This window comes from Arachis hypogaea, chromosome 1 (assembly GCF_003086295.3).
Source record: "Arachis hypogaea cultivar Tifrunner chromosome 1, arahy.Tifrunner.gnm2.J5K5, whole genome shotgun sequence".
Taxonomy (NCBI): domain Eukaryota; kingdom Viridiplantae; phylum Streptophyta; class Magnoliopsida; order Fabales; family Fabaceae; genus Arachis; species Arachis hypogaea.
Genome location: NC_092036.1, coordinates 57,999,429 through 58,071,517, shown reverse-complemented (window position 1 = coordinate 58,071,517; position 72,089 = coordinate 57,999,429). Strand labels below are relative to the sequence as shown.

Below are 72,089 nucleotides of genomic sequence, written 5' to 3'. Positions count from 1 at the left end.
CAAAGGATGCCCTTGGATCTTTAGTGTAGGTCCTGGGGTTTCCTTTTGTTGCTTGTATTGCTCTGTGTCATATTTGTCCGAGATGTTTTTTAGTAATCCATTTTCTTTCTTGTTTGTAGGACTAGTTGGCCATGTCTTCTCGCAAAAATATTGTAGAGACGTCTTCTAAGGTTCCTGAGGGGATGTCCGATTGGTTGGACTCCCTTGTGTTAATGTGTGTTTTTGTGGTGAATGCTGAGTTCTGTGTGGAGCTTAGGAAACATCACTGCCTCTGTAAGAGTAGAGATCAGGAAGGGAACTATGAATTGGTAGCACCTGATTCCGAGGAGAGAGTTTGCTTTCCTGCTCTGACCCGGGGGGAGCGCACTTTCTTTTACGCTTATGATTATTTTTTCAGCTAGTTGAATATCACTTTTCCTTTTACTTCTTTTGAGACCGATCTGCTGTGGTCGTGTAATGTAGCTCCATCCTAGCTCCATCCGAATTCTTGGGATTTTATCAAGATCTTTCAGCTTCTTTGCCAAGAGTTAGACGTTACTTATTCTCAGACTATTTTTCTTTATCTGTTTGTTTTGACTAAGCCCGGGGCTTTTTCAAAAAAGAAAGCCTCATGGGTTTCCTTTAGATCTGCCCAAGGACATAAAATTTTTTCTATGTATGACGAGTCCTTCATGGATTTCAAGAATTATTTTTTTAAGGTCCGAGCAGTTGAGGGAGCTCGGCCGTTTTTTCTGGAAGCAAATGATGAGCCTGCCTTTTCCTTGTGTTGGCAACAGAATGTAGTGGTGTCTCGATATACATGGGAGATGATCGATGAGGTCGAGCAGGCCTTTGTAAATGTTTTGGAAGACATTTGGGGGGAACCTCCTCATCTTGACACTAAAAAATTTCTGGGGGACCCGTCCCTTGTCCGAACTGCATTAGGTATTTAAAAATTGATATGTTTTTGTTTTCTGGTTTTGCTTTCTTCTTTTTCCAATGTGTAATCTGCTTCTATGGTCGATTTTCTTTTTTAGAGATGGCCAAAAACAATGACTCCATGAAAGCCTTCAAGAAGGCGAGGAAGGCTACGACGGCTCAAAACATCTCGGCTAAGGTGGCTGGGGAGGGGTCCTTTCAGGTTTTGTCGAAGCCATCTGTTCCGAGCTCTCCTGGACCGAGGAGGATGATCCCTACTCCTCAGGTTCGTTTGGTTGATCCTTTACAGGCTTTTGCTGCTACCTCTTCTCCTACTGGCGCTCCTCCTCCAAAAAAGCAAAAAACAGCTGAGCCCTTTAACCTTGATGCCCCTGACTTTGACGCTATCGAGTTTGTGGACCAGCAAATTGGTCCTTATGGTACAATGCTTACTGACGATGTTTCTCTTCTTCGCCATTTGAATTTTATTACTCGGAGCAGCGTCAAGATGGCACACATAGGTGCGGCTTTATATCGAACTGCCCAAGATCTTCCCATTCATGCTACAAAAGCCTTTATGGAAGAGGCTAAGTTGGAGTTCAACCGGATGAAGGGTTTACAGGAGGAGCTCGAAATGAAAGTGACCAAGCTGGAGAAGGAGTTGGAGGGCGAGAAGGCTAGTTCTATTGCCTTGGCGGCTTCTGTGAGGTTGGCTGAAGACACGGCATTGAAGCACAAGGAGAGCTATGTCACAACCTATAGGGAGATGATGCGTCTCAGGGATTATTTAGAGTATGCTCGAGCTGATTATGTCGAGCTCCAGGGTCACCTTGTAGGTAGTGTAAATGCTGCTTATGAGAACCTGAAGGAGCAGGTTCGGGTTCTTGCGCCCGAGCTCGATCTTACTCTCTTTAGCTTGGACAACATCGTAAAAGACGGAAAAATTGTTCCTGATGATGCTGCTGATGATGATGTCGACCCTCCTTCAGTGCCTGCCACCAAGTCCTCTATTGCGCCGACCCCTTTAACTCCTTCAGCTGAGGTTGGTCATCCTGAGTCAAAACCTGATTGTCAAATCTTGAACCGGGATGACAGGACAGTGGATGCGGTGCCTCTTCAAACTCGTCCTCCTTCGCCCCGTGTTGATGTTGCTGAGAAGTCTTTGGATCCTTAATGATTATTTTGGATGTTTATGTAGATAGTCCGGCTTGTGGGCTTTTGAACTTTTTATATTTTGTACATGGTGGTTCTGACTTTCTGCTACTGTCTTAGTTGCTTGTTTAGCAACTTTTTGAAAAACAAAGTAGTTTTCAAGCTCTTGGGGCTGATTTTGGTGGCCTCTTGAGTTTGTTATTATTATAACTTGTGCTTTTTATGACACATTTGTTTGCATCTGTTTGTTACTTTTTTAGGCTTTTTTTGGGAGTGTAGGAGCCTTATTGTCCGACCTCTTTGGATTGCCTTTGTATTTTCATACTTGTGGCTTGATTCTTTTTGAGGTTGTGGATGTTTGGACCCAACTTGTATGTCGATTCCTTACTTTGGTCTGAAGTTATTTCTAGTAATCCTCTTTCTTGGACCTTTGCCCGGTCTCTTTCAGGGATTACTTTTTATAACTTGTTTGTGGGAGGCCAACTTCATCATGTCGGTCCTTTATAAGTTATTTCTAGTAATCCTCTGTCTTGGACCTTTGTCAGGTCTCTTTCAGGAATTACTTTTTATAATTTGTTTGTGGGAGGCCGACTTCATCATATCGGTCCTTTATAAGTTATTTCTAGTAATCCTCTTTCTTGGACCTTTGTCAGGTCTCTTTCAAGGATTACTTTTTATAACTTGTTTGTGGGAGGCCGACTTCATCATGTCGGTCCCTTATAAGTTTTTTCTAGTGATCCTCTTTCTTGGACTTTTGTCAGGTCTTTTTCAAGGATTACTTTTTTATAACTTGTTTATAGGAGGCCGACTTCATCATGTTGGTCCATTATAAGTTATTTCTAGTAATCCTCTTTCTTGGACCTTTGTCAGGTCTCTTTCAGGGATTACTTTTTTATAACTTGTTTGTGGGAGGCCGACTTCATCATGTCGGTCCCTTATAAGTTATTTCTAGTAATCCTCTTTTTTAGGGCTGGCCAGACCTCTTTCCAGGGATTGACTTTTTATAACTTTGGTTATTGTGGTCGACTGGTCCGACTTCTCTATGTCGGCTGGTCTTTTAAGTTATTTTTAGCAATCCATTTTATTAAGACCTCGTCAGGTCCTTTCTATGGATTACTTTCGATAACTTCTTGCATTATTCTATTTTGTCGCTTTTTCATCTTTGCCGATTTTGTCGAAGTCAGGTTTGACCCTTGTTTGGTTGACCTTTTGATGAATTTGGTTTTCATCTTTTTTGATCTTTATTGTGGTCGGACAGTGAATTTGATCTTCACCTTCTACCGATCTTGTAGCTTTATAATCGGGCGATGAATTTTTTAGCGTTTCAGACTAATGCGTCTTGAGAATTTGTAGAAAATCTAAAACTTTATTCAGAAGAAAATGCATATATATACATGTAGGAGTTTTATCTCTCTAGGTCGAGCAATTTTGTAGATCTTGGCTTGGCACCTCATTAAAAAACCTTTTCAGGAAAAAGAGTGTACCTTATCCTAAGATCCCTATTACCTCTAACTGTAGTATCTTCTTAGGTTGCAGGCGTGCCATGACTTGGGAAGCTCTCGCCCTTCGAGTTCGGACAGTCTATAGTAGCCATTTCCATGTACTTCTATGGCTCGGTAGGGTCCTTTCCAGTTTGCTGCCAGCTTTTCTTCTCGAGGTCGAGTTGTTCCGATACATTTCAGATTAGGATGAGGTCATTCTCGGCAAAACCTCGCGGTACTACCTTTTGATTGTATCTTGAAGCCATTCGACGTTTTAATGCCTCTTCCCCGATCCAAGCTTTTTCACGAATTTCTGGGAGTAGGTCGAGTTCTTCCCTTTGAAGTTGGGAATTGGCCTCTTCACTATAATGGATCACTCTGGGTGACGCTTCTTCGACCTCTACCGGGATCATTGCCTCCATCCCGTAAGCTAATCCGAAAGGGGATTCCTTTGTGGTGGAATGTGGCGTTGTTCGATATGTCCATAGGACTTGTGGGAGCTCTTCGGCCTAGGCTTCCTTTGCATCATGTAATTTTCATTTTAGCCCGGCCAATATGACTTTGTTGGCAGCTTCTGCTTGTCCATTGGCCTGAGGGTGTTCTACGGATGTAAATTGGTGTTTTATGTTCAAATCGGCCACCAATTTTCTAAAGCTCGTATCTGTAAATTGAGTATCGTTGTCTGTGGTGATGGAGTATGAAACCCTAAATCTTGTGACAATGTTTCTATATAGGAATTTTCGACTTCTTTGAGCGGTTGCGTGAGCTAAGGGTTCTGCCTCGATCCACTTTGTGAAATAGTCTATCCCCTAATATAAGGAATTTGACTTGTCCCGTTCCCTGAGAGAAAGGGCTGTGAAAGTCGAGTCCCCATTTTGCGAATGGCCAAGGTGAAATTATGCTGATGAGTTCCTCTGGTGGGACGATGTGGAAGTTTGCATGTTTCTGACATGGTGGACATGTCTTTACGAATTCTGTGGCTTCTTTTTGTAGAGTTGGCCAATAAAATCCTGCTCGGAGTACTTTTTTGGTGAGTGCATGCGCCCCGAGATGATTGCCGTAGATGCCACTGTGTACTTCTTCTAGAACTTCCTTTGTGTTGGAAGTCGGCACACATTTTAACAATGGTATTGAGATCCCTCTTTTGTATAGGGTATTGTTTATGATAGTGTAATATTGTGCTTCCCGTTTTAACTTCTATGCCTCATTTTCATTTGCGGGGAGCGTTTCTGTTTTGAGGTAGTTAATTATGGGAGTCATCCATCCTTGATCCTGACCTGTTATGGCTAGGACTTTTTCTTCTTCCGAGATTGACGGGTTCTGTTGCCTTTCTTGGATGAGGCTTCTGTTGTTGCCCCCTAGTTTGGTGCTGGCTAGTTTTGAGAGTGCATCAGCTCGGGTGTTTTGTTCTCAGGGTATGTGGCGGACCTCATATTCCCCGAATTGTCCGAGCTGTTCCCTGATTTTGTCCAAGTACTTTTTCATTGTGGGATCTTTGGCTTGGTAGCTCCCTGTTATTTGTGAAGTGACAACTTGTGAGTCGCTAAAGATGATAAGCTTTTGAGCTCCAACCTTCTTGGCCAACTTCAAACCAGCTAATAGTGCCTCATATTCTGCTTGGTTGTTTGAGGCAAGGAACCCGAAATTGAGGAAAAGTTTGATTGGGTTCCCTGGTTGCTTTCAATTATCACACCTGTGTAGCTTCCCATTTTATTTGAGGAACCGTCTACGTAGAGATTCCATTCTGTAGAGATTTTTGGGGTGTTTGTAAATTATGCAATGAAATCGGCTTGATATTACGATTTGATGGCTGTCCGAGCTTCATATTGAAGGTCGAATTCAGACAACTCGACTGCCCATTGTAAGATTCTACCTACTAAGTCTGTTTTCTGCAAAATTCCTTTCATGGGTTGGTTGTCCGAACCCTAATAGTGTGAGCTTGGAAATATGGATAAAGTCGTCGAGATGTTAATATGAGAGCATAGGCGAATTTTTTTATTTTTTTGGTAGTCCAGCTCGGATCCTTGTAATGCTTTGCTGATGAAGTACACATGTTGTTGCCCACTGTTGTCTTCTCGAACTAGTGCTGAAGCTATTGCTCGACTTCCTACTACGAGATATAATATAAGTGGTTCTCCTTCCTGAGGCCGAGTTAGGATAGGTGGCTGTCCCATGAATCTTTTGAAATATTGGAAAGCCTGCTCGCACTCCGTTGTCCATTCAGACCTCTTTCCTTTCCTTAGAGTGGCATAGAAGGGGAGAGACCATATGGCTGATCCCGCTAGAAATCTGGACAAGGCTGCCAACCTTCCATTGAGTTGTTGTACTTCCTTGACAGAAGTCGGGCTTTTCATGTTGAGTATGGCCCGGCATTTATCTGATTTTGCCTCGATTCCTCTTTGTGTGAGCATAAAATCCAAGAATTTGCCAGCTTCTACTGCGAAGGCGCATTTTGCAGGATTAAGTCGTATGCCATGCCTTCGTATAGTGTCGAATACTTGGGTAAGGTTGGACAACAACGTCTCTTCATTTTGTGTCTTTATTAACATGTTGTCCACATATAATTCCATTATTTTCCCGATGTGATCCGTAAAGACCTTATTCATTAACCTCTGATAAGTAGCTCCTGCGTTTTTTAGCCCAAAAGGCATGACGATGTAGCAATAGTTTGCTTTTAGGGTTAAGAATGAGGTTTTTTCTTGGTCAGGTGGATACATCGGGATTTGATTGTATCCCGAATATGCGTCCATAAACAAGAGATATTTATATCCGGAGGAGGCATCTACCAGAGCGTCGATACTTGGGAGAAGGTAAGGATCTTTTGGGCAGGCTTTGTTGAGATCAGTGTAGTCGGTGCACATCCGCCACTTCCCATTCGATTTTTTCACCAAGACAACGTAAGCTAGCCATAGTAAGTACGTGACTTCTCTTATAAATCCTGCCTCCAGTAGGGCTCGTACCTGCTCTTCCACAGCTTGGGATCGTTCTAGCCCGAGCTTTCTACGTTTTTGTTTACACTGGCCGAGATCTTGGGTAGACTGCTAGCTTGTGGCACATTAACTTCGGGTCTATGCCTGGCATGCCTGCAGCCTTCCATGCAAAGAGGTCGACATTATCTTGCAGGAACTGTACGAGTGATTCTTTTATATCTCCTTTTAGGATTGTACCGACATTGGTTGTTTGGTCCGGGATATCTCCGATCTGGAGTTTCTCTACTTCACCTTCGGATTGTGGACATAGTTCTTCCCGCCTCTGAGCTCCACCGAGTTCGATTGTGTGGAATTCTTCTCCTTTGCCTCTGAGGTTTAAACTTTCATTATAGCAGCGACGTGCCATCTTCTGGTCTGCTCTTATTGTAGCTATTCCTTCTGCAGTTGGGAACTTCATGCATAGATGTGGAATCGGGACTACTGCGCCGAGCTGATTCAATGTTATCCGACCTATTAAGACATTGTATGCTGAGCTTAAGTCGACCACAATGTAGTTTATTTTGAGTGTTCTTGACTAGTTTCCTTTTCCAAAGGTCGTGTGAAGTGAGACGTATCCAAGTGGTTGAACTAGGGTGTCTCCCAGTCCGAATAGGCTGTTCGGATATGCTCTGAGTTCTTTTTCTTCTAGGCCGAGTTTGTCGAAGGCAGTTTTGAATAATATGTCGGCGGAGCTTCCTTGGTCTATCAGTGTGCGGTGGAGATTTGCGTTTGCCAATACGATAGTGATGACCATAAGATCGTCGTGTCCTGGGATGATGCCGGATGCGTCTTCTTTGGTAAAAGTAATTATGGGGATGTCGGGTGTTTCTTCTCTTCCCTCAACATGATATACTTCTTTGAGATATCTTTTGCGAGATGATTTGGAAATCCCGCCTCCTGTAAATCCTCCGTGTATCATGTGGACGTGTCTTTCAGGTGTACGGGGTGGCCGTTCTGCCTGTCCGACATCTTCATCCCTTTTTCTTTTCCTGGGATCGTCTGCTCGGCTCGCCAAATACCGATCTAATTTTCCTTCTCTTACCAGTTTCTCTATGATATTTTTTAAGTCGAAACATTTGTTGTTGGAATGTCTATAGATTCGATGATATTCGCAATATTCTGCCCGGTTTCCTCCTCTTTTTTTGCTTGAGTGGTCGAGCCGGAGGGATACCCGAAGAGGGGGTATAATTGTGGTATTTTTTGATCTTTTCCCCATATCGATCTTCTTTTTTCTTGGGTTCTTTGTCCTTATCGCGGGAGGAGTTGGAGAGTCCAGATTATGAGGTCTCTCCTAGTCGAGCATTTTCCTCCATGTTGGTATACTTCTCTGCTCATTCTTATACCTCATTTAGAGATGTGGGATGCTTTTTCGATATGGATTGGCTAAAAGGCCCTTCTCGTAGGCCATTGATGAGGCCCATGATGACTGCTTCTGTGGGCAGATTTTGTATATCTAGACATGCCTTGTTGAATCTTTTCATGTAGCTACGAAGACTTTCTCGATCTCCTTGTTTGATTCCTAGTAGGCTTGAGGCGTGCTTGGTTTTGTCTCTCTGGATAGAAAATCTGGCTAGAAACTTTTTAGCTAGGTTGTCGAAGCTTGAGATGAACCTGGGGGGTAGATTGTCGAACCATTTGATCGCCATTTTTGTTAAGGTAGTCGGGAAGGCTTTGCAGCGGACTGCGTCTAAAGCGTCAGTGAGGTACATTCGACTTCTGAAATTACTGAGGTGATGGCTGGGATCTGCCTTGCCATCGTATAAGGCCATATCCGGGAGTTTAAAGTCTTTTGGGATTTTGGTCTTCATGATATCCTTGGTAAATGGATCCTGGTCTTTGCGGGAGCTGTCTTCGTGGGTGGATCGAATCGCCTTGGCTTTGAGATCGGTTTTGAGTTTTAGGAGTTTGTCCTCCAATTTCCGGCATCGCCTTATCTCCCATTGTAGGTCCTTCCCAACTTCTCGCTAATGTTGGGCTTCTTTCTCAAGTTGTTTTAAACGATCTTGAAGCGTCTCGAGAGCTCCCTGGTTTGGTGAATTTTTGTCTCCGTTAGGTTGCGGGATATCCTTTGGCGTAGTGTCCGCATTTTTGTGGGGCATTTTGTCTTCTAGACCTGAATCGTGGTCGTTGTCATGGTCATCTGCCATGATGATGGGATGACTTCCAGGTTCCCCGGCAACGGCGCCAATGCTCCGAGGGTTACCTGAAACTGTAGGTCGATCTCGGACGAGATATTTTGTACTGGTCGGAGCTGTTGCTTCTGACTTGTAGGACCTGGTGGAGGTGCTGATCTTTTGTCACCGGAGGGTGGTGGTACCTGCCAGGGACTCCGATGCTTAAGTTAGCAAGGGTATTAAGCAGGTTTTTGGTAGAATAAGAGTACGAGTTATACCTGGGTGCTCCAATGTATTTATAATGGTGTAGAGTGACCTTTTCAGATAAGATAAGTTAGTTATCTTATCTTATCTTTATCTTATCTTTCGTGGGAACCGCCCTTATCTCTATGGGCTTGGGCTGCCTTTGGATTTGGATCATGTTCCTCTGTTTGGGCCCTTTATTGGGCTTTTCTAGCGGTTTGGCCGAGCTCTTTGAGAAGAGGTCAGGTAGTTTGACTTGAAGAGGTCAGTCGTCTCGTTGCTAATCATCCCGGGTCAGATAGCTTGACCCAGGGTATGAACAGTTACCACATTTGAAAATATTTCTGTCTGCAACACCTACATAAATAAATTAATAAAAATCACACTTTCTTTATCATTCTTCCATACAACTCTATTCTCTCTAACTTATATTGATATATTTATATTGATATATTGTAGATAGTTAGAGAGAGAGAGAGAGGAGAGGAGAGGAAATAATAATTAAATTAAATAAATTATTATTTTATATGCTTGATTCTAATTAGTAATCATAATACTTGATTTATAATTCCATCAGTCTAATTCTGCATTTCTTCGTGCAACCAATCACTAGGGGTGGCAATATGCACCCTACCTGTGGGTATCTAACCCGATCCACAGCGGGTAGGGTAGAGTGCGGGTAAGGTTCTCGTGCAGGATGGGTAGGGTGCGGGTTGAGTCTCGACCCTACCCGACCAACTTGCACCCTATATATGTATATGTTATATACTTATATAAAATTATGTTTCACGTGGATGTTAAACCAAAGACCTCTCACTAAATGCAAAAGATCCTTAGCCACTAAAAAATATCATTAATTGATGATTTAATACTTTTTTTTACATAAAAGTCATTTCTATTTTAAATTATCATCAACTTATATAATAATGTCGCATCTTTTTTGTAACCCACGGATAGGTTCGGGTACCCGCAGGTTAAAAATAGGTAGGATTAGGGTTGAAATATTCTCAATCCGCAGGCAGGATAGGGTTAGGGTTGGTTCCAAACCCTACTCTACCTTATCCATTGCCACCCTACCAATCACACCTTATAAGTTTTAAGCAATATTATTCAGAAAGAAATATGTTACACATACATGTCTTTTGGTATATAAGTTTATACAAGTTAACACTAACCCAACAAAACCCACTTTCAAATCGCGCGTGTGAAATCACGAGTTCCTCCTCCAACGTTTATATACCGCGTTCCTCCTCTGATGAGGGGATAATTTATACGCTTTTTGGCATTATTTTTAGTATGTTTTTAGTATATTTTAGTTAGTTTTTATTATATTTTTATTAGTTTTTAGTTAAAATTCACTTTTCTGGACTTTACTATGAGTTTGTGTGTTTTTCTGTGATTTTAGGTATTTTCTGGCTGAAATTGAGGGACCTGAGCAAATATCTGATTCAGAGGCTGAAAAGGACTGCAGATGCGGTTGGATTCTGACCTCCCTGCACTCGAAGTGGATTTTCTGGAGCTACAAAAGCCCAATTGGCGCGCTCTCAACTGCGTTGGAAAGTAAACATCCTGGGCTTTCCAGCAATGTATAATAGTCCATACTTTGCCCGAGATTTGATGGCCCAAACAGGCGTTCCAAGTCAGCTCAAGAATTCTGGCGTAAAACGCCGGAACTGGCACAAGAATGGGAGTTAAACGCCCAAACTGGCACAAAAGCTGGCATTTAACTCCAAGAAGAGTCTCTACACGAAAATGCTTCAATACTTAGCCCAAGCACACACCAAGTGGGCCCAAAAGTGGATTTTTATGTCATTTACTCATTTCTGTAAACCCTAGCTACTAGTTCTCTATAAGTAGGACCTTTTGCTATTGTATTTTCATCTTTTGATCACTTTAGATCTTTAGATCATCTTTGGACGTTTATTCCTTAGATCATGGAGGCTGGCCTCTCGGCCATGCCTAGACCTTGTTCTTATGTATTTTCAACGGTGGAGTTTCTACACACAATAGATTAAGGTGTGGAGCTCTGCTGTACCTCGAGTATTAATGCAATTACTATTGTTCTTCTACTCAATTCAGCTTATTCTTGTTCTAAGATATCACTTGTTCCTCAACTTGATGAATGTGATGATCTGTGACACTCATCATCATTCTCACCTATGAACGTGTGCCTGACAACCACCTCCATTCTACCTTAGATTGAGTGGATATCTCTTGGATCCCTTAATCGGAATCTTCGTGGTATAAGCTAGAATTGATGGCGGCATTCAAGAGAATCCGGAAGGTCTAAACCTTGTCTGTGGTATTCTGAGTAGGATTCAAGGATTGAATGACTGTGACGGGCTTCAAACTCGCGATTGTGGGGCGTTAGTGACAGACGTAAAAGAATCACTGGATTCTATTCCGACATGATCGAGAACCGACAGCTGAATAGCCGTGCTGTGACAGAGCACGTTGAACATTTTCACTGAGAGGACGGGACTGTAGCCATTGACAACGGTGATGCCCAACATACAGCTTGCCATGGAAAGGAGTAAGAAGGATTGGATGAAGATAGTAGGAAAGTAGAGAGACGGAAGGGACAAAGCATCTCCATATGCTTATCTGAAATTCTCACCAATGAATTACATAAGTATCTCTATCTTTACTTTATTCATAAATCATCCATAACCATTTGAATCTGCCTAACTAAGATTTACAAGATGACCATAGCTTGCTTCATACCAACAATCTCCGTGGGATCGACCCTTACTCGCGTAAGGTTTATTACTTGGACGACCCAGTGCACTTGCTAGTTAGTTGTGCGAAGTTGTGATAAAGAGTTGAGATTGCAATTGAGCATACCATGTTGATGGCGCCATTGATGATCATAATTTCGTGCACCAAGTTTTTGGCGCCGTTGCCGGGGATTGTTTGAGTTTGGACAACTGACGGTTCACCTTGTGGCTTAGATTAGGTATTTTTCAGAATTTTTAAGAATGAATTCTAGTGTTTCAAGGTGATGTTCTCATCATCACCAAAGCTGATTGATCTTCATCAATTTAGCTCTTGAATGTAATGTCCTGCTGAAACTTGGCTAGCCATGTCTAATTCCTTTAGACTAAAGCTTTAGACTAACATTGCATGATTCCTGGAATTCTTATTAAAAATTTTGAATCTCTTTATTTTCTTCTCCATATACTTTTCGAATAAACAAAAAAAATTACAAAATCATAAAAACCAAAAATATTTCTTGTTTGAGTCTAGTGTCTCATTTTAAGTTTGGTGTCAAATGCATGCAGTCTTCGAATTCATGCATGTGTCTTCATTGATCTTCAAGTTGTTCTTGATGATTTCCTTGCTCTGATCTTTAAATTCTCTTGTCTTGATTGTTTTGTTGTTTCTCATATGAATTCTCAGTTTGTTAGTGTCAATAGTATACAAACTTCTAAGTTTGGTGTCTTGCATGCATTGTTTATTTGATTTTAGTTGCATTTTGATTTTTCCTCATCATTAAAAATCCAAAATATTTTTAATTTGTGTCTTTTCAAGTCAATAATACAGAGAATTGAAGATTCAGAATATACAGCAGAGGAATTACACAGAAAAAGCTGGGCATTCAAAACTCCCAGTGAGGAAGGAAAACTGGCTTTTAAACGCCAGCCAGGATACCTGGCTGGACGTTTAACGCCCAAAAGGGTAGCATTTTGGGCGTTAAACGCCAGAATGTATACCATTATGGGCGTTTAACGCCAGGATGGCACAAGAGGGAAGATTTTGTTTTTAATTTTTTTCAAGTTTCCATAATTTTTCAAAATCAAATCTTTTTCAAATCATATCTTTTCAATCATATATTTTCAAAATCAATTTCTTTCTATTTTTCAAAAATACTTGCTAACAATTAATGATTTGATTCAACATTTCAAGTATGTTGCCTTATCTGTTGAGAAAGGTTTAATGTTCGAATCATGTCAAATTTCTTGTTAGCCAAGTCATTAATTTTCAAAATCAAATCTTTTTTTAAATTATTTTTCAATCATATCTTTTCAATCATATCTTTTTAAAATCATAACTTTTCAATCATATCTTTTTAATCACATCTTTTTCAAAAAAGTTTTCAAATCATATCTTTGTTATTTCTAATTTCAAAGTCTTTTTCAAAAATCACTTTATCTCTTTCCCAATCATATTTTTCGAAAATCATTCTTCAATTTTTCAAAATGTTTTTAAAATCTTTTTAATTAATTTTCGAAAATTTCTTTCCCTCTTCTCACATCCTTCTATTTATGGACTAACATGTACAATTCGAACTCTATCTTTCTAAGTTCGAATTCTTCTAACTCTTCCTTCTATTTTTCTTTTCCTCTGACACCTCAAGGAATCTCTATACTGTGACATAGAGGATTTCATATTTTTTTTGTTTTCTTCTCTTTCATATGAGCAGGAGCAAAGACAAAAGCATTCTTGTTGAGGCTGACCCTGAACCTGAAAAGACCTTGAAGCGAAAGCTAAGAGAAGCTAAAGCACTACTCTCTGTAGAGGACCTAACAGAAATCTTCAAAGAAGAAGACATGGCAGCCAAAAACAACAACAATGCCAACAATGCAAGGAAGGTGCTGGGTGACTTTACTGCACCTAGTCCCGACTTCTATGGGAGAAGCATCTCTATCCCTGCCGTTGGAGCAAACAACTTTGAGCTTAAGCCTCAATTAGTTTCTCTAATGCAACAAAATTGCAAGTTCCATGGACTTCCATTGGAAGATCCTCATCAGTTTTTAGCTGAATTCTTGCAAATCTGTGACGCTGTCAAGACTAATGGGGTTGACCCTGAGGTCTACAGACTTATGCTATTCCCTTTTGCTGTAAGAGACAGAGCTCGGATATGGTTGGACTCACAACCTAAAGAAAGCCTGAACTCTTGGGAAAAGCTAGTCAATGCCTTCTTGGCAAAGTTCTTTCCACCTCAAAAATTGAGTAAGCTTAGAGTGGAAGTCCAAACCTTCAGACAGAAGGAAGGTGAATCCCTCTATGAAGCTTGGGAAAGATACAAACAATTGATCAGAAAGTGTCCTTCTGACATGCTTTCTAAATGGAGCATCATAGGTATCTTCTATGATGGTCTGTCTGAACTGTCCAAGATGTCATTGGATAGCTCTACTGGTGGATCTCTTCATCTGAAGAAGACGCCTGCAGAAGCTCAAGAACTCATTGAAATGGTTGCAAATAACCAATTCATGTACACTTCTGAAAGGAATCCTGTGAACAATGGGACGAATCAGAAGAAAGGAGTTCTTGAGATTGATACTCTGAATGCCATATTGGCTCAGACAAAATATTGACTCAGCAAGTCAATATGATTTCTCAAAGTCTGTTTGGAATGCAAGCTGCACCAGGAAGTACTAAGGATGCTTCATCTGATGAAGAAGCTTATGATCCTGAGAACCCTTCAATGGAAGAGGTGAATTACATGGGAGAACCCTATGGAAACACCTATAATCCTTCATGGAGAAATCACCCAAATCTCTCATGGAAGGATGAACAGAGACCTCAACAAGGTTTCAACAACAATAATGGTGGAAGAAATAGGTTTAGCAATCGCAAGCCTTTTCCATCATTTTCTCAGCAACAGACAGAGAATTCTAAGCAGAACTCCTCTGACTTAGCAACTATAGTCTCTGATATAATCAAAACCACTCAAAGTTTCATAATTGAAACAAGGTCCTCCATTAGAAACTTGGAGGCACAAGTGGGTCAACTGAGCAAGAAAGTTACTGAACCCCCTCCTAGTACTCTTCCAAGCAATACAGAAGAGAATCCAAAAGGAGAGTGCAAGGCCATTAACATGACCTACATGTCCGAATTTGGAGAGGAGAAAGAGGCAGTGAGCGCCACGGAGGAAGACCTCAATGGACGTCCACTGACCTCCAATGAGTTTCCTAATGAGGAACCATGGGAATCTGAGGCTCACACTGAGACCATAGAAATTCCACTGGATTTACTTCTGCCATTCATGAGCTCTGATGAGTATTCTTCCTCTGAAGAGGATGAAGATGTCACTGAAGAGCAAGTTGCTAAATACCTTGGAGCAATCATGAAGCTAAATGACAAGTTATTTGGTAATGAGACTTGGGAGGATGAACCCCCTTTGCTCACCAAAGAACTGGCTGACTTGTCTAGGCAGAAACTACCTCAAAAGAGACAGGACCCTGGGAAGTTCTCAATACCTTTACAATAGGCACCATGACCTTCAAGAAGGCTCTGTGTGACCTAGGGTCAAGCATAAACCTCATGCCTCTCTCTGTAATGGAGAAGCTAGGGATACAAGATGCAAGAATCTCACTAGAGATGGCAGATAATTCAAGAAAAAAGTTTATGGACTTGTAGAGGATGTTCTGGTAAAGATTGAAGACCATTACATCCCTGCTGATTTCATAGTCCTAGAGACTGGGAAGTGCATGGATGAATCCATCATCCTTGGCAGACCCTTCCTAGCCACAGCAAAGGCTGTGATTGATGTTGACAAAGGAGAATTGATCATTCAAGTGAATGAGGAATCCCTTGTGTTTAAGGCTCAAGGATATCCCTCTGTACACATGGAGAGTAAGCATGAAGAGCTTCTCTCAAAACAGAGTCAAACAGAGCCCCCAAAGTCAAACTCTAAGTTTGGTGTTGGGAGGCCACAACCAACTTCTAAGTTTGGTGTTGAACCCCCACATTCAAACTCTAAGTTTGGTGTTGGGAGGTTCCAACATTGCTCTGAGTATCTGTGAGGTTCCATGAGAGCCTACTGTCAAGCTAATGACATTAAAGAAGCGCTTGTTGGGAGGCAACCCAATGTTATATTTATCTATTTTCCTTTGTTATTTTATGTTTTCTGTAGGTTGATGATCATGGGAAGTCACAAAATCAATTGAAAAAGCAAAAACAGAATGAAAAACAGAAAGAAAAACAGCACACCCTGGAGGAAAACCTGCTGGCGTTTGAACGCTAGTAAAGGTAGCAATTGGGCGTTTAACGCCCAGTCTGGCACCATTCTGGGCGTTAAACGCCAGAAAGGGGCACCAGACTGGCGTTAAACGCCAGGAAAGGGCAAGAAGCTGGCGTTAAATGCCAGAAATGGGCACCAGCCCGGCGTTTAACACCAGAATTGGCATAAAGAGCATTTTTGCTCGCCACTTGGTGCAGGGATGAATTTTCCTTGACACCTCAGGATCTGTGGACCCCACAAGATCCCCACCTACCCCACCACTATCTCTCTTCTTCACCCATTCACCAATCACCTCAACACCTCTTCCACAAAAACCCCTCACCTATCAAATCCCATCTTTCTCTTCACCACTCACATCCATCCTTCATAAAACCCCACCTACCTCACCATTCAAATTCAAACCACTTTCCCTCCCAAACCCACCCATAATGGCCGAACCCTACCCGTCTCTCCACCCCTATATAAACCCATCTTCACTCCTTCATTTTCACACAACCTAAACACTACTTCTCCCCCTTGGCCGAACCACAAAGCCACCTCCATCTCCTCTATTTCTAGGACGAGCAAACCTTCTAAGTTTGGTGTGGTAAAAGCATTGCTTTTTGTTATTCCATAACCATTTATGGCATCTAAGACTGGAGAAACCTCTAGAAAGAGGAAAGGGAAGGCAAAAGCTTCCACCTCCGAGTCATGGGAGCTGGAGAGATTCATCTCAAGGGTGCATCAAGACCACTTCTATGAAGTTGTGGCCATGAAGAAGGTGATCCTCGATGTCCCTTTCAAACTCAAAAAGAATGAATATCCAGAGATCCGACATGAGATCCGAAGAAGAGGTTGGGAAGTTCTTACCAACCCCATTCAACAAGTCGGAATCTTAATGGTTCAAGAGTTATATGCCAATGCATGGATCACCAAGAACCATGATCAAAGTGTGAACCCGGACCCAAAGAATTGGCTTACAATGGTTCCGGGGAAATGCTTGGATTTTAGTCCGAAAAATGTAAGGTTGGCATTCAACTTGCCCATGATGCAAGGAGATGAACACCCTTACACTAGAAGGGTCAACTTTGATCAAAGGTTGGACCAAGTCCTCATAAACATTTGTGAAGAGGGTGCTCAATGGAAGAGAGATTCAAGAGGGAAGCCGGTTCAACTGAGAAGGCATAACCTCAAGCCCGTGGCTAGAGGATGGTTGGAGTTTATCCAACGCTCAATCATTCCCACTAGCAACCGGTCCGAAGTTACTATAGACCGATCTATCATGATTCAAAGCATCATGATTGGAGAGGAAGTAGAAGTTCATGAGGTTATATCCCAAGAACTTTATAAGGTGGCGGACAAGTCCTCTACCTTGGCAAGGTTAGCTTTTCCTCATCTCATTTGTCACCTCTATTATTCAGTTGAAATTGACATAGAGGGAGACATCCTCATTGATGAAGACAAGCCCATCACTAAGAAGAAGATGGAGCAAACAAGAGATCCTACTCACCATAAAATCCCTGAGATACCTCAAGGGATGCACTTTCCTCCACAAAACTATTGGGAGCAAATCAACACCTCCCTAGGAGAATTGAGTTCCAACATGGGACAACTAAGGGTGGAGCACCAAGAACATTCCATTCTCCTCCATGAAATTAGAGAAGATCAAAGAATCATGAGAGAGGAGCAACAAAGGTAAGGAAGAGACATTGAGGAGCTCAAGCACTCTATAAGATCTTCAAGAGGAAGAACAAGCCGCCATCACTAAGGTGGACCCGTTCTTTAACTTACTTGTTCTTTATTTTCCTGTTTTTCGAATTTTCATGCTTATGTTTATCCATGTTTGTGTCTTATGATCATTAGTGTCTTAGTGTCTATGCATTAAAGTTATGAATGTCCTATGAATCCATCACCTTTCTTAAATAAAAAATGTTCTTAATTGAAAAAGAGAAGAATTGCATGAATTTTGAATTTTATAGCAGATTAATTATTTTGATGTGGTGGCAATACTTTGACTTCTGAATGTATGCTTGAACAGTGCATATGTCTTTTGAATTTGTTGTTCATGAATGTTGGCTCTTGAAAGAATGATGAAAAAGGAGACATGTTACTGAGGATCTGAAAAATCATAAAAATGATTCTTGAAGCAAGAAAAAGCATTGAATACAAAAAAAAGAGATAGTACATGCGAAAAAAAAAGAAAAAAAGAAAAAGAAATAATAAAGTTGTGATCCAAGGTAAAAAGAGTGTGCTTAAGAACCCTGGACACCTCTAATTGGGGACTCTAGCAAAGCTGAGTCACAATCTGAAAAGGTTCACCTAGTTATGTGTCTGTGACATGTGTGTATCCGGTGGTAATACTGGAAGACAGAGTGCTTTGGGCCACGGCGAAGACTCATAAAGTAGCTATGTTCAAGAATCATCATACTTAACTAGGAGAATCAATAACACTATCTGGATTCTGAGTTCCTATAGAAGCCCATCATTCTGAGTTTCAAAGGATAAAGTGAGATGCCAAAACTGTTCAGAGGCAAAAAGCTAAAAGCCCCGCTCATCTAATTAATACTAATCTTCATAGATATTTTTGGAATTCGTTGCATATTCTCTTCTTTTTTATCTTATTTGATTTTCAGTTGCTTGGGGACAAGCAACAATTTAAGTTTGGTGTTGTGATGAGCGGATAATTTATACGCTTTTTAGCATTGTTTTTAGTATGTTTTAGTTAGTTTTTGTTATATTTATATTAGTTTTTAGTTAAAATTCAGTTTTCTGGACTTTACTATGAGTTTGTGTGTTTTTCTGTGATTTCAGGTATTTTCTGGCTGAAATTGAGGGACCTGAGCAGAAATCTGATTCAGAGGCTGAAAAGGACTGCAGATGCTGTTGGATTCTGACCTCCATGCACTCGAAGTGGATTTTCTGGAGCTACAGAAGCCCAATTGGCGCACTCTCAACTGCGTTGGAAAGTAGACATCCTAGGCTTTCCAGCAATGCATAATAGTCCATACTTTGCCTGGGATTTGATGGCCCAAACAGGCGTTCCAAGTCAGCTCAAGAATTCTGGCGTAAAACGCCGGAACTGGCACAAGAATGGGAGTTAAACGCCCAAACTGGCACAAAAGCTGGCGTTTAACTCCAAGAAGAGTCTCTACACGAAAATGCTTCAATGCTCAGCCCAAGCACACACCAAGTGGGCCTGGAAGTAGATTTTTATGTCATTTACTCATTTATGTAAACCCTAGCTACTAGTTCTCTATAAGTAGGACCTTTTGCTATTGTATTTTCATCTTTTGATCACTTTAGATCTTTAGATCATCTTTGGACGTTTATTCCTTAGATTATGGAGGCTGGCCTCTCGGCCATGCCTAGACCTTGTTCTTATGTATTTTCAACGGTGGAGTTTCTACACACTATAGATTAAGGTGTGGAGCTCTGTTGTACCTCGAGTATCAATGCAATTACTATTGTTCTTCTACTCAATTCAGCTTATTCTTGTTCTAAGATATCACTTGTTCCTCAACTTGATGAATGTGATGATCCGTGACACTCATCATCATTCTCACCTATGAACGTGTGCCTGACAACCACCTCCGTTCTACCTTAGATTGAGTGGATATCTCTTGGATCCCTTAATCGGAATCTTCGTGGTATAAGCTAGAATTGATGGCGGCATTCAGGAGAATCCGGAAGGTCTAAACCTTGTCTGTGGTATTCTGAGTAGGATTCAAGGATTGAATGACTGTGACAAGCTTCAAACTTACGATTGTGGGGCGTTAGTGACAGACGCAAAAGAATCACTGGATTCTATTCCGACATGATCGAGAACCGACAGCTGAATAGCCTTGCTGTGACAGAGCGCGTTGAACATTTTCACTGGGAGGACGGGACTGTAGCCATTGACAACGGTGATGCCCAACATACAGCTTTCCATGGAAAGGAGTAAGAAGGATTGGATGAAGACAGTAGGAAAGCAGAGAGACAGAAGGGACAAAGCATCTCCATACGCTTATCTGAAATTATCACCAATGAATTACATAAGTATCTCTATCTTTACTTTATTCATAAATCATCCATAACCATTTGAATCTGCCTGACTGAGATTTACAAGATGACCATAGCTTGCTTCATACCAACAATCTCCGTGGGATCGACCCTTACTCGCGTAAGGTTTATTACTTGGACGACCCAGTGCACTTGCTGGTTAGTTGTGCGAAGTTGTGATAAAGAGTTGAGATTGCAATTGAGCGTACCATGTTGATGGCGCCATTGATGATCACAATTTCGTGCACCATCCTCCTCCTCCTCCTCTTTCTTCTCCTTTGCGTTCTTCCCCATTTTTCTTCGCGTGTTTCATTCTCTTCGTAGTTCTTTTTATTGCTGCTGTTTGTTACACTGGTATTTATTTTAATGAAACGCACATTGCGAAACAGGCCAAGGACGCGCACGCGTACCGTGCGCCCACGCGCCGATGGTGGCACATGACTTCATTAATGTAACACGTGCCTGGCGATTTTGGAAGGTTTTCAGCAACCAACTTTGGCGCCAAAATGCATATAAGAGCCAAGGATTGAAGGGGATTGATATACATTGAGACACATTCACACCCATAGACTAATGAGGGAATAATTAGATAGTTAGTTAGTTTTAGAAGTAGTTTCTAGAGAGAGAAGCTCTCACTTCTCTCTAGAATTAGGATTAGGTTTAGGATAATCTTTCTTCTTAGATCTAGATTTAATTCATGCTTTGATTCAATTTTCCTTTATCAATTCCTAACCTTCTCATCTCTCTCTTCCTAGTTATATGCTTTCATAATTGTAATTCCTCACTTTGTTTTGGATAGATTGTTGTTCCTTAGTTTCCTTTCAATAATGCAATTTGAGGTAATTCATGATAGTTATGATTTCCTTGATTGTTGTTGTTAATTCTTTGCAATAATTGTAGTTATATTCTATTCTTGTTATCAATTTACTATGCTTTTCTTTTATGCCTTCTAAGTGTTTGATGAAATGCTTGGTAGGATTTTAGTGTAGCTTTTGTTCCTCTTGGCTTTGGTTGAGTAATTAGTGACTCTTGAGTTATCTAATTCCTTTGTTGATTGATAATTAGAAGTTGCTAATTGATTTGAATGCCTCTAAAGCTAGTCTTTCCTTTAGGAGTTGATTAGGACTTGAGGAATCAAATTGATTCATCCACTTGACTTTCCTCCATGGTTAGAGGTTAACTAAGTGGGAGTAATGGATAATTTGTTATCACAATTGAAGAGGATAACTAGGATAGGACTTCTAGTTCTCATATCTTGCCAAGAGCTTTGCTAGTTGTTAGTTTATTTTCTTTGCCATTTATATTTCTTGTCCAAAATCTTAAAAACCCCAAATATAACTCACAACCAATAACAAGACACTTTATTGTAAATCCTAGGGAGAACGACCCGAGGTTTAAATACTTCGGTTTATAGATTTTAGGGGTTTGTACTTGTGACAAACAAATTTTTGTATGAAAGGATTATTGATTGGTTTAGAAACTATACTTGCAACGAGAATTCATTTGTGAAATTCTATACCGTCAAAAATCCAATCGTCAAAATGGCGCCGTTGCCGGGGATTTGCAATGGTGTTGTGTTGTTGGTTATTGTACATATGTGAATATTGTGAATAGGTTTATCTTTTGTTTGCTTCTTAATTTTTGTTAGTTTTATTTTGTTCTCTCACTATGAATTCTCACTTTGGCTATGAGTTTGGTTCTAATTGTGTTGTAGGAAAGGTGGACTTTAATGGCAACATGTACCATGGATGGAACCATCCAAGATGGGAGGAGCCTCAAGGAATTGATCACTCCTATTGGCAACAACCTCCGGATACCTATAGGTATAATTTCCATCCTAATGCATGTCAATTTAACGGCTATGATGACTCTTTTTGTGACACTCAACAATCACCATCATATGCCTATGAATCTCATCCTCAACATGAACCTCAACCATTCTCACAAGCCTTTCCATACCAAGCACCTTCCTATGATCCATATCCACCATATGACCAATCATCCATACCATATTTTTATGACCACTTTGAGCAAGAACCGATAGAACCACCACAACCCTATCAAGATTACTACCAAGAACCACCTCAATACACACCATCTCCACAATTTTATCAAGAAGAACCACCTTCCTACCATGAACCCTCTCTCCAAAATAATGAACCCCCCTATCCACCCCAAGCCCCAATAGACGATTCTCTCACTTTGTTACTTCAAGGACAAGAAGCCATGAAGCGGGATACACTTGAGTTTGTGACCAATTTGACCAAGGTGGTGCACACTTTAGCCCACCAATGTTTGAACACTCAAGGTACTTCCATGACCACATGTGAAAGGTCAAAAGAAGAGCAAAGTATGAAGGAGAAATCGGAAAATTCGGTGGAAAAGGAAGAGTCAAATTTTGTGCTAGAACAATTGGAGGAGCCTATGATCATTGAAGAAAAGGGAGAAGTGGTTGAAGATTTAGGAGATATTGAAAGTCCATGGGAATATAGCATCATGGAGAACTCCTCCAAGAAGCTTAATATTGATGTTGAAGAGGGTGCGCAACCTCCAAGACATGTCATAGTTGAAGACTTGGAAGAGGCCTATCAAAAGATGGATTCCATCATGGATGAATTTCTATCTACAATCGAATCCTCTCCCATTGGACATGAAGTTGAAGTTATAGAAGAGTGTGTACAACCTCCCAAGGAAAACGAAATTGGCATGGTGTATATCGAAATTGAAGAATATGAAGAGGTTGATCAAGAGATGGATTCATTCATCAATGAATTCCTATCCAAAATTGAATCACCTTTCATTGGGCAAGATGAAGTTCTTGAAGACAACACCAAGCCAAGTGAAAAAGGGGAAAAGGTTGAAATTGAAGAAGCTTGTGAAGAGGTGGAAACAACTAAAGAAGAGCACAAGGAAGTGGACCTTGGATTGTCTAAGTGGACCTTGATAAAGGAAAATTGAATCAAAGCATGAATTAAATCTAGATCTAAGAAGAAAGATTATCCTAAACCTAATCCTAATTCTAGAGAGAAGTGAGAGCTTCTCTCTCTAGAAACTACTTCTAAAACTAACTAACTATCTAATTATTCCCTCATTAGTCTATGGGTGTGAATGTGTCTCAATGTATATCAATCCCCTTCAATCCTTGGCTCTTATATGCATTTTGGCGCCAAAGTTGGTTGCTGAAACCTTCCAAAATCGCCAGGCACGTGTTGCATTAGTGAGGTCATGTGCCACCATCGGCGCGTGGGTGCACGGTACGTGTGCGCGTCCTTGGCTTGTTTCGCAATGTGCGCGCGAGCGCCTTGTGCGCGTACGCGTGCTTGGCCGAAATCAGCTCTTTGGCTTTTTGTGCTTCTCTCCACTTGCATGCTTCCTTCCTTGCTTCCTTTGATCCATGCCTAGCCTATTTCAATCCTGTAATTACTAGCAAACACATCAAGGCATCTTATGGAATCAAAGAGAAATTAGAATTCATCAAAATAAGGATCAAAAAGCATGTTTTTACACTTAAGCACGAATATGGGAGAGATAACAAAACCATGCTAATTCATAGGCTAAATGTGACAAAAGGTTATCAAGATGCTCTGAATTTAATACAAAACAAACCGTCAAATTGGGGTTTGTCAACCTCCCCACACTTAACCTTAGCATGTCCTCATGCTAAAATAAGAAGGAACTAAGGGTTATGACATTTATTGAATGCAACTAAACTATATGAGTCCTATCTAAATGCAACTACCTAAAGTAAATGCAAATGCTTAATTCAAACATATCGATTCCCAAGAACATGTGTAAGTACAAGAGCTAGGCAATAGGAATTAATTCCAAACCATAATTGTATTGAATTGTCAAAAAGAATTTAAACTTGCAAGAATATAGATAATATGGGTGAACACATGTGATTGAACTTTTGAACCCTCACCGGATATGTGTATCCGCTCTATTCACTCAAGTGTTTAAGGGTCAATTCACTCAATTCTCTTCTAATCAAGCTTTCCAAAATTTGATTTTTTTCTAACAATCAACATTTATTCAATGCATGCATACATTCATCATGAGGTCTTTCATTTAGGTTGTAATGGGGTTAGGGTCAAGGTAGGATCATTTATGGTCAAGTGGACTAAGATTTGAATCTTTGATTAGCATAGACTTCCCAACCTAACTATATAATGGCCTATACAAGTTCAAACTATTCTAACTACCCATTCTTCACTTTTTCTTACATATCCATGCATTTCCTATTTGATTCATGACACTTATGCATTGATTCTCTTTTATTGAACTCACTTTGGGGCATTTTGTCCCCTTTTTATTATTTTCCTTCTTTTTCCATATAAAAATATTTTTTTTTCTTTTCTTTTGTTTTTTCTCATTTTCACTTTTATTTCTCTTTTTTTTTTCTTTTTCATCTCTTTTTCTGTTGTCAAACTATATACAAGAACATCAATGCATAAGGTCTATTCATTTAATCAATACAAGAATATGTACCCAATTCTTAAACATGAAAGTGTACTACCCCTTTTATCCCATCCAATGTTCCCAAGCCTCACCAACTTTGAATAATAAACACTCTCACTAGCCTAGGCTAATCAGAGATCCAAACAAGGACTTTTATTGGTTTTCCCGCCTTGGGCTTGTAATGTGCTAAATTGAGAATAAGTTGGTTAAGCATAGGCTCAAAATTGGCTAACAATGGAGAATAAAAGGTTGGCTATTTGGGTAAGTGAGTTAATGAAATAATGGCCTCAATCATATAAATGCATAAATACAAGAAATAAATGGACATATAGAATCAAGCAAATCAAGGATTACAATCATAGAAAGAGAACAATTTCACACAAGAATGGAAAATAAGTGGTTATAAAATGTAACCACATCATTAGGCTCAAGTCTCACAAGCTTGTGTTCTTAGTTCAATACATGCTTCACAAAGTATGTAATTCAAGCAAGTTCCATTAGAAATTTCTTTCAATCAATTGGGTTAATGCCCTCTATTTAAACTTCTTGGAAAATTTCAATATTTGACTAGGCATTGTTGTGATTGAAAAATTCAAAAAATTTTCTTAGTTCACCCTTTTCTTTTACTTAAAATCAATTTCTTATGCAAAAAGGGTGACTAAGTATTTTGCAATTCAAAGTATACTTTCTAATCACAACCACAACTAAAAGTAAAGATAAACAAAAATGTATAGAGAAAAATCCAATTAAAAGTACGGAATCTATCATCCAAAACATCTAAAAATATCCCAAAAGCATCAAAATATCTAAAATCCAAAATAAGCAATAAAAGTGTCCAAAGCAAACTAGAAATGCATCAAAATATATACAAAAATGTGCAAAATAGGATAACTAGGTTGAAAAGTTCACCGGTTCCAAAATAATGCTACCGGTGCCCTCCCCACACTTAAAACCAAGCATCGTCCTCGATGCTAAACCGGAGGATCAGTGGGAGGTACAACGATAGGCTCTGGCTCGGGCTGTGGGACCGGCTCCTCCTGAGTCTGTGGTGGCTCTGTAGTGTCAGGGGCATCCTGCTGAATCGGTGCCTCCGCCTCCTCCTCCTGATGATCCTGCTCATCGGAGGCTGGAGAATCGGGAAGCGGAGGTAGCTCAGCAGCCAAAGAGATAAGTGCCTGGTCCATCCGATCTAAACGGCGTCTGACATGGCGTCGCTCGCGCTCTAAGAATCGAAAAAGACGCTGGACCAGGAGATAAGTAGGCTCAGGGGCTGCTGGTGGATCAGTAGAGGATGAAGGAGCTGCGGCTGTAGAGGATGATGGGGCAGCTGTAGGGGCTGACGGTGAAGGTGTCCCCATGACAGCTCTGGCCCGAGAACGGCGTCTAGCAGGTGGCCGCTCGTGCACCCAACCACCCCAGGGGATAGTAACCTCCCTGTTATCGGCATCAGGGGGTGGTGGTCGCACATCATCGTCCAGCCATAGGACCTCAGCTATGGCCGCCATACTCGTGACCAATGTAGGAAATGGAAGTAGGCCACGAATATGCGCCCGCCACATACACTGTCAGATAAGTCTAGGGAAAGAGACCTCCTTCCCCTCCATAACACACCCAATCAGCAAAAGCATCTCCATAGGAATCTCAGAGAAGTGGGTGGTGGGTAGGACATAGCAAGCGAATATCATCTGCCAAGTCTTGGCCTCCCGAGTCAGATGAGTAAATAGCATCCCTTTCGGCTTAGTATTATTCGCATCCATAACCCATGTGGCATCTGGTAACCCAATAACAGTCCTGAGTGCCTCATAATCAAAAGTCATGCTGTGGATGGCTAACTCAGCCTGCTGATGGGCACACAGCTCATCCGGGACATGCCGGCACTGTAGTGCCTCCTCAATCGCAGTCTCAGTGATCATAATCTCTCTACCCCTCACCTGAACCGAATCCAATGTCGGACGGAAGAAGTTGCAGTAAAATTCCTTCACCCAAGATACATTGATATCCCCCAAATCCCGCTCAACAAAGTGAATACCCAACTCAAGGATCTGACCGGTAATAGACCGTCTCACATCAGTAGGGAGGAGCAACTTTTTCTCAATGTTCAGCTTTGTAGTTCGATATTTGGAAAATCGAAGCTCACAGTAAAGGTTAGGGAATTTGTCAGGATTGGTAGAAGGTAACTGCTGATTTTCCTTGTCCACATCATTTAACGGGTTCTTGGCATAGTTCTTGTAGATGGAAGAAATGGAGGGGGTAGAGTGTTTTCTCTTCTTGGAGGTAGTGGCTATGGCTTTGCCCTTATCCGACATCCTGAAAAATATGATAGAATATATAAGACATTTAGCATGTAACAAAGAAGGCATGTTCAGGATACAATTATCAAAGAACAATCATGATGTTGCAATGAATATGCAAAAGTGAACAAGTAAACCAAGAAAGCAAGCTTCATTAAAAGCAACAATTCATATTCAAAAGGCAATATTATCATCATATTTTTGAAAGAATTGTTAAAGTTGGTTAAAGGTGAGCGGAAGTTAGATTGTTAAAGAGATTAGTGAGTTAGAAAATTGGATTAGTGACATGATGATATTTATGCATAATGAAAAGAAAAGATATGGTTCAAGTCCACAAGGATTGTGCAAATCCGGGAAGTCAAAAGGGAAACGGAAATTTGCCCAAAATTAAAATGAAGACCAAAAAGAAACTAATTTCCTTGAAAATCGGGCAGCATTCCGCCTTAAAATTGGACGTTCCCGGATAGCAAATTAGCACAATTAGCATAGAAAACAACATCAAGTAAGTACAGCAACAATGGCATAGTATTCAGGCAGCAAGAAATGCATAAAAATAGTCCGAAATTCAGCATACAACATCCAAAGAAGCAGACAGCAAATTATGCACGAACGGAGCACTTATCAGGCCTAGAATCCTCTATCCAGCCCTAGCTACCTAACCGCAGTTATTTCTAACTAATTCTAACATACAAAATTCGAATGCAAACTAATTAACATGCAATTACAGTGATTAATCAAAACGAATAATAAAAAGGAAAAAATAAAAAATAACAGAAATGGAGCAGGAACCTGGGAGCAGAGGAATTGAATATGGAAGAGAAATAAGGAGTGGGGCAGCAGAAACAACACTTGCGCCGCCGTGGACGGTGGCCGGAAAGATGAGTGGCGGCGGGGGTGATCGAAAGAAAGAGGAACGGAGGGGAGGTTCGGTGACGGTGAAAGAGGGTAGTGATAGGAGAATGTGAAGGAGGGGAAAGAAGAGGGAGACAGTCGCCGGCGGAATGATGGAGGCGGCGGAGATGGTGGTGCGGTGGTGGGGTTTGGGCCGAGAGGAGTGACTGTGGTGGTTGGTGTTCGGGTGTGGGTGGAGGTACGAGAGAGAGAGCGTGGGTGGCTTGGGAAGGAGTTGGCCGTGTGGTGGTGGCCGGCGGAGCAGCTGCAACGGACGTTGGGGGAGGGAGAACGAAGAAGACGAACTTGGGGAGGGGGAGAAGTGCGCTGCGGCGCAATGCTCTTCGCGTCTTAGGGTTATCCCATATTTTGAATCGACGCGCGCGCGCCACTTGCGCGTCCGCGTCGATTGATGAAACTCGGGACATACGCGTGCGCGTACAACACGCTTGAACGTGGATGAGCAAAATAGGAAGGGACGCGTGCGCGTACAGCGCGCGCACGCGTGCATGGGGTTGGGCTAGGGGCTTAGAGTTGGCCCAACGCAGGCCTAACTCTCTGGAGAATGGCCTGGAAGTCGCGCAATCAGATTTGCGCGCACGCGGCATGTACGCGCCCGCGCGCATTGGGAGAATGGTGGTCCACGCGTGGGCGTACAGTGCGCTATAGCGTGGGTTGGCAAGTTAGGTAACGTGCGCGTGCGCGTACCGTGCGCACACACGTACGTTAGATTGGGCCTGAAGCCTGGAATGGGCATGAGGCACGCCCAACTCTCGGGTTAGAAGTCTGGATTGGCGGCAGCACGCAAGGACGCGCGCGCGACAAGTGCGCGTCCGCGTACATTGCTAAGTTATGAAATGGTGCGTTGGCGCGATGTGCGCGCTCGCGCAGACCGAGTTGGGCCTGGGGCCTAAAGCTAGCCTCGAATTGGCTCAACTCTCTGGGGTTTGGCTCAATCAATTGCAGCAGCGAATCGGCGCGGGCGCGGCAGGAGCGCGTCCGCGTGAATATCCATGTTCTTAAAGACGGCGCGCACGCACATAGTGCGCGTCCGCGTGGGTAAGGTTGGGCTCAAAGCATAACGTTTGCGCAAGGGAGGCCCAACTCTCGGGGGTGTGGCTCGTGGTGCATCCACACAGGGACGCGTGCGCGTACATGGTGCGCGCGCGTCCACCCCCTTTTTTTTATTGTTATCATGTCAGAAAACAAATTGCTGGATGCTCCCCTTAGGCTTCACAACTCTTATTCACTCAACCATCATACAATTCATAAAAATGCAATTTTTGGTATTATTCATCTACTACTAAACACAACATGCATGTGGCTAAGCTATAATTAAATTGTACAAACAATTTTGTATGAAACATCTACCTACAATGGTAACTCAAATCACTTATTAAGTAAATTTAAAAGATTGGAAAGAGTTTACCATGGTGGGGTGTCTCCCACCTAGCACTTTTAGTTTAAGTCCTTAAGTTGGACATTTTGAGGTGCTTGTTGTCATGGTGGCTTATGTTTGTACTCATCCTTGAATCTCCAAGGATATTTGCTCCTCAATTGGTTGACAGAATTTCCAACCATTTTTATTAAGCTTGGGCAGAGTTCTACCCAAAATACGAGTCCCCATATTTGGTCTTCACATAGCGAACCGGGATCCCATATCTTATTTTCGCATCCATCCTTTAGTTGAGTTCCATGACTTTGTCGGATGGGTGGTTGACATAAATGTGGTGGACACACAGAATTCTCTTTACTCCACCAATACTTCCTTCTAGATCCATACGGGGTGATCTTTGTCCCAACACCATCCCTATACCTTGAGGCCTTGACCTTAATGAGCTTAACACCTACTTTCCAATCACTACACAACTCATTCTTACTTTTAATTCCACAGAGAGTTCTAAGTTGACCAACATTTTCAATCAAACCATATTCAAGTGAGAAATTAAAGCTTAGGCATAAGAGTTTTACCCACTTAAATGTTGTAATGGATGGTAACTTGGGAAAGAAGGCTTCCCCACACTTAGACAATGCAAGGTCCACTTCCTTGTGCTCTTCTTTAGTTGTTTCCACCTCTTCACAAGCTTCTTCAATTTCAACCTTTTCCCCTTTTTCACTTGGCTTGGTGTTGTCTTTAAGAACTTCATCTTGCCCAATGAAAGGTGATTCAATTTTGGATAGGAATTCATTGATGAATGAATCCATCTCTTGATCAACCTCTTCATATTCTTCAATTTCGATATACACCATGCCAATTTCGTTTTCCTTGGGAGGTTGTACACACTCTTCTATAACTTCAACTTCATGTCCAATGGGAGAGGATTCGATTGTAGATAGAAATTCATCCATGATGGAATCCATCTTTTGATAGGCCTCTTCCAAGTCTTCAACTATGACATGTCTTGGAGGTTGCGCACCCTCTTCAACATCAATATTAAGCTTCTTGGAGGAGTTCTCCATGATGCTATATTCCCATGGACTTTCAATATCTCCTAAATCTTCAACCACTTCTCCCTTTTCTTCAATGATCATAGGCTCCTCCAATTGTTCTAGCACAAAATTTGACTCTTCCTTTTCCACCGAATTTTCCGATTTCTCCTTCATACTTTGCTCTTCTTTTGACCTTTCACATGTGGTCATGGAAGTACCTTGAGTGTTCAAACATTGGTGGGCTAAAGTGTGCACCACCTTGGTCAAATTGGTCACAAACTCAAGTGTATCCCGCTTCATGGCTTCTTGTCCTTGAAGTAACAAAGTGAGAGAATCGTCTATTGGGGCTTGGGGTGGATAGGGGGGTTCATTATTTTGGAGAGAGGGTTCATGGTAGGAAGGTGGTTCTTCTTGATAAAATTGTGGAGATGGTGTGTATTGAGGTGGTTCTTGGTAGTAATCTTGATAGGGTTGTGGTGGTTCTATCGGTTCTTGCTCAAAGTGGTCATAAAAATATGGTATGGATGATTGGTCATATGGTGGATATGGATCATAGGAAGGTGCTTGGTATGGAAAGGCTTGTGAGAATGGTTGAGGTTCATGTTGAGGATGAGATTCATAGGCATATGATGGTGATTGTTGAGTGTCACAAAAAGAGTCATCATAGCCGTTAAATTGACATGCATTAGGATGGAAATTATACCTATAGGTATCCGGAGGTTGTTGCCAATAGGAGTGATCAATTCCTTGAGGCTCCTCCCATCTTGGATGGTTCCATCCATGGTACATGTTGCCATTAAAGTCCACCTTTCCTACAACACAATTAGAACCAAACTCATAGCCAAAGTGAGAATTCATAGTGAGAGAACAAAATAAAACTAACAAAAATTAAGAAGCAAACAAAAGATAAACCTATTCACAATATTCACATATGTACAATAACCAACAACACAACACCATTGCAAATCCCCCGCAACGGCGCCATTTTGACGATTGGATTTTTGACGGTATAGAATTTCACAAATGAATTCTCGTTGCAAGTATAGTTTCTAAACCAATCAATAATCCTTTCATACAAAAATTTGTTTGTCACAAGTACAAACCCCTAAAATCTATAAACCGAAGTATTTAAACCTCGGGTCGTTCTCCCTAGGATTTACAATAAAGTGTCTTGTTATTGGTTGTGAGTTATATTTGGGGTTTTTAAGATTTTGGACAAGAAATATAAATGGCAAAGAAAATAAACTAACAACTAGCAAAGCTCTTGGCAAGATATGAGAACTAGAAGTCCTATCCTAGTTATCCTCTTCAATTGTGATAACAAATTATCCATTACTCCCACTTAGTTAACCTCTAACCATGGAAGAAAGTCAAGTGGATGAATCAATTTGATTCCTCAAGTCCTAATCAACTCCTAAAGGAAAGACTAGCTTTAGAGGCATTCAAATCAATTAGCAACTTCTAATTATCAATCAACAAAGGAATTAGATAACTCAAGAGTCACTAATTACTCAACCAAAGCCAAGAGGAACAAAAGCTACACTAAAATCCTACCAAGCATTTCATCAAACACTTAGAAGGCATAAAAGAAAAGCATAGTAAATTGATAACAAGAATAGAATATAACTACAATTATTGCAAAGAATTAACAACAACAATCAAGGAAATCATAACTATCATGAATTACCTCAAATTGCATTATTGAAAGGAAACTAAGGAACAACAATCTATCCAAAACAAAGTGAGGAATTACAATTATGAAAGCACATAACTAGGAAGAGAGAGATGAGAAGGTTAGGAATTGATAAAGGAAAATTGAATCAAAGCATGAATTAAATCTAGATCTAAGAAGAAAGATTATCCTAAACCTAATCATAATTCTAGAGAGAAGTGAGAGCTTCTCTCTCTAGAAACTACTTCTAAAACTAACTAACTATCTAATTATTCCCTCGTTAGTCTATGGGTGTGAATGTGTCTCAATGTATATCAATCCCCTTCAATCCTTGGCTCTTATATGCATTTTGGCGCCAAAGTTGGTTGCTGAAAACCTTCCAAAATCGCCAGGCACGTGTTACATTAATGAAGTCATGTGCCACCATCGGCGCGTGGGCGCACGGTACGCGTGCGCGTCCTTGGCCTGTTTCGCAATGTGCGCGCGAGCGCCTTGTGCGCGTACGCGTGCTTGGCCGAAATCAGCTCTTTGGCTTTTTGTGCTTCTCTCCACTTGCATGCTTCCTTCCTTGCTTCCTTTGATCCATGCCTAGCCTATTTCAATCCTGTAATTATTAGCAAACACATCAAGGCATCTTATGGAATCAAAGAGAAATTAGAATTCATCAAAATAAGGATCAAAAAGCATGTTTTTACACTTAAGCACGAATATGGGAGAGATAACAAAACCATGCTAATTCATAGGCTAAATGTGACAAAAGGTTATCAAGATGCTCTGAATTTAATACAAAACAAACCGTCAAATTGGGGTTTGTCAATAAGCTCCTTCTTTTATTACCTTCTCTCAAATTAATTATCATAATTAGCATTCAACTCCTACAATTATGCCTCCCTGATTCTCTCATCTGACTAATCCAATCATCAATTATTGTCACTTATGATTACACATTTCTCTTGTCCTATTATTCCTCCATTTTCTTTATTACTTCTTCTAGAATAATGATAAGGTTGTAACATCCCAAACTTTTTCTAAAACATTTTACATTTGATTTCTTTTATTACTATCTTACCCTCTAATTTTATCAAAATTTTTACACTACCTTTATTCTTTTTTTTTCCAAACCTAACCCTAATTCTAATTCAAAATACTCTCTCACCTCTCACACACTTCCGCCATCCCTCACAAAATTTCAGTAACCCACAAAAGAAAGAAAAAAAAAATTGAAATAAGGAAGAGAGAGATAGAAACCAATGAATGAGAAGATAAAGGAAAGAGTTGGCGACGGTGATGATGGAGGCCACCGCTGCTGACATTATTGTTGCGGTAGCCACTACAGCCACCGGGTACAAGAGAGAAAAGGAGAAAGAATTGGTGCTAAGCAGAGGAATGCGAGGGAGGAGGGAACCCACCCGTTGCTGTTGGTGTTGTATGGAGTCGCTGCCGCCGTTGATGTTGCTGAAGCTTGTGCCGGATTTTTCTTGCAACGCTGTCGTCGATCTTCTACCTTTAGCGTGAGCTGCCAAATCTGGTGTTGTTGTTATTAGAGTCATTGAAGTTGCGGTTGCTGCCATGGTTGTCACCATTGAACTCAAAGGAGGCCACTGCTGCTGTTTTGTTCCCGTTTGGTGCGCCGAAAAGCTGTTAATGCCCTCTTTATTTTTCTTTGCTTATGCCACTATTGATTGTTGGGTGGGTAAGTATCGAAATTGATATCGATGTTTCCACCGAAGATGTCCATGGTCTTAATGCTAATGTGGAAGCTGCTGTCGTTTCCTTCCATCATCATTGTTATCTCCTTTGTTTGGTGTTTCCTTCAACCTCTTCGAACACCAGATTTCAGTCTTTAATTTGACACCTTGGATTCAGTCTCTTCGGTCTTTTGAGACCAGGTTGTGAGTAGGATTTATATTTATATTTGTTAGATTGTGCATCTATAATTATTTTGACATATATCTATTATGATCTTTGAATTATAGCTATATTTGCTTTGAACGATTTTAAATTGATTAAAATAATTAATTTATTAGAATTAAATAATTCATTTTTATGAAGTTTATACTTTCGGAACTATACATGAGACTATATATATTTTTGATGAAGTTTTGCATTACTCCAAAATATTTGATTTTATTTGAATATCTGTTTTTAAAGCATTAAAGTATTTATTGATACTCACTTTTTAAGGTAAAGGGATTATTTTCTTTCCTTTTTAAGCTGCCTTTGCTACTGACTCAGCATTCTCTCTCTCTCTCTCTCTCTCTCTCTCTCTCTCTCTCTCTCTCTCTCTCTCTCTCTCTCTCTCTCTCTCTCTCTCTCTCTCTCTCTCTCTCTCTCTCTCTCCCCAGGGTATGTAACACTTTGTTGCTGCACTTTTTTCCTCCTTCTCTTTCTATTGATTTTGCAGTACTCTATATATTTTTTAGAAGGTAAAATAAGAAGGAAAAGATGAATAAGAAGCAGAAGAAGATGAAGAGGAGAAAGAGGAAGAGTTTTGAATTATGCAGAATTTATCAGTACAAATCCACCGAAAATTTTTAAACAATACACCTAAATATCTTAGTTTTACCGCGAAATTTACTGCAACTACACAAAAATATTTTCTCTAATGCTGTATTTTTTTCTTCTTTTTTTACTTATTTCTGTTTTTCTTTTAGTTGAATGAATGTAGGTTCATCCTCTTCCAAGTAATTTTGCAGCATTATGTGTTTCTTCTTTTTTATTTGATTTTTTTTCTTTTATTCTTGTTAAGAAAGAGTAAAACAAGAAGAAAGTTGAAAATGTAAAACAAGAAAAGAAAGATGAATAAGAAAAAAAAGGAAGAAGATGGTGATGATGATAAAAAAAAGAAGCATTAGAAGACGAGGAGGAGGAAGAAGAAGAGTTTCGAATTATGCAGAATTTATCAGTACAAATTCATCGAAAATTCTTAAACAATACACCTAAATATCTTAGTTTTACCCTGAAATTTGCTGTAACTACACAAATTGAGAAAATTTTATGGCAAAAATTTTGGATCAGGAAACGTTATTAATATAGCAAAATTTCTACGATAACGATAATAATAACGATAACGACGATACATATAAGACGACGACGATGCTATAACAATGATGATCATGATGATGAAGATGATGGACGAGAAGGAGAAAAATGAATAAGAATAAAAAAGTCCAATGAAAAAAGGAGGAGGAGGAGGAGGAAGAGGTGTAAGAAAAAGAAGATGACTATAACAAAAGAGAAAAAAAAAAGAGAAGAAGAAGAAGATGACGAAGTGTAAAGAGAAAAAGAAGAAGGAGGAGGAGGAGAAGAACTTGGCCGGTCGCATGAATGTAAATGACTTGTATGTGTAAATAACTTGTATATGAAGAATAATTGATTTAGAAAATGCATGAACATGCTATTATTGAAGCTGTAGAATCTTATCCAGAAGCTTCTATTTTTGGGTTGGCTTTTGATTGGGTGTAAGTTTTGAACCAACTCCTATCTAATTGATGAAAATTTTAGCTAACCATTATATTGGCTCATGACTTGCTCCTATCCCCTTACTGAATCCACGAGGAAGAAAATCTTGGAGTTATCGTTCTAAAACTAGGTTGCAGAAGACTGATATCGTGAAACTCATAACTAATCTTGGTTACGGGGTTTAGTTTCTGCTCAAGCAGATAGAAATGTTCCATCTTTATTTAAAATAGCAACACCTCAACTTTCCCTTCTCCTCCTTTTCTTGTGTACATGATAAAACAACAAAACCTTATCCCACTAGGTGGAGCCTGTTTCTTGTGTACATAAATATAATGAAAATATAAAGACTGAATTAACGTCTTACATAAGAGTATAAGACACCATCCAAACTAACAGCAAACTATTAGACATAATGAAGCATTTCAAAATTCAAAGCTTTGCTGGTCCCTTGGGGTGTTGTATGACTATGTAATTGTAGGCATCCAGGGTCAGAAAATCATCCAGTGTTGGAGCAGTGCACTGCCTTTTGAAGATCTTGCAAGCCTCCTTATACATTCCCTTCTTGAATTTATCTTTTCCCACCTCACTTTCAATCCTAGCCATCTCTTCCTCAACCACTCGGCTGAAGAGCTCCTTGCTCACTCTTACTCCGAGTCCATCCCCATCCAACTCCACTCCATACTTGATCCACTGCCAGTTCTGCACCCTGCTAATCTCAGCAGTGGCAGCATCTTCCATGAGGTTGTAAAGAGGAACTGAACCAGATCCAGTGAGCCATGCCGCCACATACTGAATACCGACACGTGTATTCAAGCGGAGACCATCCATTGTACGTACACCTCTAGGTATTTGCAAGAGGTCTTCTTCAGTTATGCTTGCAGCATCATCGCGCTTCGCGTCCTTGATCTGATTAGGAGCATTGCCCATGTTGTTGTTAAAAACCTCCACGCAGGCTGGTATCAGACCGGGGTGTGCTGCCCATGTTCCGTCGTGCCCTGCCTTTACGTCTCTTAGTTTGTCCTTCCTTACCAGTTCCAGTGCTGCCTCATTAGCAGCTGGATCATCTCTAATTGGAATTTGAGCTGCCTGGTAAAGAATATAAACTTAAGAAACATTTTCAACAAAAAACCACCTTCATGTATGGCTTGCCTCAATTTGGTTTAAACAATTTCAGCTAAATTTTCAATCTAGCCTTGTGATTGTTATCCTTAATGTTCAATTTGATACTAGTCAGTTAGCATCTAAATTATATAGTCCATATACCCTTCACTTAAAAGTTAGAACTACCACTAGAAATTAAGAATGCTGCATAGTAGTAAACTCTGGTCAGCTTCAAAATTTCATGTGAACTTAACATGTTATACTTTGATTTCAATGCCATCATCTTATTTTCCTGTCCAAGCAATGAAAACATGTTTGTTAAAGCCATATGCAATTTTGACATTGGAGAACTTATTCTTGTAGTGAACCAAATTCAGAGAATGGATATTGTCATTTCTATTTTTATTCCTTCATTTTTTCTACAAATTCATGCAAACATACAATGCAAAAGTATGTATGGAGTGACATTATAGAAAAAGAGTGACATTACCATTTTCTCCCAAATTTATCACATATACATACCATGCCTCCCATAGCATGCACGCCACGCCTATGACACGTCCGGATGAGAAGGTCAGAGTAGCTCTTCATGAAGTGCTGAGTCATGCCAACAAGAACCCTGTCCGGGAGCAGCCGATCCGGGTGAGCTTGGAAGGTCTTGACATAACTGAAAATGTAATCCCAACGGCCACAGTTGAGACCAACGGAGTGGTCCCTCAGCTCATACAGAATTTCGTTCATTTGAAACACAGCAGGAAGTGTTTCAATCAGAACAGTGGCCCGTATGCTTCCCCTTTCTATGCCTGCCATCTTCTCTGCCCTCTCAAACACATTATTCCATATCTTAGCTTCCCTGTCAATCACAAATTACTTGTTTGATTGTATTCTATATAAACTCCTAAACATAAAATCTCTAGCTTTCAGCTAGAGCTAGCTTTGTTCTTTACCTTGAGTGCTCCATTTTTGGAAGATAGAAGAAAGGGCCAAAGCCTGCACCCTGAGTCTGGCGGAACGGTGCATGATTGTGGTAGAAGTAGAGGCCGAAATCAACAAGGCAACCGGTTGCTGGTTCACCATCAATGAAAATATGGGCCTCGGGTAGGTGCCAACCTCTTGGTCTGACAAAAAGCTTAGCTGTCTGATCGTTGAGCTTGTAAACCTTGTTCCTGGCTTTGTCGTTGAAGGTTATAGTCCCAGCCACTGCATCCTTCAAGTTCACTTGACCCCTCATAAGATTCTCCCAGCTTGGTGAGAGTGCATCTTCAAAATCAGCCTACAAATCGAAATTTTAACAAACAGCAACTTTTCATTGTTTTGGTTCCAAATCTGAAATGTTATTTGAACATCACCCCAACATAAACACAATCTCTTATGAGAAAGTCTAGGGACGAGCACATTTATTAAAATTTAATCATTATTTAATAAAAAAAATAAATAACTTTATATTATTATATAAATTTTCACACTATTAAAAATACTAATAATGATTAATTGATAATTACAAATCACAAAAGTTGTTAGTTTCTATCACTTCACATCTCTTATAAGATAGGAATATCTCCTCTTAATCATTATCCTGGCCCATCTTCATAACTCCTAAAATATCTAAAAATCAAGTGTACTGGTAAAAAAAAATTCTTTTTTGTAAGAGCATGCGTGGAGTGACGATTATACAATTTACGTATAGTATAGTGTTTTTTTTTTTTTTTTAAAGGAAGTACTAAATAAATGTTTGATATATTGATTTTGGATCAAACTCCTCAAAGGGAGAGAATTAATAAAATAATAAAGTGAAATATTAATCAGTTTTAAATTAAGATAATAGAGTTTACATGATAAGAATTACAAATTCAATGATGATTATTGATTTATCTCTCATTTTATCATTTAATTAATTTCTTCACTAATTCATTCATTTTAGATATACAATATTGTTGACTTATCCATTATCTTTCAATGAATAGAATATAGACTCTACTGAAATCCAGTCCAATAGTAAATAATGAATGAGTCGACACATTTTATTCCATGTAAAATGGATACCCCATCGTAAAACACTGCAAATGCGCATAAAGATGTGTTGGTAATTAGTACTAACCATAAAGACTTTAGCTCCAGAGTTGAGAGCATTGATAACCATCTTCCTCTCCACAGGTCCTGTGATCTCTACCTTCCTATCAGCCACAGCCGGTGGAACCGGTGCACACACCCACTCCCCTTCCCTTATGTACCTCGTCGCCGGATCGAACCCCGGCAGAGCCCCTTCATTGTACCTCCTCTTTGCCTCTTTTCTGCACTCCAAAGCATACCTTATATGGCTCCTGAACTCACGTTGCAACTCAGCAACAAACTTCAGAGCATCCTTTGTGAGGATTTTTGCAAACTCCTCATCATATCTTCCCCGAATGTCCACTCCTTCTGGAACATCATAGAACGGATCAATCTTTTTCACTCCTTGTTTGGGATATCCATAGGTTCCAGTATCCATCCCTTTCCTTTTTTTGTTTTATTAACCTTTGTTTCCCCTTCTACGTGCCTATAGTAATAGTATTGGTTCTTGTATGAAAATATGGAATGTGTCTTGAGGGGAAGGGCTAGTTAGAATTTATAGAGCCAATAGAGAAACGGGAGCAAGTTGGATAGGTAATGTTACGAAAACAATCAGAGTCATCATACAAACCGATACAAAATAGGAAATGAATTATCTCAATTCTTTTTAGAGTTAATACTCAATCCCACCCTGAAATTGAATTTATATTAATCCTAAAATTATAATTGAATCAACTTTCAAAATTTATAATATTAACTCATATTAGTCTTTGATTTTTATAAATGCCGTATTAATTTTACAAGTTAATTTACTAAAATTTAGATTTTTCAATTTAGATTTCATATGACTAAGATTTATTAGATTTTTTAAAAATTTAATTAGCTCTTCAATATTCTCACGAAGATGACAATAATAAGTTCAATTTAAATATGCAGCTCTGGAAGAAACAATTAAGTTTTTAGAGCTCTGATAAATTTCAATCACTTGCAAGTTAGGTAAAGGATTCAAATGGCAATAGGATAATATACTAAATCAACACATCGTTAACGAAAATGAGTTCAAAAATTCATGTGAGTTATACTTGTAAATTTTGGGATTCAATTTGAGTTTATTAAAATTTTAAGGATAAAATTGAATCTAATTTTAAATTTTAGAGACCAAATTGAATATTAATTTATTTTTTAATTAAAAATGTAAAATATAATTTTTAGCCCTTTAATATTTTCTATCATATTTTTTTTAGTTTCATCTATAAAATATACGATAAAAGATCAATTTTTTAATTTAAATAAAATAAATTAATTATTTATTCAAATAATCGATTTATAGAATTACCGTTTTAACATTTATTTACAAATTCGTTGGCACAGAGTAAAAATGTAAATTGTGTGATGTTCGCGCTGGTACTGGCAACGAAAAAAGTGCAGAAATTTTTTTTTCCAATTTCACTCTTTTTAACAGGGAAATGGAAAAGAAAAAATGTCTTGGTTTGCACTTTCGTTATCAGTAAAAACTAAAAAGGGACGATAGCGACTATAAATAGTGCGACCTTTGTAAGTATTTTCCAAAATACTTCGTTTGCCAAATTTTTTATTTAAGTGAGAATAGTCGCCGGAGCTTGAAAAAAAATTTGAAGGAGCAAAAAATTTTAATAAAAAATTATATAATAATATTTATACTAAAATAAAATTTATAAATATAATTATTTTATTTTAAAATTTATTATTAACATGTAAAATTATATATAATTAAAATTAACAAAAAATAATTTTGATCTTTGATTAATAAAAAAATTTGTTTAGGTTAATAAGTCAATTTAATTTTAAATAAAAAATTAATTTAAAAAAATCAGTTTGTACATAAAAAAATTAGTTTTTGCACATAAATTTTTATTTAAAAAATTAATTTTTTATCTAAAAATAGAATTTTTTAAAATTAATTTTTTTTTAATTATATAAAATTAATTATAATTTATAAATTATTTTTTAATATTTTAAAAAATTAATTTTACTTTTGATAATATTTATCTCTCAAAGATTTTAAGATGACTTATTTTTATTATTATTTTTATTACAAATTAAATAATATAATACAACAAAATAAAGTCTTAAATTTTTAATAAAATAAAAATATTAAAATTTATTAATGTAAACAATGTTATACTATAATAGCATTAAATTTGTAAAATTGATTTAAAAATAAAATAATAACTTTTTATTAATAAATGATATTACTATCATTTATATTATAATTTTTATTATTTTAATAATAAAAAATACATAAAACTATATGAAAAATTAAATATAATTTAGTGTTAATTTTATAATAATATTTAATTTATAAAATTAATTTAAAAATATGTTATTTGTTATTAATTTAAAAATATGTCATTTATTATATTAAATAGAGAAAATAAAAAATTTAAAAAAATAATAAAAATAGACATAAAACTCAAATACATAAATTAAAAGTATATTAATTTAATTAAATAAACTAATTTTATTTTTTTAAAATAAAATTATTAATAAATTTACAAAAATTTTGGAGGGTCATGACTCTTTTTACTTACACAAAGTTCCGCCGCTGAGTGAGAGGGAGAGTAGAGCAGCCGAAGAGATATGAAAGAGAGGAGAAGAGTAAAAAAAAAAATGTCGCATAATAATAATATTAAATTATTAATAGACTAAATAACGACATGGACATATACATTGCGGATTATCTAAGTAAGCATGTTGCCAGGTTGATAGTTTATAATTTTTTTATTTTCTTAATTATAAAAATTAATTTTTTATATTTATTTTTGTTTAAGTTAGTATAAATATAAACTTGCATTGTTTATGGATGTTAGTATTAATTTTTAGCGGTCAAGATGATTAAGATTTAAATTTAACATGTATTTATTTAGATTAAGGGATAAGTTTGTTTAAATTAGTATAGATATACACTTAATGTATGTTAGCTTTAATTTTTAGTTGTAAAAGATGATACCGATTTAAATTTAAAATTTATTTATTTAAATTAGTGGAATGAAAAATAAATTAATAAAAGTTATTTAGTATACATTTATTTAGTTTTTTTAATTTATTTTCTTAAAATTAGACTTATTAATTTTATTACGAGTGTGTATATATTATATTATTATCAAGGAAAGCGGAATTTATATACTATTTTCCCGGACAACAGCAGCAAAATTTGAAAGAGAATTATGTGCTATTTTTATTGTTAGCACCAACGCAAACATTATAAATTCCGTTTTTATTTTTTGTGCCAGCAAACTTATAACTAATATTTAAAACAGTAAAATTATATAATCGATTATTTGAGTAAATAATTAATTTATTTTATTTAGATAAAAATTTATAAATAATCATATTTTATCTTCTCAAATAAAAAAATTAAAAAGATTTAATTCCTACAAAACAACGAACAAATTAAGTGATTAATATTTTTTTAAATTTATATTGCATTGAGATAATATTTAGTTAATTTTTATTTTTTATTAAAATATTAGTCTTTAGTATTTTTTTAAAAATACTACTAATAGAACTTGTTGCTGATTATTGGATAAATAAATTGTCAAATAATCAATGAATATTTCATATTATTCTAACGACTATATTCTAATAAAGTTTATAGCTTTCTATTTTTTTTAAACAAATACTCGTACAAAATAATACTATATACCTAAATCTTTTTATTTATTAAATTTAATTAAATTAATTTAATATAATAAAAATTAATTATGATTAATATTATTTCAAAACTTAGTATTTAATTTAGTTAAATTTAGTTCATAAAAAAAATTTAAATACATAATATTACTCCTACATAAATATAGGAAATAGTAATGCTTTTAGAAGACACAAATTTTGATATACATCAGGTTGATATTCATTCTGTCAAATTTTGGTATAATTTTTATTCATTACTTAAATATTATTTTCACCATTAAATCAAATATTAAAAAATAATAATCGCCTTATTTATCAAGTTCATTAAATCAAATATTAATAAAAATATTTTTTTATAAAATATAAAAATTGACTAAAAAATTTAGATATAAAATAATATAAATAATATGTCTTAATATAGTAATTTTTGATATTTTAAAATTGTAAAAAATATACAAATTAGACCGTTTAAAAAATATACAAATTGGACCGTTTAATTTGTGTTTAAAAAATTAAAAAATTTGGAATATACAAATCGGACCGTCTAATTTCTATACCTCAATTTTTAAAATTTTTTTAATACAAATTAGACGGTCCAATTTTTGTACTTATACCAATCAAATTAGACAGTCTAAATTTCTGTACTTTTAATAATATTAAACTACTCTTCTATACTAGCCCATGACAACAATAAAAAAGTCTTGTGGTCCACAAATTCGGCCCAACAGAATACATAAATTCAGTTCTAATTTTAGTCTTTATTATTTTATCTTATATTATCTTTATGTTATCTTCTCTTTTTATCTTATCTTTACTTTTATCTTTCATAGGACAATACTTTATATATATTTAGTTTTACCTTCGTAGTTTACAACACTACACTTCAATTCAATTCAAATTTATCAACAATCAATAAAAGTTTGCATCTTTTCTTTTCCTATTTTTTCACAATTTTATCAAACAAATCAGACAATTCAATTTCTACCTTTTTAATTATACGGTTCTATATTTAAAAATGACACTCCAATAATTTACATTTTGAAAAAATTTCATTACCATTTCAATATCAAAAACAAAAAAATGTATACAAATACAAACAACACATTCTATTAAAATAAATAAATAAAAAATAAATCATTCAAATATATATTGGTACAAAGCTAATTATCGGCATGGGGGTATCTGAAGAGATTGCATGACTATATTTGCTCAAGGGATGAAGTCTATCATGGGATAAGAGTGTGGTGTTGTTGAATTTTGTGCCCTCATTGAGAAGTGTGATAGGTTACGCCATTGATGATGTGGGTGACATTTGTCTTGTAGAACTAAAAGCACGCAAGAACTTGATCACATCGTCTGCTAGTGTTAGCAGTCAGGGACAGTTCTACTTGTGGGGGAAAGTACAATTTGAAATTTTCTTCAGTAATACATTATGATAATATTTATTTATTTTTATTAAATTAATAAATTTAATTCTATAATAATTTTTTATTTAATTTTATTTTAATATTTAATAGTGAGAGAATTTCATATTAAATATATATTATAATAATTAATTTTTAAATTTGAATGAAATTAATCTTTTTTATTAAAAATTAATTCAAAAAATATTATTTATTTATCGGTATTTTTTTAAATTAGCTTTAGTTGTTTTTATAATATACATTAATTAAAAGAATTCTTTAACTATAAATATTATTAAAAATGAATTATATGTGAGACAAATTTTTAAATAATTATTTAATAATATTTCAATTGTATTATTTGATTTGATTTGATTTTATTCGATACCTTATATATTGAAAGATCAAATATTTGTTGTATTTGAAATTATATGTTTTGAATTGGTTTGGGAGGCTCGTATTAGAGAACCGTAGTTAACGGCGGTTATGACGTTAACTTAGATGCATCTAACTCAAACTCCAGCTGGCAGGGGTGTTGCTAGCCTAACGTGTAGGCCACACGTTAGATCTGTTATTTTGTTAGGACACACAAGAGGAAAGGGCTACCCATAAAGGTGGAGCCGCCCAAGTGTGGACTTTTGATTTGATTTCTGTATGAGAACTCTCTTATTGATTCACTTATTATTATCAACTATTATTTTCTAATTAAAATTACTTTGATAATAATGTTTATATGATCTCATGTCGATTATAGATAGATTGTCTAGCCACTGAGTTGTAAAACTCACTCCGTTTTTTTTAAATATTTTTTAGGAACAAATACTTGACTATGTGAGACTTTCTATTCAAGAATAACGATCTGCAACAAGTACTTCCCCTTTGTCGGGTTTCTAGATGTATATGCTCCATATGTCATAAGCAGGATCCAAGCATTCGTAATTATTTTATATATTTTTGTTAAAAATGTATAACTAACTATTTTAATACTTGTAAAATATTTGTAATTTTCTTTTCAACTTATATTTAAGTTAGTTAAGCTTGCTAAGTGACTATTTTTCTTAGTGCCAGTCATGGTTAATTTTGGGCCGTGACAAAGGTAAAAGGATTATTTTCTTTTTTTTTTTTAAGTTGCTTTTGCTGCTGACTCAGCATTCTCTCTCTCCATGGTATGTAACAATACCTTCCCCTTGGAGCATCACCTTGTCCTCAAGGTGGAAGAAAGGAAAGGCTTCTTGAATTGCAATTGTATGATGACAGTTGCAGCTCTTCCCATTCAGGTTCTCCTTCATGGGTCTCTTAGTTCATCCTTACGTCTCCTTCTGCCTCCTATTCTGCATCTTCTCCTAGGAGTATGATTTGATAGTGCTTCATGAAGCACCTATGATCAGATTCCCACTTCTCTCCACATCTGAAGCACAACCCTTTCCTCTATCTCTCTGCCCACTCTTCATTCGAGAGCCGCCGTGTGCCGCTATTACGAGTCGTCGGTGAATGAGAAATGCTGCTGCCTCCGTTCGAACTGGTGTTAAGATCTGTACGAGAAGTAGGGGTGCCTCTGTTTGTGTTAGATCCAATCTTGCCCATCGATTCGCTTCTGTCGTTATGGGTGTTGTACTTCGCCAAACTAGGATTTTTGAAAAATCCAAATCTAGCTCCCACCGTACCAGATTTGCCTGACCTGCTCCCTTTTGGCAACCCCTCCACCCTCTTGCCGTTAGGGTCAATCTCGGTCTCCTTCCATGCTTGATTTTGCCATTCAATAGACGTGGCTCTATCCAATTAAGCTAGCAAATTATCAAACTGAGCCACCTCCAACTCTGCTTGAATTTTCTTTTTGAGTCTATTTGCAAAGATGCACATGAGAGCCTCTGTTCCCAGGTTTCTCTGCGTTCGAACTGCAGACTTAAACTCTTGCTTATACTAAGCAACGTCCTCCACCTGTTTCACCTCTAGTAACAGAGCCATGGGGTTGAGAGCAGCTCCAGGTTAAAAACATTTCAATAAGTCCTCTTTGAATCGTCTCCATGTCTAAAATGGTGTGTATTCTTCCCACCACTCCATCCATGCGAGATCCTCTCCCTCCAAAGCAAGAGTGACAAAGTCCATTCTTTCTGCCAGAGCCACCTGGGTGATACGAAAATACCTTTCCATCTCACCAGCCAGCCATTTACATCATCTCCCGAGAAGATGGGAATGTCAAGCTTCCTGGTAGGCTCAAATCTCCTCTGTTCTGTTTCACCTTCATTATTGCCGCCACCTCTGCCTTCTGAACCTTCTCCATCTCCCTTGTTTCTCCCTTCAGCCACGTTTCTTCCCTGGTCATGGTGTTGTTGTGAAAGCATTTTCCTCACCTGTCTTAGTAGGTTGGTGGATAAGAGTTCAAATGATCGGTTTTGAGTTTCCAATGAACGATTCTGGCCTCCCTCATCTCCTCCATTTGCTTCTCCAAAACTTCCAACCTCGACCTCATGGCAGCTCGCGTGGAAACCATGCATAGAACACCTAAGATCGGTGCTCTGATACCAGTTGTTACACTGGTATTTATTTTAATAGAAATACAGAAATACAATAGAATAGTAAAAGATAATAGAAGAATTTCGAGAGTTCTCTTCTCTCCTAGCCTAGACCTTTCCAAATCTTTTCCTACCTCTCACCTAATCAGCTCCTTCTTTTATTGCATTCCCTAAATTAATTATCATAATTAGCATTCAACTCATATGATTACACATTTCTCCTGCCTTATTATTCCTCTCTTTTCTTTATTGCTTCTTCTAGATTAATGATAAGGTAAAGGGATTATTTTCTTTCCTTTTTAAGCTGCCTTTGCTACTGACTCAGCATTCTCTCTCTCTCTCTCTCTCTCTCTCTCTCTCTCTCTCTCTCTCTCTCTCTCTCTCTCTCTCTCCCTCCCTCCCTCCCTCCCTCCCTCCCTCCCTCCCTCCCTCCCCCCAGGGTATGTAACACTTTGTTGCTGCACTTTTTTCCTCCTTCTCTTTCTATTGATTTTGCAGTACTCTATATATTTTTTAGAAGGTAAAATAAGAAGGAAAAGATGAATAAGAAGCAGAAGAAGATGAAGAGGAGAAAGAGGAAGAGTTTTGAATTATGCAGAATTTATCAGTACAAATCCACCGAAAATTTTTAAACAATACACCTAAATATCTTAGTTTTACCGCGAAATTTACTGCAACTACACAAAAATATTTTCTCTAATGCTGTATTTTTTTCTTCTTTTTTTCCTTATTTCTGTTTTTCTTTTAGTTGAATGAATGTAGGTTCATCCTCTTCCAAGTAATTTTGCAGCATTATGTGTTTCTTCTTTTTTATTTGATTTTTTTTTTCTTTTATTCTTGTTAAGAAAGAGTAAAACAAGAAGAAAGTTGAAAATGTAAAACAAGAAAAGAAAGATGAATAAGAAAAAAAAAGGAAGAAGATGGTGATGATGATAAAAAAAAGAAGCATTAGAAGACGAGGAGGAGAAAGAAGAAGAGTTTCGAATTATGCAGAATTTATCAGTACAAATTCATCGAAAATTCTTAAATACACCTAAATATCTTAGTTTTACCCTGAAATTTGCTGTAACTACACAAATTGAGAAAATTTTATGGCAAAAATTTTGGATCAGGCAATGTTATTAATATAGCAAAATTTCTACGATAACGATAACAATAACGATAACGACGATACATATAAGACGACGACGATGCTATAACAATGATGATCATGATGATGAAGATGATGGACGAGAAGGAGAAAAATGAATAAGAATAAAAAAGTCCAATGAAAAAAGGAGGAGGAGGAGGAGGAAGAGGTGTAAGAAAAAGAAGATGACTATAACAAAAGAGAAAAAAAAAGAGAAGAAGAAGAAGATGACGAAGTGTAAAGAGAAAAAGAAGAAGGAGGAGGAGGAGAAGAACTTGGCCGGTCGCATGAATGTAAATGACTTGTATGTGTAAATAACTTGTATATGAAGAATAATTGATTTAGAAAATGCATGAACATGCTATTATTGAAGCTGTAGAATCTTATCCAGAAGCTTCTATTTTTGGGTTGGCTTTTGATTGGGTGTAAGTTTTGAACCAACTCCTATCTAATTGATGAAAATTTTAGCTAACCATTATATTGGCTCATGACTTGCTCCTATCCCCTTACTGAATCCACGAGGAAGAAAATCTTGGAGTTATCGTTCTAAAACTAGGTTGCAGAAGACTGATATGGTGAAACTCATAACTAATCTTGGTTACGGGGTTTAGTTTCTGCTCAAGCAGATAGCAATGTTCCATCTTTATTTAAAATAGCAACACCTCAACTTTCCCTTCTCCTCCTTTTCTTGTGTACATGATAAAACAACAAAACCTTATCCCACTAGGTGGAGCCTGTTTCTTGTGTACATAAATATAATGAAAATATAAAGACTGAATTAACGTCTTACATAAGAGTATAAGACACCATCCAAACTAACAGCAAACTATTAGACATAATGAAGCATTTCAAAATTCAAAGCTTTGCTGGTCCCTTGGGGTGTTGTATGACTATGTAATTGTAGGCATCCAGGGTCAGAAAATCATCCAGTGTTGGAGCAGTGCACTGCCTTTTGAAGATCTTGCAAGCCTCCTTATACATTCCCTTCTTGAATTTATCTTTTCCCACCTCACTTTCAATCCTAGCCATCTCTTCCTCAACCACTCGGCTGAAGAGCTCCTTGCTCACTCTTACTCCGAGTCCATCCCCATCCAACTCCACTCCATACTTGATCCACTGCCAGTTCTGCACCCTGCTAATCTCAGCAGTGGCAGCATCTTCCATGAGGTTGTAAAGAGGAACTGAACCAGATCCAGTGAGCCATGCCGCCACATACTGAATACCGACACGTGTATTCAAGCGGAGACCATCCATTGTACGTACACCTCTAGGTATTTGCAAGAGGTCTTCTTCAGTTATGCTTGCAGCATCATCGCGCTTCGCGTCCTTGATCTGATTAGGAGCATTGCCCATGTTGTTGTTAAAAACCTCCACGCAGGCTGGTATCAGACCGGGGTGTGCTGCCCATGTTCCGTCGTGCCCTGCCTTTACTTCTCTTAGTTTGTCCTTCCTTACCAGTTCCAGTGCTGCCTCATTAGCAGCTGGATCATCTCTAATTGGAATTTGAGCTGCCTGGTAAAGAATATAAACTTAAGAAACATTTTCAACAAAAAACCACCTTCATGTATGGCTTGCCTCAATTTGGTTTAAACAATTTCAGCTAAATTTTCAATCTAGCCTTGTGATTGTTATCCTTAATGTTCAATTTGATACTAGTCAGTTAGCATCTAAATTATATAGTCCATATACCCTTCACTTAAAAGTTAGAACTACCACTAGAAATTAAGAATGCTGCATAGTAGTAAACTCTGGTCAGCTTCAAAATTTCATGTGAACTTAACATGTTATACTTTGATTTCAATGCCATCATCTTATTTTCCTGTCCAAGCAATGAAAACATGTTTGTTAAAGCCATATGCAATTTTGACATTGGAGAACTTATTCTTGTAGTGAACCAAATTCAGAGAATGGATATTGTCATTTCTATTTTTATTCCTTCATTTTTTCTACAAATTCATGCAAACATACAATGCAAAAGTATGTATGGAGTGACATTATAGAAAAAGAGTGACATTACCATTTTCTCCCAAATTTATCACATATACATACCATGCCTCCCATAGCATGCACGCCACGCCTATGACACGTCCGGATGAGAAGGTCAGAGTAGCTCTTCATGAAGTGCTGAGTCATGCCAACAAGAACCCTGTCCGGGAGCAGCCGATCCGGGTGAGCTTGGAAGGTCTTGACATAACTGAAAATGTAATCCCAACGGCCACAGTTGAGACCAACGGAGTGGTCCCTCAGCTCATACAGAATTTCGTTCATTTGAAACACAGCAGGAAGTGTTTCAATCAGAACAGTGGCCCGTATGCTTCCCCTTTCTATGCCTGCCATCTTCTCTGCCCTCTCAAACACATTATTCCATATCTTAGCTTCCCTGTCAATCACAAATTACTTGTTTGATTGTATTCTATATAAACTCCTAAACATAAAATCTCTAGCTTTCAGCTAGAGCTAGCTTTGTTCTTTACCTTGAGTGCTCCATTTTTGGAAGATAGAAGAAAGGGCCAAAGCCTGCACCCTGAGTCTGGCGGAACGGTGCATGATTGTGGTAGAAGTAGAGGCCGAAATCAACAAGGCAACCGGTTGCTGGTTCACCATCAATGAAAATATGGGCCTCGGGTAGGTGCCAACCTCTTGGTCTGACAAAAAGCTTAGCTGTCTGATCGTTGAGCTTGTAAACCTTGTTCCTGGCTTTGTCGTTGAAGGTTATAGTCCCAGCCACTGCATCCTTCAAGTTCACTTGACCCCTCATAAGATTCTCCCAGCTTGGTGAGAGTGCATCTTCAAAATCAGCCTACAAATCGAAATTTTAACAAACAGCAACTTTTCATTGTTTTGGTTCCAAATCTGAAATGTTATTTGAACATCACCCCAACATAAACACAATCTCTTATGAGAAAGTCTAGGGACGAGCACATTTATTAAAATTTAATCATTATTTAATAAAAAAAAATAAATAACTTTATATTATTATATAAATTTTCACACTATTAAAAATACTAATAATGATTAATTGATAATTACAAATCACAAAAGTTGTTAGTTTCTAGCACTTCACATCTCTTATAAGATAGGAATATCTCCTCTTAATCATTATCCTGGCCCATCTTCATAACTCCTAAAATATCTAAAAATCAAGTGTACTGGTAAAAAAAAATTATTTTTTGTAAGAGCATGCGTGGAGTGACGATTATACAATTTACGTATAGTATAGTGTTTTTTTTTTTTTTTTTTAAAGGAAGTACTAAATAAATGTTTGATATATTGATTTTGGATCAAACTCCTCAAAGGGAGAGAATTAATAAAATAATAAAGTGAAATATTAATCAGTTTTAAATTAAGATAATAGAGTTTACATGATAAGAATTACAAATTCAATGATGATTATTGATTTATCTCTCATTTTATCATTTAATTAATTTCTTCACTAATTCATTCATTTTAGATATACAATATTGTTGACTTATCCATTATCTTTCAATGAATAGAATATAGACTCTACTGAAATCCAGTCCAATAGTAAATAATGAATGAGTCGACACATTTTATTCCATGTAAAATGGATACCCCATCGTAAAACACTGCAAATGCGCATAAAGATGTGTTGGTAATTAGTACTAACCATAAAGACTTTAGCTCCAGAGTTGAGAGCATTGATAACCATCTTCCTCTCCACAGGTCCTGTGATCTCTACCTTCCTATCAGCCACAGCCGGTGGAACCGGTGCACACACCCACTCCCCTTCCCTTATGTACCTCGTCGCCGGATCGAACCCCGGCAGAGCCCCTTCATTGTACCTCCTCTTTGCCTCTTTTCTGCACTCCAGAGCATACCTTATATGGCTCCTGAACTCACGTTGCAACTCAGCAACAAACTTCAGAGCATCCTTTGTGAGGATTTTTGCAAACTCCTCATCATATCTTCCCCGATTGTCCACTCCTTCTGGAACATCATAGGACGGATCAATCTTTTTCACTCCTTGTTTGGGATATCCATAGGTTCCAGTATTCATCCCTTTCCTTTTTTTGTTTTATTAACCTTTGTTTCCCCTTCTACGTGCCTATAGTAATAGTATTGGTTCTTGTATGAAAATATGGAATGTGTCTTGAGGGGAAGGGCTAGTTAGGATTTATAGAGCCAATAGAGAAACGGGAGCAAGTTGGATAGGTAATGTTACGAAAACAATCAGAGTCATCATACAAACCGATACAAAATAGGAAATGAATTATCTCAATCAAGGTTCTGAAAACCGAACCGATCATCGAATCGTTTTAGTCACTGATTCACTGGTTTACTGGTCCAACCAGTCTAACCGTGGTTCAACCGAAAAAACCGTTCCTTAATAAAATAATAAATAAATTATAAATAAACATCCTAAGGTATCTTTCAAATTTAAAACCCTATATAACATATCACCAACTAAATGTAATTAATCATCAAAATACTCAAATACTTACAGCAAATATATTGGCAATTAACATAATTATACTTTCATTAAAAATAGTTGAATTGAATTGCAGTGCAGAAGTTAAAGACAGAGAATATTGCCTTAATGTAGCTAAGTCAAAAAGTAAAACAAAACAGGCCCTTTTAATTCTTACGCTTGTAGGCTTCAATATAATCATTACCATACAAAGAAACTTTCTTGAAGGGATTTATGGCAACCAAAATAGGCCCTGCTTTTGTCTGAATTTTACAAGATATGATTAACAAGGTTAAATTAAAAGAATATTTTTCAGTTGTCTCAGTGAGTCCAGCTAGATAGAACAAACATCACTGTGTACTGTGGTAATTCTAGATCATATCTTACTTTTCTATCAGGCAGTGAAACAACAGACTCAGTTCCAGAAGATGTTATTATCTTCACCAGCTCCCAATTCCTATTTGAAAGTTGAAGCCAATACTGAACCTTTGAAACAATGAACTTCAGAAGTAAGGGAAAGAAATAGAAAATACTAAGCTATCCATGTCTTACTAATAATAGAATAGAAAAACTCAATCTCTTAGAACTCAATAATTACATCAGTTATCCAACTAAATAATTGCATCACAGTTATCATAACCTGATTTCAAAGCCTAGAAGCAAAGTGAAATTAAAAACATGAGACATACAATAAATCAAAAGATCACCAATTGCAATTTTTTTTAACAAGAACAGAAGTTAAGAACAATAAAATTAATAAATTATTCACGAAATTAAAAATAGTAACAGCATTCAGCAACAAACATTTAGCATTCAGCACAAACAGCATTCAGCAACAAGACCATATCTGAACTCAACAATCAGCATTCAGCAACAAACATTACAAAATATTAACCAATAATCACACTAAACCTCCAACTAGCAACCAGCAACCAACAATGACAAAATAGCAATAAACATTAGTACATAAACATTCCAAAACAGTGATGACTCTAAACCTGCACCCAGCAACCAATAATTACAAAGCAGCAACATTATAAAACATTACACAAAAATTTGAACAAAAATTCCAGAAATTAAAAAGAACAAGAAGAACCAAGCATTCAGAAATTAAACAGAGCCATCACTCATCAGTAAACAGAACAAAATTAAAAGGAAGGAGCCGATCGAAGCAAAATTAAACAGACCCATCAGTAACCAGAAGCAAAATTAAACAGAGCCATCACTCATCACTCATCAGTAACCACTAACCATGGCAATGGCAAAATTAAAAGGAAGGAGCGAATGCGAAGCAAAATTAAACAGACTAACAGAGCCATCGGTGACCAGAAGCAAAATTAAACAGATCCATCACTAACCTTCGACGGAGACACGGATGGAAACCGACGAGACGACGACAATAGGCAAGGCGACAGCAAGCGGCGACCCAACGGCGAGCTGCTCCAAGCCACGAACAGAGAAGACAGGGAAGATGGGGATGACGAACCAAGCTACCTGGGTTCCGAACAGCGAGAAAAAGAAGAAGTGGAGGCGCCGAGAACCTGGGGACGGCGGCGGCAAGGATCCTAGGGCTAGGGTTCTCTTTGATTTTCTTCAGAAGGGGCTAATGGGGGTGCACGATGCACGAATGATTCTTGATTCGGGGAAGGTGGCCGACGTGGTCGTGTGGAATAGAGCTGCCATCGGCGGGAAGTGACTGCACGACGGAGGCAAGAGGTGAGACCGGCGACGGTGGCTTCGATTTTCGAAGCTCAAACGGCGGTGGCTGGACGAACGTTGCGCCGTTGCCTTCGAAGCTCGAAGTTGGGACGGTGGCGGTGGCTGGACGGACATGCGCCAGCGGCTTCGATGAGGTTGAGAGAATCTGGACTCTGGACTGCTGCTTCGCGTTGTGGAGGCTGGAGACTAGAAGGAAGGGGGTTAGGGAACTTAGGGTTGCCATCCTGCACAGCGAAACGCAGCGTTTTTGGTAAGATTAAAAAACCGGTCGGGTCACGGTTCGGTACGACCGACCGGTTCCCGGCCGGTTCAACGATCCAACGACGGTTTTCAAATTTGCCGGTTTTGCCTTCTGTCCGAACCGTAATGATAGCGGTTCGCGGTTCGACCGGTTCGACCGTCCGGTTCGAACCGGTTTTCAGAACCTTGGCTTTTAGTTCTACAAGACAAATGTCACCCACATCATCAATGGCGTAACCTATCACACTTCTCAATGAGGGCACAAAATTCAACAACACCACACTCTTATCCCATGATAGACTTCATCCCTTGAGCAAATATAGTCATGCAATCTCTTCATACCCCCATGCCGATAATTAGCTTTGTACCAATATATATTTGAATGATTTATTTTTTATTTATTTATTTTAATAGAATGTGTTGTTTGTATTTGTATACATTTTTTTGTTTTTGATATTGAAATGGTAATGAAATTTTTTTAAAATGTAAATTATTGGAGTGTCATTTTTAAATATAGAACCGTATAATTAAAAAGGTAGAAATTGAATCGTCTGATTTGTTTGATAAAATTGTGAAAAAATAGGAAAAGAAAAGATGCAAACTTTTATTGATTGTTGATAAATTTGAATTGAATTAAAGTGTAGTGTTGTAAACTACGAAGGTAAAACTAAATATATATAAAGTATTGTCCAATGAAAGATAAAAGTAAAGATAAGATAAAAAGAGAAGATAACATAAAGATAATATAAGATAAAATAATAAAGACTAAAATTAGAACTGAATTTATGTATTCTATTGGGCCGAATTTGTGGACCATAAGACTTCTTTATTGTTGTCATGGGCTAGTATAGAAGAGTAGTTTAATATTATTAAAAGTACAGAAATTTAGACTGTCTAATTTGATTGGTATAAGTACAAAAATTGGACCGTCTAATTTGTGTTAAAAAGATTTTAAAAATTGAGGTATAGAAATTAGACGGTCCGATTTGTATATTCCAAATTTTTTAATTTTTTAAACACAAATTAAACGGTCCAATTTGTATATTTTTTAAACGGTCTAATTTGTATATTTTTTACAATTTTAAAAATATCAAAAATTACTATATTAAGACATATTATTTATATTATTTTATATCTAAATTTTTTAGTCTATTTGTATATTTTATAAAAAAATATTTTTATTAATATTTGATTTAATGAACTTGATAAATAAGGTGATTATTATTTTTTAATATTTGATTTAATGGTGAAAATAATATTTAAGTAATGAATAAAAATTATACCAAAATTTGACAGAATGAATATCAACCTGATGTATATCAAAATTTGTGTCTTCTAAAAGCATTACTATTTCCTATATTTATGTAGGAGTAATATTATGTATTTAAATTTTTTTTATGAACTAAATTTAACTAAATTAAATACTAAGTTTTGAAATAATATTAATCATAATTAATTTTTATTATATTAAATTAATTTAATTAAATTTAATAAATAAAAAGATTTAGGTATATAGTATTATTTTGTACGAGTATTTGTTTAAAAAAAATAGAAAGCTATAAACTTTATTAGAATATAGTCGTTAGAATAATATGAAATATTCATTGATTATTTGACAATTTATTTATCCAATAATCAGCAACAAGTTCTATTAGTAGTATTTTTAAAAAAATACTAAAGACTAATATTTTAATAAAAAATAAAAATTAACTAAATATTATCTCAATGCAATATAAATTTAAAAAAATATTAATCACTTAATTTGTTCGTTGTTTTGTAGGAATTAAATCTTTTTAATTTTTTTATTTGAGAAGATAAAATATGATTATTTTATAAATTTTTATCTAAATAAAATAAATTAATTATTTACTCAAATAATCGATTATATAATTTTACTGTTTTAAATATTAGTTATAAGTTTGCTGGCACAAAAAATAAAAACGGAATTTATAATGTTTGCGTTGGTGCTAACAATAAAAATAGCACATAATTCTCTTTCAAATTTTGCTGCTGTTGTCCGGGAAAACAGTATATAAATTCCGCTTTCCTTGATAATAATATAATATATACACACTCGTAATAAAATTAATAAGTCTAATTTTAAGAAAATAAATTAAAAAAACTAAATAAATGTATACTAAATAACTTTTATTAATTTATTTTTCATTCCACTAATTTAAATAAATAAATTTTAAATTTAAATCGGTATCATCTTTTACAACTAAAAATTAAAGCTAACATACATTAAGTGTATATCTATACTAATTTAAACAAACTTATCCCTTAATCTAAATAAATACATGTTAAATTTAAATCTTAATCATCTTGACCGCTAAAAATTAATACTAACATCCATAAACAATGCAAGTTTATATTTATACTAACTTAAACAAAAATAAATATAAAAAATTAATTTTCATAATTAAGAAAATAAAAAATTATAAACTATCAACCTGGCAACATGCTTACTTAGATAATCCGCAATGTATATGTCCATGTCGTTATTTAGTCTATTAATAATTTAATATTATTATTATGCGACATTTTTTTTTTTACTCTTCTTCTCCTCTCTTTCATATCTCTTCGGCTGCTCTACTCTCCCTCTCACTCAGCGGCGGAACTTTGTGTAAGTAAAAGGAGTCATGACCTTCCAAAATTTTTGTAAATTTATTAATAATTTTATTTTAAAAAAATAAAATTAGTTTATTTAATTAAATTAATATACTTTTAATTTATATATTTGAGTTTTATGTTTATTTTTATTATTTTTTTAAATTTTTTATTTTCTCTATTTAATATAATAAATGACATATTTTTAAATTAATAACAAATAACATATTTTTAAATTAATTTTATAAATTAAATATTATTATAAAATTAACACTAAATTATATTTAATTTTTCATATAGTTTTATGTATTTTTTATTATTAAAATAATAAAAATTATAATATAAATGATAGTAATATCATTTATTAATAAAAAGTTATTATTTTATTTTTAAATCAATTTTACAAATTTAATGCTATTATAGTATAACATTGTTTACATTAATAAATTTTGATATTTTTATTTTATTAAAAATTTAAGACTTTGTTTTGTTGTATTATATTATTTAATTTGTAATAAAAATAATAATAAAAATAAGTCATCTTAAAATTTTTGAGAGATAAATATTATCAAAAATAAAATTAATTTTTTAAAATATTAAAAAATAATTTATAAATTATAATTAATTTTATATAATTTAAATAAAAAATTAATTTTAAAAAATTCTATTTTTAGATAAAAATTAATTTTTTAAATAAAAATTTATGTGCAAAAACTAATTTTTTTATGTACAAACTGATTTTTTTAAATTAAGTTTTTATTTAAAATTAAATTGACTTATTAACCTAAACAATTTTTTTTATTAATCAAAGATCAAAATTATTTTTTGTTAATTTTAATTATATATAATTTTACATGTTAATAATAAATTTTAAAATAAAATAATTATATTTATAAATTTTATTTTAATATAAATATTATTATATAATTTTTTATTAAAATTTTTTGCTCCTTCAAATTTTTTTTCAAGCTCCGGCGACTATTCTCACTCAAATAAAAAATTTGGCAAACGAAGTATTTTGGAAAATACTTACAAAGGTCGCACTATTTATAGTCGCTATCGTCCCTTTTTAGTTTTTAGTAAAAGCACGCAAGAACTTGATTACATCGTCTGCTAGTGTTAGTAGTCAGGGACGGTTCTACTTGTGGGGGAAAGTACAATTTGAAATTTTCTTCAGTAATACATTATGATAATATTTATTTGTTTTTATTAAATTAATAAATTTAATTCTATAATAATTTTTTATTTAATTTTATTTTAATATTTAATAGTGAGAGAATTTCATATTAAATATATATTATAATAATTAATTTTTAAATTTGAATGAAATTAATATTTTTTATTAAAAATTAATTCAAAAAATATTATTTATTTATCGGTATTTTTTTAAATTAGCTTTAGTTGTTTTTATAATATACATTAATTAAAAGAATTCTTTAACTATAAATATTATTAAAAATGAATTATATGTGAGACAAATTTTTAAATAATTATTTAATAATATTTCAATTGTATTACTAAAAAATATTTAATTTTTTAAAATATAAAATTTAAAATTTAAATTTTAAATTATATATTATTATTTAAATTATTATTTTACTGTTTTAATTTATTAATTAAATATTTTAAACATTAATCATATTTTATAATAATCAAATATAATTATAACAACTATATTATATATATACAAAAAAATTACTTGTATAAAATATAAAATATAAAATATATATTAAAAATATATTAATATATAATAAATAATTTAATAATTAATTATATATATAATATTTTTATTATAAAATTGTTAACATACTATACATATTTTATTGTCACTATCAAAATTTTTTGGATTTATCAACTGTTAGTACTCATCCACTGAGAAGCTGAAGAATTGGAACACAATGATTTTTTATTTCCCAATCAACAGAGCAAGTTAATCTTATATGGATTCTATTTAAGTTTGAACTATATATATATATATATATATTGTGTGTGTACTCTATAATTATTTTGGGAATGGGCACTAGTGTCCTTAGCCGTCTTAGTGTGTTACTATAGATTGCAATAATAGATTCTGATAAGGCTTTCTGATATGGTTTTTTTATTATATTTTTTTATTCAGATAATATTAATTTTAATATTTGAATCTATTGTAGTAATAGAGTAAATATATATATTTTCCTTTAGTTTATTGGAATAATAATAATATCTGGTATAGCATGCGTCATGCTGCCAAAACACTTATATCGTTACCAGAATAGATGATGATTCAGCTGTATTTTTGTTATGCAGTTAGGCCATACTTTAAAAAGGTTCCTGTAAAGTCGATACTGATTAATGAACAAAAGAAGTTGGTAGAAATGTAGAAGTAGAATGGTAATTGAGGTTCAATATTTATCATGGATTAAGAAAAAAGCCTCCTCTTTAAGAACACAAAATCTAACGTTTGGTTCTTTTCCTGGTCATAGTTCTAACTTCTAAATTATTCATGATTACTGCATTTGATGGGACAGACACATGTTTTTGTTCTTTTGGGCTTACACTCAACCAGTTCCTGATAAAAGAGTTACTACTAAGCCCTGATGCAATAAATCAATATTAAGGCCCAAAGATATTTAAGGTTTGGGTTTTCATAACAAGGCCAAAATCTGAATAGGTCGTTTCGGAGAAGAAGTACTTCAGACAAAAAAATGAAAAGAAACGCTTCACAAAGAATTCTCTTCTAGCCCATCATGGCATTGTCCAAAAAAAAAAGAAAAGAATTCTCTTTATATTAGAACGTTTTTTGTGTGGATCTCGTAATTATTGAGAAACACTCTAATGCCTCGCTGATTACTACAATGGCTATGTGATGTATCAATGTTTAGATTGTCACCAAAAGGGGTGGCAAATGGGCCAAAATTTACCGAGCCAATCTTTGTAATTTGTCAAAAAGGATGAGTAAGGTTAAAAATTTAATACTTCTAAATTTAGAATATTTGTCTAACTCGTACCGCTTAATCTGTGAGTTTTGATGGAACGGGCAGATTTTTATGTTGGGTTAGATATTTTTTTTGTCCAGTCTATTTTTCATTAATCTATAAAAAAATGAAGATGATAATTAAAGATATTCTAAGATATATTTTGAATTATATTTTATATTTGATTGATTATAAACTTAAAGATATTATATGTTTTGCTATTGGCAATATTAATTTTATTATTTTGTTTTAAAAAATTTGGTTTATAATTATATTTATTATATATTTATAATTATAGAAACATCAATGTTTGTGAATTTAGAGATTATAATTTTTTTATATCTTTAAAAATTATAAATTTATTAAAATAATTGTGAAATTATATATATTGTTTAATATTTAATAATTTATAAAAAAAGATTTAGCAGACTTAACCTGTTAACCTGTCAGCTCATCGTTAGACACAACGGAGTAAAAATTCACGACTATTTCACTAAGTGGAGATAGACATTCCCGTTTGCCACCCTTAGACCACAGGTGGTTCCTGACCCTTTTATAACCCTTAACTACTAAATCACTAGGTGTGTTTGGGGTTCACGTTGGGAAAGAGAAAAAATCCATTTGAGTGTTTTGAACATTTTATTTTTATATTTGGCAATTTTTTGAAACTTTGAACTCAGGAATGCTTTCACCTCTGAATGTACGTTTACGTGAAGCAAAAAAAAATTCTAACTTCTGCGTTTACGTTGGGGAAGCTTGATTACCATTGAGAATTTTTTTTGAAAACAAAGAGTTCAACAAACTAAAGTGGAGCATAAATTAAGTGAATTTTTTTTCTTTTCTACTAACCTTATCATTTTCTTCCATAAAAAGGATACAAGTAACCATATAAATTTTACAGTAATTCTTTATGTATGTTCTTCGTTCCATTTTTTTTTCATCAAAATCTTTCAAATTTGTTTCAATCATTGCCAAAGGTAAATATTTTAATTTTTTTTATTAATTTTAGTACTTTTTTTGTATTTTGATTTTTATATTTTTTTATTATATTTTTATTTATATGATAAATATTTTTTATATTATTTTTTATTATTCTGATATTATTTTTTAGTGTTCTAATGTTATATTCTTATTGTATTTTTTATTTATATGACAACTATTGATGATATAAATTTATATTTTTATTCATTTTTATTTTTTTGTTTATATAAATTCTTTTTTTATCCTTTATTGTATTATATTTATGTTGTGTATACAATTTTTTATTTTTTTATTTGGTTTTATTCACATGAATTTTATTTACTTCTTATTATAATTTTTTTCTTTATATAATATATGTTGTTGGTTGTAATTATTATATATTATGTTTGTATGAATTTTTTTTTGTTTTATTCATTTTTATTGTACTTCTCACTATACTTTATTTTTGTTTTTATTATATACTAATTATGAGTAACAAAAGAGTCATAAATAATAAAATTTTATAGTCCAAAATATAGTAAATTAAAGAGTACTAACGATACTAAAAAAATTATAGAATATTTTCTTTTTATTTGACATTATAAAATGAATATTTCTCTCTTTCATATTTTTATTTTTTATTGTATTTATTTTATTTATATGATAAATATTCTTTTATTATTTTTTTAGTGTGCAGCTTTTTCATGTATATTATTATTTCTTTTTGTTTTTCAGTTCATATGAATTTTTTTATTATATGAATTTTTTAATGATATTTCTTATTATATTTTATGTATTTTATTAGTGTTTTATCTTTTAATTTAATATTTATTAATGTTTTTATGTATTAAAATATATTTTATCAATTTTTATATGTTATTTTAATTTAGTAAGTAAATATTAATTTTATTATAAGATGATGTCTCTTAATATGTTCTATTCAAATATCTAAAGTAAAATGATAGAATAATGTGTTGTAATGGAGTTAGGATCAAGGTAAGATTGTATTTGGTCAAGTGAACTTGAAATTTGAATCTTTGACTAACTTAAGCTCTCACCTAACCTACATAATAACCTATATAACTCAAAGCAATTCTAACTACCCATTCCTCACTTTTCTTACACATTCATGCATTTTCTTTGTAATCACAACTCATATGCATCGTTATTATTACTTTTACTTTGGGGCATTTTGTCCCCTTTTTATTATTCTCACTTTTTTTTAACATGAAAATATATAAACAAGAGTGTCAATGAATATGGTTTAAGTATTTGATGCATGGATATGTACTAAATTTCCAACATTTTCAACAAAAGTATAAAAATCCACTTTTACCTCAATCAGAGTTTCTAAATTTTTCCACACTTAGATGATACACAATCTTATTAGCCTAAACTAATCAAAGATCCAAATGAAGGACATTTATTGTTTTTCACCTTGAGGCTAGTAATGTGCTAAAATTAAGAACAAAAGAGGATTTAAATAGGCTCAAAGTTGGTTATTTGGGTAGGCTATTTGGGTAAGTGAGTGATGAGAGAACTTTTGCGTGGTCTAGAAATTTGCGGATAAATCCTCGTTGCAAATATAGTTTCTAAACCTTCAAAAGTTGTTTCATACAAACGTTTTGGGTGTCACAAGTAACAAACCCCTTTAAAAATTGTTAACCGAGTATTCAAACCTCGGGTCGTCTTCTCAAGGAACTGCAAGGAGGTGTGTTCTTATTATTGGCTATGGAGATTGTGAATTCGGGGTTTCAAGAATGAGGAATAAGTAATATAAATGGCAATTAAAATAAATAAATGGCAATCAAAATAAATAAATACTGTAAAGCAACTTTTGATAAGGTAAGAGAAATTAGAAGTCCAACTTAGTTATCCCTCTCAACAATAATGAAAGTTATATCTTAATTTCACTTAGTTAACCTTTGAAGCAAAGGTAAGTCAAGGGACTAATTAGTTTGACCTTCGAATCCTATTTATTTCCTAAGAAAAAATTGGGATTATTGAAGTTCAGTTCAATTAGCAAGATAACGATTATCACTTACGCTGAGTTCGATAACTATTGAGTTACTGATTTCTTAACAAAGACCAAAAGGGGGAAAAAGTAAATTGCTGGAATAAAATATCTTCATATCGGAAGCAATAGTAACTTAAATAAAAGCAAGCAATTATAAACTGAAAATACCTCAATTATCATTAATTCAAATAATAATCTGTGACATGGAATAATTCATAAATTAAATTATAAAAGTAAATAATTAACTCAAATGCTGGAATAAATAAATAAAGTGAAAGGGAAGCTTAAAAACAAAGGAACATAAAAACCTGGATCGAGAGTCACTCCTAAAACTAGGAGAAGTCCTAAATCCTAAATCCTAAAGAGAGAGAGGAGAGAACCTCTCTCACTAAAAACTACATCTAAAACTAAAATTGTGAATTATGAGTGAATAATTACGAATGCATGCATTCCCCCACTTTATAGCCTCTAATCTGTGTGTTCTGGGCTGAAAACTGGGTCAAAAGCAGCCCAGAAATCACTCCCAGCGCTTTCTGGTCCGTACAGTTCGCGGAAGAGTGACGCGGAGGCGTCGTCCACGCGGCCGCGCGGATTGAAGTTTGCAGATGCGATGCGGCCGCGTGATCCTCGCGTTCGCATCACCTGGCGTCGAGGCAGGTATGGCAATTTATATATCGTTACGAAGCCCCGAACGTTAGATTTCCAACGCAAGTGGAACCATCTCATTTGGACCTCTGTAGCTAACGTTATAGCCGTTTGAGTGCGAAGAGGTCAGGCTGGACAGCTTAGCAGTTTCTCCAACTTCTTGTATTCCTTCCACTTTTGCATACTTCCTTTCCATCCTCTGAGTCATTCCTGCCTTGTAATCTCTAAAATCACTTAACACACATATCAAGGCATCTAATGGTAATAAGAGAGGATTAAACATAGGGAACTTAAGGCCAAAGAAGCATATTTTCAATCAAAGCACATAATTAGGAAGGCAAATGTAAAACCATGCAAATAGTATGAATAAGTGGGTAAAGAGTTGATAAAAACCACTTAATTGAGCACAAGAAAAACCATGAAATATGGGTTTATCAACCTCCCCACACTTAAACATTAGCATGTCCTCATGCTAAGCTCAAGAGAAGCTATAATGAGATGAAGAGGAATGATAGAATGTATGAGATGCAACCTATGAATGCAACTAAATGCAAAATATTTCTACCTACTTGGTTAAAAATAGATAAATCTTTCAAGAACAGATATGAACTGGATTTCACTAATTTAATTCACAAAATACAATACAAATAACTTGCAAGAAGAAAATAGCTCATGAAAGTAGGGAACATAGAATTAGGCATTGAACCCTTACTGGTAGTGTATATCATTCTAACTCTCAAGTGTCTAGGGTCAATTCTCTCAATTCTCTACTAATCTTGCTTTCTATAGCTTGCTCTTTGGTGGACGAAATTGTGATCACTACAACTTCGCACAACTAACCAGCAAGTGTACTGGGTCGTCCAAGTAATAAACCTTACGCGAGTAAGGGTCGATCCCACAAAGAATGTTGGTATGAAGCAAGCTATGGTCACCTTGTAAATCTTAGTCAGGCAAACTCAAATGGATATGGGTGATATACGAATAAAACATAAAGATAAAGATAGAGGTACTTATGTAATTCATTGGTGGGAATTTCAGATAAGCGTATGGAGATGCTTAGTCCCTTCCGTCTCTCTGCTTTCCTACTGTCTTCATCCAATCCTTCTTACTCCTTTCCATGGCAAGCTGTATGCAAGGGTTTCACCGTTGTCAGTGGCTACCTCCCATCCTCTCAGTGGAAATGTTCAACGCACCCTGTCACGGCACGGCTATCCATCTGTCGGTTCTCAATCAGGCCGGAATAGAATCCAGTGATTCTTTTGCGTCTGTCACTAACGCCCCGCCCTCAGGAGTTTGAAGCTCGTCACAGTCATTCAATCATTGAATCCTACTCAGAATACCACAGACAAGGTTTAAACCTTCCGGATTCTCTTGAATGCCGCCATCAGTTCTAGCTTATACCACGAAGATTCCGGTTAAAGAATCCAAGAGATATCCACCCAATCTAAGGTAGAACGGAGGTGGTTGTCAGGCACACGTTCATAGGTGTGAATGATGATGAGTGTCACGGATCATCACATTCATCAAGTTGAAGAACAAGTGATATCTTAGAACAAGAACAAGCGGAATTGAATAGAAGAACAATAGTAATTGCATTAATACTCGAGGTACAGCAGAGCTCCACACCTTAATCTATGGTGTGTAGAAACTCCACCGTTGAAAATACATAAGAACAAGGTCTAGGCATGGCCGTGAGGCCAGCCTCCCAATGATCAAAAGATCTAAAGATCAAAAGATTCCAAAGATCAGAAGATGAAAATAGAATAGTAAAAGGTCCTATATATAGAGAACTAGTAGCATAGGGTTTACAGAGATGAGAAAATGACATAAAAATCCACTTCCGGGCCCACTTGGTGTGTTCTTGGGCTGAGCATTGAAGCATTTTCGTGTAGAGACTCTTCTTGGAGTTAAACGCCAGCTTTTATGCCAGTTTGGGCGTTTAACTCCCATCCTTGTGCCAGTTCCGGCGTTTAACGCTGGGAATTCTGAGGGTGACTTTGAACGCCGGTTTGGGCCATCAAATCTTGGGCAAAGTATGGACTATCATATATTGATGGAAAGCTCAGGATGTCTACTTTCCAACGCCGTTGAGAGCGCGCCAATTGGGCTTCTGTAGCTCCACAAAATCCACTTAGAGTGCAGGGAGGTCAGAATCCAACAGCATCTGCAGTCCTTTTTAGTCTCTGAATCAGATTTTTGCTCAGGTCCCTCAATTTCAGCCAGAAAATACCTGAAATCACAGAAAAACACACAAACTCATAGTAAAGTCCAGAAAAGTGAATTTTAACTAAAAACTAATAAAAATATACTAAAAACTAACTAGAACATACTAAAAACATACTAAAAACAATGCCAAAAAGCGTACAAATTATCCGCTCATCACAACACCAAACTTAAATTGTTGCTTGTCCTCAAGCAACTGAAAATCAAATAAGATAAAAAGAAGAGAATATGCAATGAATTCCAAAAACATCTATGAAGATCAGTATTAATTAGATGAGCGGGGCTTTTAGCTTTTTGCCTCTAAATAGTTTTGGCATCTCACTCTATCTTTTGAAATTCAGAATGATTGGCTTCTTTAGGAACTCAGAATCCAGATAGTGTCATTGATTCTCCTAGTTAAGTATGATGATTCTTGAACACAGCTACTTTATTGAGTCTTGGCCGTGGCCCAAAGCACTCTGTCTTCCAGTATTACCACCGGATACATACATGCCACAGACACATAATTGGGTGAACCTTTTCAGATTGTGACTCAGCTTTGCTAGAGTCCCCAATTAGAGGTGTCCAGGATTCTTAAGCATACTCTTTTTGCCTTGGATCACAACTTTATTTTTTTCTTTTTCTTCTTTTTTTTCTCTTTTTTTTCTTTTTTTTTTCTTTTCTCCCTTTTTTTTCCGTTTTTCTCCTTCTTTTTTTTGTATTCACTGCTTTTTCTTTCTTCAAGAATCATTTTAATGATTTTTCAGATCCTCAGTAACATGTCTCCTTTTTCATCATTCTTTCAAGAGCCAACATTCATGAACCACAAATTCAAAAGACATATGCACTGTTTAAGCATACATTCAGAAAACAAAAGTATTGCCACCACATCAAAATAATTAAACTGTTATAAAATTCAAAATTCATGCAATTCTTTTCTTTTTCAATTAAGAACATTTTTCATTCAAGAAAGGTGATGGATTCATAGGACATTCATAACTTTAAGGCATAGACACTAATGATCACAAGACACAAACATAGATAAACATAAGCATAATTTTCGAAAAAACAGGAAAATAAAGAACAAGGAAATTAAAGAACGGGTCCACCTTAGTGATGGCGGCCTGTTCTTCCTCTTGAAGATCCTATGGAGTGCTTGAGCTCCTCAATGTCTCTTCCTTGTCTTTGTTGCTCCTCTCTCATGATTCTTTGATCTTCTCTAATTTCATGGAGGAGAATGGAATGTTCTTGGTGCTCCACCCTTAGTTGTCCCATGTTGGAACTCAATTCTCCTAGGGAGGTGTTTAGTTGCTCCCAATAGTTTTGTGGAGGAAAGTGCATCCCTTGAGGCATCTCAGGGATTTGATGATGAGAGGGGTCTCTTGTTTGCTCCATCCTCTTCTTAGTGATGGGCTTGTCCTCATCAATGGGGATGTCTCCCTCTATGTCAACTCCAACTGAATAACAGAGGTGACAAATGAGATGAGGAAAGGCTAACCTTGCCAAGGTAGAGGACTTGTCCGCCACCTTATAAAGTTCTTGGAATATAACCTCATGAACTTCTATTTCTTCTCCAATCATGATGCTATGAATCATGATAGCCCGGTCTATAGTAACTTCGGACCGGTTGCTAGTGGGAATGATTGAGCGTTGGATAAACTCTAACCATCCTCTAGCCACGGGTTTGAGGTCATGCCTTCTCAATTGAACCGGCTTTCCTCTTGAATCTCTCTTCCATTGGGCGCCCTCTTCACAAATGACTGTGAGGACTTGGTCCAACCTTTGATCAAAGTTGACCCTTCTAGTGTAAGGATGTTCATCTCCTTGCATCATGGGCAAGTTAAATGCCAACCTTACATTTTCCGGACTAAAATCCAAGCATTTCCCCCGAACCATAGTAAGCCAATTCTTTGGGTCCGGGTTCACACTTTGATCATGGTTCTTGGTGATCCATGCATTGGCATATAACTCTTGAACCATTAAGATTCCGACTTGTTGAATGGGGTTGGTAAGAACTTCCCAACCTCTTCTTCGGATCTCATGTCGGATCTCCGGATATTCACTCTTTTTGAGTTTAAAAGGGACCTCGGGGATCACCTTCTTCAAGGCCACAACTTCATAGAAGTGGTCTTGATGCACTCTTGAGATGAATCTCTCCATCTCCCATGACTCGGAGGTGAAAGTTTTTGCCTTCCCTTTCCTCTTTCTAGAGGTTTCTCCGGCCTTGGATGCCATAAATGGTTATGGAAAAACAAAAAGCAATGCTTTTACCACACCAAACTTAAAAGGTTTGCTCGTCCTCGAGCAAAAGAAGAAAGAAGAGAGTAGAAGAAGAAGAAATAGAGGAGATGGATATGGCATTGTGGTTCGGCTATAGGAGGGAGAAGTAGTGTTCATGTTGTGTGAAAATGAAGGAGTGAAGAGGAGTTTATATAGGAGTGGGGGAAGGGTGATGTTCGGCTATGTATGGGTGGGTTTGGGAGGGAAAGTGGTTTGAATTTGAATGGTGGGGTAGGTGGGGTTTTATGAAGGATGGATGTGAGTGGTGAAGAGAAAGATGGGATTTGATAGGGGAAGGGTTTTTGGGGAAGAGGTGTTGAGGTGATTGGTGAATGGGTGAAGAAGAGAGAGAGTGGTGGGGTAGGTGGGGATCTTGTGGGGTCCACAGATCCTGAGGTGTCAAGGAAAAGTCATCCCTGCACCAAGTGGCGAGCAAAAATGCATTCTTAGCCAATTCTGGCGTTAAACGCCGGGCTGGTGCCCATTTTTGGCGTTTAACGCCAAGTTCTTGCCCTTCACTGGTGTTTAACGCCAGTCTGGTGCCCCTTTCTGGCGTTAAACGTCCAGAATGGTGCCAGACTGGGCGTTAAACGCCCATCTGCTAGCCTTACTGGCGTTTAAACGCCAGCAGGTTCTTCCTCCAGGGTGTGCTGTTTTTCTTTCTATTTTTCATTCTGTTTTTGCTTTTTCCATTGATTTTGTGACTTCTCATGATCATAAACCTACATTAAACATAAAATAACAAAGGAAAATAGATAAAATATAACATTGGGTTGCCTCCCAACAAGCGCTTCTTTAATGTCAGTAGCTTGACAGTGGGCTCTCATGGAGCCTCAGAGATGCTCAGAGCAATGTTGGAACCTCCCAACACCAAACTTAGAGTTTGAATGTGGGGGTTCAACACCAAACTTAGAGTTTGACTGTGGGGGCTCTATTTGGCTCTGTTTTGAGAGAAGCTCTTCATGCTTCCTCTCCATGGTGACAGAGGGATATCCTTGAGCCTTAAACACAACGGATTCTTCATTCACTTGAATGATCAATTCTCCTCTATCAACATCAATCACAGCCTTTGCTGTGGCTAGGAAGGGTCTGCCAAGGATGATGGATTCATCCATGCACTTCCCAGTCTCTAGGACTATGAAATCAGCAGGGATGTAATGGTTTTCAACTTTTACCAGAACATCCTCTACAAGTCCATAGGCTTGTTTTCTTGAGTTGTCTGCCATCTCTAGTGAGATTCTTGCAGCTTGCACCTCAAAGATCCCTAGCTTCTCCATTACAGAGAGAGGCATGAGGTTTACACTTGACCCTAGGTCACACAAGGCTTTCTTGAAGGTCATGGTGCCTATGGTACAAGGTATTGAAAACTTCCCAGGATCTTGTCTCTTTTGAGGTAATTTCTGCCCAGACAAGTCATCCAGTTCTTTGGTGAGCAAAGGGGGTTCATCCTCCCAAGTCTCATTTCCAAATAACTTGTCATTTAGCTTCATGATTGCTCCAAGGTATTTAGCAACTTGCTCTTCAGTGACATACTCATCCTCTTCAGAGGAAGAATACTCATCAGAGCTCATGAATGGCAGAAGTAAATCCAATGGAATCTCTATGGTCTCAGTGGGAGCCTCAGATTCCCATGGTTCCTCATTGGGGAACTCATTAGAGGCCAGTGGACGTCCATTGAGGTCTTCCTCAGTGGCGTTCACTGCCTCTTCCTCCTCTCCAAGTTCGGCCATGTTGATGGCCTTGCACTCTCCTTTTGGATTTTCTTCTGCATTGCTTGGGAGAGTACTAGGAGGGAGTTCAGTAATTTTCTTGCTCAGCTGTCCCACTTGTGCCTCCAGATTTCTAATGAAGGACCTTGTTTCAGTCATGAAACTTTGAGTGGTTTTGATTAGATCAGAGACCATGGTTGCTAAGTCAGAGGTGTTCTGCTTAAAACTCTCTGTCTGTTGCTGAAAAGATGATAGAAAAGGCTTGCCATTGCTAAACCTATTTCTTCCACCATTATTGTTATTGAAACCTTGTTGAGGTCTCTGTTGATCCTTCCATGAGAGATTTGGATGATTTCTCCATGAAGGATTATAGGTGTTTCCATAGGGTTCTCCCATGTAATTCACCTCTTCCATTGAAGGGTTCTCAGGATCATAAGCTTCTTCTTCAGATGAAGCTTCCTTAGTACTGCTTGGTGCATTTTGCATTCCAGACAGACTTTGAGAAATCATATTGACTTGCTGAGTCAATATTTTGTTCTGAGCCAATATGGCATTCAGAGTGTCAATCTCAAGAACTCCTTTTTTCTGATTTGTCCCATTGTTCATAGGATTCCTTTCAGAAGTATACATGAATTGGTTATTTGCAACCATTTCAATTAGTTCTTGAGCTTCTGTAGGCATCTTCTTCAGATGAAGAGATCCTCCAGCAGAACTATCTAATGACATCTTGGATAGTTCAGAGAGACCATCATAGAAAATACCTATGATGCTCCATTCAGAAAGCATATCAGAGGGACACTTTCTGATTAATTGTTTGTATCTTTCCTAAGCTTCATAGAGGGATTCTCCTTCCTTCTATCTGAAGGTTTGGACTTCCACTCTAAGCTTACTCAATTTTTGAGGTGGAAAGAACTTTGCCAAGAAGGCATTGACTAGCTTTTCCCAAGAGTTCAGGCTTTCTTTAGGTTGTGAGTCCAACCATATTCTAGCTCTGTCTCTTATAGCAAAAGGGAATAGCATAAGTCTGTAGACCTCAGGGTCAACCCCATTAGTCTTGACAGTGTCACAGATTTGCAAGAACTCAGCTAAGAACTGATGAGGATCTTCCAATGGAAGTCCATGGAACTTGCAATTCTGTTGCATTAGAGAAACTAATTGAGGTTTAAGCTCAAAGTTGTTTGCTCCAATGGCAGGGATAGAGATGCTTCTCCCATCAAAGTCGGGAGTAGGTGCAGTAAAGTCACCCAGCACCTTCCTTGCATTGTTGGCATTGTTGTTGTTTTCGGCTGCCATGTGTTCTTCTTCTTTGAAGATTTCTGTTAGGTCCTCTACAAAGAATTGTGCCTTAGCTTCTCTTAGCTTTCGCTTCAAGGTCCTTTCAGGTTCAGGATCAGCCTCAACAAGAATGCTTTTGTCTTTGCTCCTGCTCATATGAAAGAGAAGAGAACAAGAAAATGTGGAATCCTCTATGTCACAGTATAGAGATTCCTTGAGGTGTCAGAGGAAAAGAAAAATGGAAAGGAGAGATAGAAAATTCGAACTTATCAAGAGAGATGGAGTTCGAATTGTGCATTAAGGAATAGTGTTAGTCTATAAATAGAAGGATGTGAGAAGAGGGGAAGAAATATTCGAAAATTAAGTAAAAGATTTTGAAAACATTTTGAAAAACACTAATTGATTTTCGAAAATAAAAGTGGGAAAGAAATAAAGTGATTTTTGAAAAAGATTTTGAAATTAGAAATTAAAAAGATATGATTGAAAACTATTTTGAAAAAGATGTGATTAGGAAGATTTGATTGGTTTAAAAAATGTGATTGAGAAGATATGATTTGAAAAACATTTTAAAAAGATTTGATTTTAAAAAATAATGACTTGGCTATCAAGAAAAGATATGATTCAAACATTAAACCTTTCTCAACAGAAAAGGCAACATACTTGAATTGTTGAATCAAATCATTAATTGATAGCAAGTATCTTTGAAAATAGAAAGAAATTGATTTTGAAAAAGATTTGATTGAAAAAAATTGATTTGAAAAAGATTTGATTTTGAAAAATTTTGAAAACTTGAAAAAAATTTGATTTGAAAACAAAATCTTCCCTTTTGTGCCATCCTGGCGTTAAACGCCCAGAATGGTGCACATTCTGGCGTTTAACGCCCAAACTACTACCCTTTTGGGCGTTAAACGCCCAGCCAGGCACCCTGGCTGGCGTTTAAACGCCAGTCTGTCTTCTTCACTGGGCATTTTGAACGCTCAGCTTTTTCTGTATAATTTCTCCGCTGTATATTCTGAATCTTCAATTCTCTGTATTATTGACTTGAAAAGACACAAATTAAAAATATTTTTGGATTTTTAATAATGAGGAATAATCAAAATGCAACTAAAATCAAATAACAATGCATGCAAGACACCAAACTTAGCAGTTTGTATACTAATGACACTAACAAAATGAGAATGCATATGAGACACATAAACACTTAAGTCAATAGAATTCAAAGATCAGAGCAATGAAATCATCAAGAACAACTTGAAGATTAATGAAGACACATGCATGAATGCAAGGAGAACAGAAACATGCAATTGACACCAAACTTAATATGAGACTCTAGACTCAACAAGAAACATGAAATATTTTTGTTTTTTTTTTGGATTTTTCGAAAATTAAGTGGAAAAGAAAATAAAGATATCAAAATTCTTAACGAGAATTCCAGGAATCATGCAATGTTAGTCTAAAGCTTCAGTCTAAAGGAATTAGACATGGCTAGCTAAGCTTCAGCAGAACATTGCATTCAATGGCTAAATTGATGAAGATCAATCAGCTTTGGTGATGATAAGAACATCACCTTGAGACACTAGAATTCATTCTTAAGAACTCTGAAGAAAAAAAAAATACCTAATCTAAGCAACAAGATGAACCGTCAGTTGTCCAAACTCAACAATCCCCGGCAACGGCGCCAAAGACTTGGTGGACGAAATTGTGATCACTACAACTTCGCACAACTAACCAGCAAGTGTACTGGGTCGTCCAAGTAATAAACCTTACGCGAGTAAGGGTCGATCCCATAGAGATTGTTGGTATGAAGCAAGCTATGGTCACCTTGTAAATCTTAGTCAGGCAAACTCAAATGGATATGGGTGATATACGAATAAAACATAAAGATAAAGATAGAGGTACTTATGTAATTCATTGGTGGGAATTTCAGATAAGCGTATGGAGATGCTTAGTCCCTTCCGTCTCTCTGCTTTCCTACTGTCTTCATCCAATCCTTCTTACTCCTTTCCATGGCAAGCTGTATGCAAGGGTTTCACCGTTGTCAGTGGCTACCTCCCATCCTCTCAGTGGAAATGTTCAACGCACCCTGTCACGGCACGGCTATCCATCTGTCGGTTCTCAATTAGGCCGGAATA

The 72,089-nt window shown here is 36.4% G+C and overlaps 3 protein-coding genes and 1 non-coding gene across 14 annotated transcripts; 1 reads left to right on the top strand and 3 right to left on the bottom strand.

Moving 5' to 3' along the window:
- Positions 1 to 119: 119 nt before the first annotated feature.
- LOC140174064 (uncharacterized) lies at positions 120 to 2,288 on the top strand. Its single transcript, XM_072198573.1, has 2 exons — positions 120 to 924; positions 1,017 to 2,288. The coding sequence occupies exons 1-2, from the start codon at positions 654 to 656 to the stop codon at positions 2,069 to 2,071; spliced, it is 1,326 nt and encodes a 441-aa protein (XP_072054674.1). The 5' UTR covers positions 120 to 653; the 3' UTR covers positions 2,072 to 2,288.
- An 11,523-nt stretch (positions 2,289 to 13,811) lies between these two features.
- Positions 13,812 to 13,919, bottom strand: LOC112711646 (small nucleolar RNA R71). The gene has a single exon (XR_003157564.1). It is a non-coding gene; the product is annotated as a small nucleolar RNA R71 (small nucleolar RNA).
- Positions 13,920 to 35,263: 21,344 nt separating this feature from the next.
- LOC112804894 (malate synthase, glyoxysomal) lies at positions 35,264 to 38,776 on the bottom strand. The gene is made up of 4 exons (XM_025847573.3): positions 38,247 to 38,776; positions 37,096 to 37,421; positions 36,671 to 37,001; positions 35,264 to 36,133 (listed from the first exon to the last, which is right to left on the bottom strand). Exons 1-4 carry the CDS (start codon positions 38,634 to 38,636, stop codon positions 35,477 to 35,479), a joined length of 1,704 nt encoding a protein of 567 aa, XP_025703358.1. The 5' UTR covers positions 38,637 to 38,776; the 3' UTR covers positions 35,264 to 35,476.
- An 8,744-nt stretch (positions 38,777 to 47,520) lies between these two features.
- LOC112804858 (malate synthase, glyoxysomal) lies at positions 47,521 to 53,595 on the bottom strand. 11 transcript variants are annotated; one of them, XM_072198564.1, is made up of 6 exons: positions 52,702 to 53,595; positions 51,731 to 51,829; positions 50,543 to 51,258; positions 49,389 to 49,714; positions 48,964 to 49,294; positions 47,521 to 48,426 (listed from the first exon to the last, which is right to left on the bottom strand). In XM_072198564.1, exons 3-6 carry the CDS (start codon positions 50,930 to 50,932, stop codon positions 47,770 to 47,772), a joined length of 1,704 nt encoding a protein of 567 aa, XP_072054665.1. In that variant the 5' UTR covers positions 50,933 to 51,258; positions 51,731 to 51,829; positions 52,702 to 53,595; the 3' UTR covers positions 47,521 to 47,769. The 11 variants fall into 11 exon arrangements, with proteins under 11 accessions (XP_072054665.1, XP_072054666.1, XP_025703356.1 ...); XM_072198565.1 differs by having other exon boundaries at positions 50,543 to 51,038; XM_025847571.3 differs by having other exon boundaries at positions 50,543 to 50,980.
- Positions 53,596 to 72,089: the final 18,494 nt, after the last annotated feature.

Bases quoted from the DNA above. Each gene is read 5' to 3' on its own strand.
- LOC140174064 (XM_072198573.1), top strand. From the start codon at position 654: ATGTATGACGAGTCCTTCATGGATTTCAAGAATTATTTTTTTAAGGTC. The intron at 925-1,016 runs GTATTTAAAAAT...TTTCTTTTTTAG, and splicing joins CCTTGTCCGAACTGCATTAG to AGATGGCCAAAAACAATGAC.
- LOC112804894 (XM_025847573.3), bottom strand. From the start codon at position 38,636: ATGGATACTGGAACCTATGGATATCCCAAACAAGGAGTGAAAAAGATT. The intron at 37,002-37,095 runs GTAAAGAACAAA...TGTGATTGACAG, and splicing joins CCAAAAATGGAGCACTCAAG to GGAAGCTAAGATATGGAATA. The intron at 36,134-36,670 runs GTATGTATATGT...ATTCTTTACCAG, and splicing joins TGCATGCTATGGGAGGCATG to GCAGCTCAAATTCCAATTAG.
- LOC112804858 (XM_072198564.1), bottom strand. From the start codon at position 50,932: ATGAATACTGGAACCTATGGATATCCCAAACAAGGAGTGAAAAAGATT. The intron at 49,715-50,542 runs GTTAGTACTAAT...TTCGATTTGTAG, and splicing joins CTGGAGCTAAAGTCTTTATG to GCTGATTTTGAAGATGCACT. The intron at 48,427-48,963 runs GTATGTATATGT...ATTCTTTACCAG, and splicing joins TGCATGCTATGGGAGGCATG to GCAGCTCAAATTCCAATTAG.